The sequence below is a fragment of the Euleptes europaea genome, chromosome 7 (assembly GCF_029931775.1).
Source record: "Euleptes europaea isolate rEulEur1 chromosome 7, rEulEur1.hap1, whole genome shotgun sequence".
NCBI classification, from domain to species: domain Eukaryota; kingdom Metazoa; phylum Chordata; class Lepidosauria; order Squamata; family Sphaerodactylidae; genus Euleptes; species Euleptes europaea.
In genome coordinates, this window is record NC_079318.1 from 83,924,504 (window position 1) to 83,984,780 (window position 60,277).

The 60,277-nt window shown below is 47.7% G+C and overlaps 4 protein-coding genes across 4 annotated transcripts; 2 read left to right on the plus strand and 2 right to left on the minus strand.

The window, feature by feature from the left end:
• Window positions 1-3,904: 3,904 nt before the first annotated feature.
• LOC130481126 (V-type proton ATPase catalytic subunit A-like) lies at window positions 3,905-24,685 on the minus strand. The gene is made up of 14 exons (XM_056853825.1): window positions 24,598-24,685; window positions 21,615-21,743; window positions 20,146-20,360; window positions 19,739-19,876; window positions 17,709-17,860; window positions 17,171-17,333; window positions 15,281-15,389; window positions 14,034-14,156; window positions 11,862-11,976; window positions 9,580-9,643; window positions 8,985-9,188; window positions 8,297-8,391; window positions 5,375-5,546; window positions 3,905-3,997 (listed from the first exon to the last, which is right to left on the minus strand). Exons 1-14 carry the CDS (start codon window positions 24,677-24,679, stop codon window positions 3,905-3,907), a joined length of 1,854 nt encoding a protein of 617 aa, XP_056709803.1. The 5' UTR covers window positions 24,680-24,685.
• Window positions 24,686-37,525: 12,840 nt separating this feature from the next.
• On the plus strand, window positions 37,526-42,044 carry KLHDC9 (kelch domain containing 9). Its single transcript, XM_056853820.1, has 4 exons — window positions 37,526-38,041; window positions 38,854-39,022; window positions 40,308-40,506; window positions 41,873-42,044. Exons 1-4 carry the CDS (start codon window positions 37,533-37,535, stop codon window positions 42,037-42,039), a joined length of 1,044 nt encoding a protein of 347 aa, XP_056709798.1. The 5' UTR covers window positions 37,526-37,532; the 3' UTR covers window positions 42,040-42,044.
• Window positions 42,045-43,450: 1,406 nt separating this feature from the next.
• On the minus strand, window positions 43,451-45,885 carry PFDN2 (prefoldin subunit 2). The gene is made up of 3 exons (XM_056853822.1): window positions 45,775-45,885; window positions 44,407-44,530; window positions 43,451-43,663 (listed from the first exon to the last, which is right to left on the minus strand). The coding sequence occupies exons 1-3, from the start codon at window positions 45,792-45,794 to the stop codon at window positions 43,484-43,486; spliced, it is 324 nt and encodes a 107-aa protein (XP_056709800.1). The 5' UTR covers window positions 45,795-45,885; the 3' UTR covers window positions 43,451-43,483.
• Window positions 45,886-47,821: 1,936 nt separating this feature from the next.
• NIT1 (nitrilase 1) lies at window positions 47,822-55,796 on the plus strand. Its single transcript, XM_056853451.1, has 7 exons — window positions 47,822-48,237; window positions 50,392-50,499; window positions 51,189-51,461; window positions 52,101-52,204; window positions 53,369-53,502; window positions 55,265-55,390; window positions 55,518-55,796. The coding sequence occupies exons 1-7, from the start codon at window positions 47,822-47,824 to the stop codon at window positions 55,794-55,796; spliced, it is 1,440 nt and encodes a 479-aa protein (XP_056709429.1).
• Window positions 55,797-60,277: the final 4,481 nt, after the last annotated feature.

Consider the following 60,277-nt stretch of genomic DNA (forward strand, 5'->3'; position numbering starts at 1 on the left):
TTCCCCATCCATCATTTTACATATGACTGGGCAAATATATGAATAAATACCTGTAGATCTCCACTCTGATCATACCCAGTTTAGACTCACAGGGCCCAGAATCAATGCTGGAATGCATAAGCAGTTAAACAGGCATTATGCATGAGGGCCAGTGTAGTGTAGTGGTCAGACAAGAGTTGTGGAGACCTGGATTCAAATCCCCACTGCACCAAGAAATTCAGGGTATGGCTTTGGGCCAGTCTGCCCAACCTACCTACAGGGTTGTCATGAAGAAAAAATGGGAAGGGCACAATGTACATCATCCTGAACTCCTTGGGGGGTGGGGTACAGGATAAAATTTGATACGCAAAATTAATATCCGGACGTGTGGACATCTGATGGCTCCATCTGTCCCTCAAATCCATTTTCAGCACATAATGAGAATGACAAATATCTGCCTTTCAGCACTGGAAACATCTCCTCACGATCCCTGGTCCGAAGCAAGCCACAGTCCAGCTTACCTTCAGCGCTCAGTCCCCAGATGGTCCATCACCCAAGAAGAAGACGAGAGACAGAAACCCCACCACCAGTCCCAAAATCCTCGCCGCCGCTCACTCTTTTCCTCCTTCCTGTTTGTGCTTTTCTTTCTCCCATTGAAGCAAACAAACACGCAGTGCTAAAAAACCGGGATTTATATAGAGGCCCAGCCTCTAGTGCTTTTGTCTGACAGATGAGGAGGCACACAATGGCATGGAAACATCTCGCACCCGCTGGCTGTCCTGGGCCGCACCTCCCATCTCCTGGTTTTGCTGATGCAGGAAGCGGTGGGGGGCTAAAGCCCTTTCTCTTGCCACAGGAGTAAGCGAAGCGGACCGGTCCTGTGACCCTCTCCCCAGGCCATAACCCCACAGGGATCAGTGGCGGCATTGTTTAGAGCAGCATTTATCCAACCTCAGATAGCTCAAGCACGTTTTTTTTGTTTGTTTGTTTAAAGTGACATTTAGAGGCTAAATCCACTCTTACGCCCTATGAATCAAACCACTGGTCCATCAAGGCCAGTATGGTCCACTCAGACTGGCAGAGGCTCTCTGGGGTCTCAGGCGGAGGTCTTTCACATCACCTACGCAGAACAGCGGCTCTACCATTAAACTACAGCCCCTTTGAAAGGTCAAACAAAATGTGACACAGGAGATTTGCAATCATAGGGGCTGGATCCTGCAGATCTCTTCTGCTAATGGTGTGTTCCTCTTGTGCGAGGAGCCTTCTGCTGATGCAAGAGCCCAGGGGGAGGCATCCAGGAAAGGCAAAAGCATCGCCTTTGGTGGAAGAGATCTCTAGGTTCTCCTCTGTGTGTGTGTTTAATTAAGAAAAGAACATAAGAAAAGCCATGCTGGATCAGACCAAGGTCCATCAGGTCCAGCAGTCTGTTCACACAGTGGCCAACCAGGTGCTTCTAGGAAGCCCACAAACAATACGACTGCAGCAGCAGCATTATCCTGCCTGAGTTCCACTAAAGAATTATCAGGTGGCCAAAATCAGACAGCACCTCAGTGCTTGAAGGAAGGGTTTATCCCTTTCCTCTGCACTGTTTTCTTATTCCAGAACATGGAAAGTGCTGCCAAGTGGCAGCCCACACTTGTGGTAACCCTGTAGGTAGGGTTGCCAGGTCCCCCTTGGCCACCAGCAGGGGATATGGGGGGATAGGGTTGCCAGATCCAGGTTGAGAAACTCTTGGAGATCTGGAGATGGAGCCTAGGGAGGACAGGGACCTCAGTGGAGTATAAGGCTATAGAGTCCACCCTCCAAAGCATCCTTTTTCTCCAGGGGAACTGATTTCTGTAGTCTGGAGATGAGCTATAATTCCAGGGAATCCCCAGGTCCCACATGGAGGCTGGTAAATCTAACTATAAAGTTTTCAAGGCAAGAGATGAACAGAAGTTGTGTGCAATGACCAGCCTCTGCATAGCAACCCTGGACTTCCTTGCTCATCTCCCATTCAGGTACTAATCTGGGCCGAAGCTGCTTAGCTTCCGAGATATGACAAGATTGGGCTAGCCTAGGCCAGGGCATTCCAGATCATATTCACCCTATAAACTGCAGCTGTTGACTTTATGCCCCTGGGTGCCTGGATAGTCTGTAGGGGAAAGAGGATGCAGGACTAGATGGTCCTTAAAGTGCTCTGATCCCATAAGGGCTCCTATGCTCCAATGCAATTTGAACATTTCCTTGCACTTTGACATGTGTCCCTGGGACAATGCACTATGCACATGCTCGTATCCTGGCCACAGGCTTGTAAAATATATAACAGATATTGGGCATGTGCAGCCACAACTGTCTAGTATGTGTGTCAAAGGAGGATTTTTTGTGGATGCTGCTATTTCTCACCCTAGTGAAAACGTGGCGTGGTGGTTAAGAGCGGTGGTTTGGAGTGGTGGACGCTTCACATGAGCGGCGGAGGCTAATCTGGTGAACTGGATTTGTTTTCCCTCTCCTCTACGTGAAGCCAGCTGGGTGACCTTGGGCTAGTCACAGCTCTCTCAGCCCCATCTACTTCACAGGAGAGGGGGGAGGGAAGGTGATTGTGAGCTGGTTTGATTCTTCCTTAAGTGATGGAGAAACTCGGCATATAAAAACCAACTCTTCTTCTTATAGTGCTGAGTCATGATAAGCTGCACCTTCTAGAAGTCCCGTTCAACATATACCTGAAGTCTGTCTGCTTTCCTCCAGACTGTGAGTACTCCTGGGGTGGAGTGTCATTGCTTGGCATAACTTGCCACCCCTTCATCACTATTTGCAGAAGCAAAAGAGCACCCCTGGATATCAGATATTGGGGGATAAACCATGGATAGGCTATTTCCTTCCTGCATTGTTTGTTGGGTTTCCTGGAGGCATCTGGTTGGCCAAGCCACAAATAGAAACGGCATGCTACACTAGGTGGTTCCTCCGGAAGAGGTTCTTCTTACATAACATCCAGGCTGCCAGTTAAGATCTGCCTCTCAAGACCTGCTTTATGTGCCCCTGCCTTCAGAAGTGAATAAGTTTGACAACCTATAGGTGGTAGCTGGAGATCCCCTGGGAATACAACTGATTTCCAGGCGACAGAGATCAGTTCACCTGGAGAAAATGGCCGCTTTGGAAGGTGGGCTCTATGGCATTGAAGTCCCCTCCCCTCCCCAAACTCTGCCCTCCTCAGGCTCCACCCCCAAAATCTCCAGTTATTTCCCAACCCGGGGCTGGCAACCCTAGCGGTCAGGCAGGTAGCAACTAGAGGCAGGGCTTTTTCAATAGTGGCACCTCCCTTGGAGAATGCCCTTCCCTTGAGGCTTACCTGGTATCTACATTGCTCTTTTTTAGACACTAGGCCAAAACAGTCTGTTCAGCCAGACTTTTAATTAAGGGGTTGATAGTTTAACAATATTATAGTCTGAAAACTCTTTCTTTAAGCTGCCAGTAATCTGTTTTTATGATCTATCTTCTTATGCTGAGCTGGGGTTTCTTTAACACTGGGTTTTAATTAGTATTGTTTAATGTTTTGTTTTTAGCATTTTTATTTTGTAAGCCACGTCGGGCTGGTTCCTGGATAACATTTCCCAAAATAAATAAATACCGAATTACCCGAAAAACAAAAAATAACTCCAATAAATAACTGTGCTAATTTATTCAGGCTATGAAATTTGGATTCCTTGGACAAAAGTACAAACAGCCCCACCCCAAATGGGATACCCAGTAGCTTTACTTGTGATGCTACAACCACCACCACCCCCCAGCAGCCATGGAGTGCTTCCGGAAGGGATTTGGGGATGCCAGAACCCAGCTGAATGTCCCCTATGAAGAAGGGCCATTGAGCAAGAGTTCTCGACAGGGACTGTGGCTCCCAACCACATGGGCCACGACCCAAGTCGTTCAACCTCTTCCCATTCTCCTTTCAGTCCTCCAAGTTCCGGAAGGCATTCTGCATCTCCTCATTGAGCTGGCCGTAGGCAGCTTTGATCTTCGCCTCTCCGTCCTTTACTGGATCCTTGGTAAAGAAACGAAGGAAGATTTATGAGTGGCGGGAAAAGGTAAATTAGACAATGGACTGGCTTCTGGGAAAGAATACTAATAATAAATGTTTATTTGTATTCCGCCCTCCTCCAGCTGCGCCGGGCTCAGGGCAGCTAACAACATGATCATATACATTCCAATAAGTTAAAATATCTAATCAGTACAATTAAAACATTATAACGCGCTGACTCGATACATTGATGGCACAGGAAGGAAGGAAGGAAGGAAGGAAGGAAGGAAGGAAGGAAGGAAGGAAGGAAGGAAGGAAGGAAGAAAGAAAGAAAGAAAGAAAGAAAGAAAGAAAGAAAGAAAGAAAGAAAGAAAGAAAGAAAGAAAGAAAGAAAGAAAGAAAGAAAGAGCCAGTGTGGTGTAGTGGTTAGTGTTGGACTAGGATCCTGGAGGCCCGTTCTGCCATGGAAGCTTGCTGGGTGACCTTTGCCCTGCCAGTCTCTCTTTCGGCCTAAACTTACCTCACAGGGTTATTTGGGGATAAACTGGAGGAGCAGAGGGCCATTTATGCAGGGCTGTTTCCCCCTGCGGTCACCCCCGCTGACTGCTCCGGTGCTTCGTTTTGCTTAGGCATGCCTTTCCCGACCATCAGAGGTTGCCTTGCTCTCCTCGCGTGTTTCCGCATGTTTCGCCCACATTTTCCAGATTCTCGCTAAAACAGTATCCTGAAGACATGGGCAAAACGCGCGGAAACACACGGGGAGAGCGAGGCGACCTCTGACGGTTGGGAAAGGCATGCGTAAGCAAAACGAAGCACCGGAGCAGTCAGCGGGGTGACCGCGAGGAAAACAGCCGTGCATAAATGGCCGAGAATGAGGTAAGCTGCTTTGCGTCCGCAATTGGGGAGAAAGGCAAGGTCTAAACAAAGCAAAGAAATGAAAGGAAGGAATAGCTGAGCAGTGAACAAGAAGAGAGCGAGAGTTTGGAAATGGAAAAAGAAAGACCTAAAGGCAGCCATTTTCATGGCCTCTTGTGATATACAAACCAGTAGTCTGGGGATGTCAACCTCCAGGTTGGGCCAGGAGATTTCCTGGAATTATAACTGATCTCCAGAGTACAAAGATCAATTCTCCTGGAGAAAATGGCTTCTTTGAAGGGTAGACTCCATGGTGTTATACCCTGCTGATAGGATTGCCAACCTCCAGGTACTAGCTGGAGCCTCCTCCTGCTATTATAACTGATCTCCAGCCGATAGAGATCAGTTCACCTGGTGGAAATGGCAGCTTTGGCAATTGGACTCTATGACATTGAAGTCCCTCCCCTCCCCAAACCCGACCCTCCTCAGGCTCCACCCCAAAAACCTCCTGCCGGTGGCGAAGAGGGACCTGGCAACCCTACTCACCTTGAACTTCATGGAGCTGAGCTTGTACATGATGTCACTCAGGTTCTCACGGATGATGCCCCACGTGATCTTGTTCTCCGACTGGGCTGTGGACTCCACTGCGTGGCGAGCCAGGTCGTAGAAAGTAATCATGTTCTGGAGCATGCCCACCGTCTTATAGAAAGGGCAAAACCTAGAACAGGACAGGGGGCAGGAAAAGGGAGGGGAGGAGGCAACACAGTGAAGTGGCCGAGTCTCCACAACAAGAGCATCAAACACACAGGGCTGTCAAGGGCAGGAAATTGGTTGGGACAGCAACCTCTTTTTCATCCGCCACCCAGCATATTTAACTATGACTATTAAGTCAAAATCTGACCTCTTCTCTTGTCTAGGAAATGCTTGCTCAAATGCATACATTTTTTACGACTAGTGGGTAGGCTTAACAAGTTGCCGGTTTCGGCGGGCAATTGCCCAGTAATTAACCAGGCTGCTCGCAGCAGCAATCCCACACGCATGTGACTGGATGATGTCAGTTTTGGGTTTACCCCGGAAACATCGGCATCACTACGGGGACGCTCTAGCATGTTCCCCAAAAAAACTCTATAGTTTCCATAGAGTTTTGGGGGGGACGTGCTAGAGTGTCCCACGCAATGCCGCTGCTTCCGGGGTAAACCCGGAAGTGACGTCATTGTGTTGCGCACAGGATTGCTGCCCCCAGCTCCGCCCCAAAAAGCTCCCGCCAGTGGAGAAGGGGGACCTGGCAATCCTACTTAGGGATGCCAGATCCTGCTTTGCCGCCGGCAGGAGGTTTTTTGGGCAGAGCTTGAGGAGGGCGGGGTTTGGGGAGGGGAGGGACTTCAATAAAAGTCCAATGGCCAAAGCAGCCATTTTCTCCAGGCGAACAGATCTCTTTCAGCTGGAGATCAGTTGTAATAGCAGGAGATCTGGAGGTTGGCAACCCTAATCCTACTAGTGGGCCACAGGTGGTGGCTTCCAGATAATGTACTTTCTTGGGAAGAGATGGAAAGAAGCAGCTTTCCAATTGGAATGTAGCCACTAAAGGAGACTAAAGTCTGAGGTTTTGCACCTGACTGTGAAGGAGGAACCTTAGTAGGGTTGCCAACCTCCAGGTGGAACTTGGAGATCTCCCACTGTTACAGTTGACCTCCAGGCCACCCAGATCAGTTCCCCTGGATAAAATGGCTGCTTTGCAGTGTGGGCTCCATGCCATTATGTCCTGCTGAGGTCCCTCCCCAAACCCCACCCTGCCCAGGCTCCACCACCAAAATGTCCAGGTATTTCCCAACCAAGAGCTAGCAACTCTAAACCTCAGTGGTCACCAGGCCATCTCCCTGTTGGATCTGAGCCATCTTGCCAAACCTTTTACTTATTTACTGAGATATTTGACTGAATTTAACTGGAGAGGTTTTCCTTTGAGAGGTCTGTTCCTTTCCCTCTGTTGCTTTCCTAATGGCTTATCTTTGACGAGGTTTCTACGGCCTAGCATCTTCATAGTTCTGGAGCAGAAAGGCCATCGAGTTTCATAAATACACTTCCTAAGTCCAGTTTTAAAGGTTTGCCGATGTGTTAACTTATCTGCAAGGCTATGGTATTACCCGTGCAACTTAGGATGAATACCATGGTTTGCAACACTATAGAGGAATTGAGACTGGGAAGGGCAGCCATGAAGGAGCTAGAAAAGATTCTGAAGTGTAAGAAGTGTCACCAGCAACCAAGATCAGGTTAATTCATGCCATCATATTCCCTGTTACTATGTACAGGTGTGAGAGCTGGACAATGAAGAAAGCTGATAGGAAGAAAGTAGATTCCATTGAAATGTGGTGTTGGAGGAGAGTGTTACGGATACCCTGGACCGCCAAAAAAACAAATCAGTGGGTTTTAGATCAAATCAAGCCCGAACTGACCCTAGAAGCTAAAATTACTAAACTGAGGCTGTCGTATTTTGGACACATTATGAGAAGACAAAAGAGTCACTGGAAAAGACAATCATGCTAGGAAAAGTTGAAGGCAGCAGGAAAAGAGGAAGACCCAACAAGAGATGGATTGACTCTATAAAGGAAGCCACGGCCCTCAGTTTACCTGAGCAAGGCTGTCAAAGATAGGACATTTTGGAGCACTTTGATTCATAGGGTCGCAATGAGTTGGAAGCGACTTGACGGCACTTAACACACACACACAGAGGAATTGTTCCCCACCATGGTGCCCATGGGCATTATAGTACCTGCCAGGTGTTTTTTAGAAAGCGAGTGGGCCAGATTGGGCTTTTGCCCAGCAAGGCTTCTGGTTGACCATTGGAAATTTGATTGGCTGTGCAGACTTTTTAAAATGTTGCTTTGGCAGCAGCTGCCACCACAGCACAAGGAGCTACACTGTGTTACTGAGGTTAAGCCATGGCAATCGTTTTGTGGCTGGCCTCCTGTGGCAGCCGCTTTGTGGCAGACGTTTTGTTAATGCGCCCACCGTGCTGTGTCATTATTCCAGATGAGCCCACAGACTCAAAAAGTAGGGTTGCTAGGTTCCACCTCTCCTCCGGCGGGAGGCTGTTGTTGGAATGTGTGTGTGCGCTGACTCATGCGCATCACTTCCGGTTTAGAACCGGAAGTGCCGCCTCACAAAGGGCCTTTACCTCTTAGTTTGAGTGGTAAAGTGGCCCTTTACCACTCAAACTAAGAGGTATAAAGCCCCTCGTGAGGTGCAACTTCCGGTTCTAAACCGGAAGTGACGTGCGTAGTATGCACGCATGCGTGCATGTTTGCCCGCCAACCCTCAGGTGGTCGGCGGGCAGAGGGGTAAATTGCCGGGGGGTTGCCCGCCACCAGCGGGCACCTGGCAACCCTATCAAAAAGATTGGGGACCCCTGCTATAGAGAACGTAGTGGTCTGCAGGCCGAAGGCTAAAACATTATCTGGAGCAGCCTCTGACCTGTCATAGGCAGAGTAGCCGTTTTGTTGCAGAAAGTCATCCTTGATCAGTTTGGCCACCTCAAGGGTTATCTTGTCAGCTTCTGCAAGGGAGGCCTGGACATTAAAAAAAAAGAGCAGAACCAGGAGAAAAGAAGAAAACTTATCAGGGATCAGTAACATGCACAGGCCTGGCCTCCTTTCTCTGACTACACACTCGATATCCAGTGCCTCCCCTAATAACTCCAGATATCGAAGGGGTCCGGATCAGCCTGTGATATCTCAGTATTGACAGCAAAGCATTGTGTTCATGTTTGCTGCCTAGGGTTGCCAACTTCCAGGTGCTCGCTGGAGATCTCCTGCTATTACAACTGACCTCCAGCCGATAGTGATCAGTTCCCCTGGAGAAAATGGTAGCTTGGGCAGTTGGACTCTATGGCATTGAAGTCCCTCCCTTCCTCACCCCAAACCCCGCCCTCCTCAGACTCTGCCCCCCAAAACCTCCTGCCAGTGGCAAAGAGGGACCTGGCAACTCTATTGCTGCCTCTTTCTGTATTGCAGGTTAAGTAGGATTGCCAACCTCCAGGTGGTGGCTGGAGATCTCCCACTTTTACAACTGATCTCCAGGCGACAGAGATCAGTTTGCCTGGAGAAAATGGCCACTTTGGAAACAGGACTCTATGGCAGTGTACCCCACTGAGGTCCCTCACCTTCCCAACCAGCTGGACGATCTCGGCCAAGTCTTCCTCCTCCTGCAGGATCTCTTTGGCCTTCGTGCGCAAGGCGACAAACTCCGGGTAATGCCGTTCGTAGTGTTCGTCCAAAGCCCGCATGTACTTGCTGTAGCTGATGAGCCAGTTCACAGACGGGAAGTGCTTCCGCTGGGCCAGTTTCTTGTCCAGGCCCCAGAAGACCTGGATTGGGGGGGGGAGGGGGAGGGGGAGGAGGAGAAGGAGAAGAAGAAGACTTGGTTTTTATATACCGATTTTCTCTACCTTTTAAGGAGAATCAAACCAGCTTACAACCGCCTTTCCTTCCTCTCCCTACAACAGACACCTTGTGAGGTAGGTGGGGCTGAGAGAGTTCTGAGAGAACTGTGACTAGCCCAAGGTCACCCAGCTGGCCTCATGTGTAGGAATGGGGAAACCATCCTGGTTCACCAGATTAGAGTCCTCTTCTCATGTGGAGGAGTGGGTAATCAAACCCGGTCCACCGCTCTTAACCACTACACCACACTGGAGAGGTTAGCTGGACCATGAAAGCTAATGCACAACTGAAGAACTGGCAGTGTCAATGGAGTCTTACCTGGACGATCCCCAGTGTTGCTGAGGTTACCGGGTCAGAGAAGTCACCACCAGGAGGGGACACCCTAAGAGCACATGGAAAAGGAAGCTGAGGATCAGCCAAATCTCAGCTGATAATCTGGTCCTGCTCCTTGCTGGCTCATTGCTACCAGTGTGTGTCCAGCTCTAAAAGGTATCTGAAGAAATGAGCTGTGACTCGCGAAACCTCATACCCTATCAGAAATGTTGTAAGTCTTTAAGGTGCTACTGGACTCTTGTTCTTTTGTACTGCTACAGATAGACTAACATGGCTACCCATTGTGATCCAGCTCTAAAAGGATTGATCACACATGAAGCTGCCATATACTTGAGGTCTATCAAGGAATGTACAGTCTACTCAGACTGGCAGCGGCTCTCCAAGTTCTCAGGTAGATGCCTTTCACATTACCATCTCCCTGATTCTTTTAACTGGAGATGCCAGGGATTGAACTTGGGACCTTCTGCAGGAGGAGAGATGCTCCATCACTGAGCCACAAATCAAAAATTCACAGGCCTCTCAGAAGTCAGAAATGCATGCATGGGTAACATTTTGCATCTCTTCACATGAAACTGCTTCATTAGGCCACTGGTCCATCTAGTTCACTACTGTCTACACATAAACACATGAAGCTGCCTTATACTGAATCAGATCCTTGGACCATCAAAGTCAGTATTGTCTACTCAGACTGGCAGAGGCTCTCCAGGGTCTCAGGCAGAGGTCTTTCACATCACCTACTTGCCTAGTTCCTTTAACTGGAGATGCCAGGGATTGAACCTGGGACCTTCTGCATGCCAAGCAGAGTCTCTACCATTGAGCCACAGCCCCCCCCCCCCGGTCTACTGTGACCAGGAGCAGATCTCCAAGATGGTGGTCTTTTCCTTGCCTTTTAAATAGGATATGCAAGGGATTCAATTTGGGATGAAGTTCTGCATGCAAAACATGCACTATCCCACTAAGCTATGGCCCCTACCTTTCTTTGTCTAGAGATGCCAGGTATGGAACATGGGACCTCCTGCATGCAAAGCGTGGCCTTTGCTACCAAGATGCAGTCTCACCTCAAAAACAGGAGCCTGGGGCACCTTAAAGCAACCATGTGAAATTGGCTTGTACACACTGGGGCCGTTTATGCATGGCTGTTTCCTCGCAGTCAGCCCACTGACGACTTTGGGGCTTTGGTTTGATTATACTTGCATTTTCCAACAGTCAGAGGTTGCCTCGCTCTCCCTGAGCGTTTCCCCTGCATTTTCTGGATGCTGGCTGAACACAAATCCAGAAAAGTGGAAGAAAAAAGAGGGGAATAAAACCCACCTGAAAACAGAAGCAGGGTACCACTGCTCTACTAGGTTGATACCTGCACACATAGTATATGAGAGACATATACTAACCGGTATTACCAGAACCAATCTGACCAGATGTTTGAGTAACTGGTAATAGATTTTACAACCTATACACATGCCTGGTTGGGTTTGAACTGTTTGTATATGTATTTATTTATTTCTGTAAATGTGTGCAGGCTTAATGTGTTTTAATTAGCCACTGATGAAGGCCCAATAGGCTGAAACGCTTTTGGTATGAGGTTAAAGGTATGTGCTTATAGAGATCAACCCTAGGAAATGCCATTGTGCTATGTTAATGTTTTTAAATATTTTTACCCAACCTTGGGTACCCTACCACAAATCCAGAAAACACAGACAAAATGTGTGGAAACGTGCAAAAAGAGCGAAGAAAACCTCTGACTGTTGGAAAATGCAAGCATAATCAAAGCAAAGCCCCAAAGTAGTTGTCCAGGTGACCATGCAGAAACAGCCATGCATAAATTGCCTAGGTTGCATTCATTTAGCCCCTCTTTGAACATTACTCCCCTGCAAGGACATTCAATGATGTCAAGTGTAGACCAGGAGGACCTGGAGGTAAGGTATGCTCTTGCCACAATCTCCGCTTTGCTGAAGAAAGCATTTTCTGCAGAGATATCCTCCCGTTGGGCCCAATGAGCCTTTTTTTTTAAAGTCAGGTGCTCTTTACTTCATAGAAACCTGCCTGTCATCTTCGTCCAACTTTTTGATTGAAGTGTTGAAACAGACCCATGTAATCAATTACTTGCATAACAGCCAGACAGTTTTTTTAATCTGTTAAAAGATCTTTGCTGGCTTAGCACCTTTGTTGGAATCGCTTTGATTCTCATGCTCCCTCTTTTTTTCCAGTCAGACTTTACAGCTAGACAGACACAGAGAGAGAGGAAGAGAGGAGAAGGCAAAGAAACTTACGCTCCGACAATGCTGACGCTCCCCTCTCGCTCCGGGCTGCCCAAGCACTTGACACGCCCGGCTCGCTCATAGAAAGATGCCAAACGGGCACCCAGGTAGGCTGGGTAGCCGCTGTCTGAAATCAAAAGGGGACAACGTTTGTGTCAGGAATTTCAAGGAGGTCAGCCAATGGAGCTTTTTCCCTGGACTAAAATTATGAGCCCTCTTGTAAACGGAAGAGCACTAAATCGGTGTGCTTCTGGTTCACTGCTTCATGTATCTTTATTGCGTGACATAAAAGTTTCTGGCAGCTGCAAGACTGTGGTAGGACAAAGAATCCATCCGGATTTCCTTGAAAGGATTCCAAAACCTACTTTGACCAAAGCTCTCAGCTACTCTCTGTTGTGCCACTGGGCTAAGAATGGCGACCTCCAGGTGGGACCTGGGGATCCAATGGAATTACAGCTCATCTTCAGACTACAGCGATCAGTTCCCCTGGAGAAAACAGATGAATTGGAGGGTAGACTCTATGGCATTGTACCCCACTGAGGTCCCTGTCCTCCCCAGGCTCCATCCCCAAATTTCCAGGAGTTTCCCATTCTGAATCTACCAATACTACCCACCCTTGATGACATTTTACACCCACACAGCATACAGAGTGGGCCGGACTGGCCCTTTAACTTACTGGAAATATTCCTGGTGGGGCACTACCAGGAGTAAAGTAAGCTGAGCTAAGGATTCCTGTCATCTATTTGTACGCTGCTATTGGTTGGGTCTGGCCCAGGTGACCTGGGACCTCTCTACATAGACCCAGCTGGTGATGGGACAGGAGGAGGTGATGGGCAAACCTTCCCCTGCTATCATCAACACTTAGGGTTGCCAGGTCCCTCTTCGCCACCAGCAGGAGTTTTTTTCTGGGCGGAGCCTGAGGAGGGTGGGGTTTGGGGAGGGGAGGGACTTCAATGCCATTGAGCCCAAGGGCCAAAGTGGACATTTTCTCCGGGTGAACTGATCTCTATGGCTGGAGATCAGTTGTAATAGCAGGAGATCTCCAGCTAGTACCTGGATGTTAGCACAGGAGCAAATGAGTATAACAGTGCAAATGTTTATATTGCTACAACATATAACATAGAGTCACAACTATACACTTAGAACAAACAACCTAAATAATCTATCCTACTATGTACAATGACGCTACACAGTTGTGTTACCCTACATGGGAACTGGTCAAAATTTATCCTGCTTGAATTCTTAGCAAAGATGCAATATGTAAGCTGGAGATATTACATGATGACTGATTTTTGAGGGACTGATGAAGAAATGTAAAGCCAAAGAATTCGAAACGGCCGTATCCCTTCTTCAATTTTTGGCATATCTCATAGTAACGTCAGAAACATCATTAAAACTTGAAGAAGAACCCAGGACTTTCTTGTGAATATAACCTAAGGACTATACCTATACTTTGAATTTTCAAGTCTGGTTGTTCCCACTTGATTGTTGTAATATATATTGTACATAGTAGGATAGATTATTTAGGCTGTTTGTTCTAAGTGTATGGTTGTGACTCTATGTTAAATGTTGTAGCAATATAAACATTTGCACTTTGTTATACTCATTTGCTCCTGTGCTGATTTCAAAACCTTTAGGTATACGCACAGTGGTGCCTTTTTTCTTTCCAGTACCTGGAGGTTGGCAACCCTGTCGCCGCCATTGGCCAGATGTGAGCTGAATGGCCTCTGTGGTTCCGCCAGGATCGTAGGGGCCACTCAGCTCCTGTGCCATTCTAATGTCCTAATCCACTCCCACATACAGGGAGCTAAGACCCTTCAGCAATGTGTAACTGAAGAGGAGGGGCTCAGTCCTTGGGTTGAGAACTGGGATGGCAGAGCAAATTTTCCACCTGAACCACCTTGGATTTGTTGTGAACTGAAGAAAGGTGGGTACAGAAGTGTTTTAATTAGCAAATAAGTGGTGATAGGTATGCTTCAGTCTACATAAATTCCCTGGTCTTGAGGGGTGAGGAGGACGTAGACTTGAACAATGAAGAGGGTTAAGAATTATTAAATGCCATCAAGTCGCAACCGATTTATGGCGACCCCTCATGGGGTTTTCAAGGCAAGAGATGAACAGAGGCAGTCTGCCATTGACTTCCACTGCATAGCTGCAGATATTCAGACTGCTGAAGAGGGTTACCTGCAGGCATTTCAGCTAAACGCCCGGAGATTTCACGAAGTGCCTCGGCCCAGCGGGAGGTGGAGTCCGCCATCATGCTGACGTGATATCCCATGTCACGGAAGTACTCTGAGAGCGTGATTCCTACAGAGGGTAGAGGTTGAGGAGACAAATGAGAACAAAGAAGAAAGATACAGTGCAAGAGCACATTTTAAGAGGAAACTACTTGAAGAAGCGAACCAAGCTGTACCAGGAAGAAAAGAAACTCACTACCATTATGTCACCCAATCTGACCTAGGAGGAAACCTCCTTACCTCAAATATAGGCCTTTTATGCAGGGAAGTTTCCTCGCGGTCACCCCTGCCAACTGTTTTGGGGATTCATTGTCATTATGCATGCCTTGTCCGACCATCAGAGGTCGCCTCACTCTCCCTGCACATTTTGCCCATGTTTTCCAGATGCTATTTTAGCCAGAATCTGGAAAATGTGGGCAAAACGCGCTGGGAGAGCAAGGCGACCTCTGACAGTCGGAAAAGGCATGCATAATGAAAATGAATCCCCGAAGCAGCCGGCGGGGGTGACTGTGGGGAAAGGTCCCTGCATAAAATGCCATAGAAAGAACATAAGAATGTAAACCCTTTCTGGATCAGACTGTCTAGTTCAGTATCTCATTTTCAGAAGTAGTCAAAACAGATGCTTTCTGATGAAGAAGGAGGAGGAGGAGGAGGAGGTTTTTATATGACGACTTTCTCTACCACTTAAGTAGGATTGCCAGGTTCCTCTTCACCACTGGCGGGAGGTTTTTGGGGCAGAGCCTGAGGAGGACAGGGTTTGGGGAGGGGCTTCAATGCCATAGCGTCCAATGGCGAAAGCGGTTGTTTTCTCCAGGCGAACTGATCTCTATGGGCTGGAGATCAGTTGTAATAGCGGGAGATCTCCACCTAGTACCTGGAAGTTGGCAACCCTACACTTAAGGGAGAATCAAACCAGCTTACAATCACCTTCCCCTCCCCACAACAGTGGGGCTGAGAGAGCTCTAAGAGCTGTGACATTAGGATACATAATGATTTCTCCATTAAAATGCTAATAGTGGGAAAGGAGAGACTATTTTGAATTACAAAACTCTTCCTTCCCTGCAGGGTTCTGAGGCACACTGAGGCTGCACAAATCTGGTTAGCATTTTATGGACAGAGTGGGGTGCATTATCTTCATCTCCTCTGTTTGAGACTATTATTGCCTGGAACTGGACAAGGAAAGAGCAGCCCTACCTGTATATATGGAGGCCTCTCTGGCGGCCACAGGCATGTTGGATGTATTGGCGACAAGCGACGTACGTTTCATGATGCTCTCCGTCTTGCCACCCACTTCCATCGTCAGCTAAGAGAATGAGGAGAAAGCGCTTGGAGATAAGAAGATACGGCAGGGGCAAGAAACAAATCATGGTGGGGAAATAGGGGAAGGCTGATGGGGAAAACCGGGGGAGTAAGAAACTGGGGAAAGAGCCATACTTCCTTCAGAGACTCCAGGGTGACGTACACCGTTGACCCTTCCTCTATTTGATCTCACAACAACCCTTGATCTGACAACAAGAATAGGCCCTGAAAGAAGTTGTTTTCTGACATTACGTCTGTGCGTATGGAGAACCTCCCAACCACACATAAATCCTCCTGATAAGCATCACCATGTTGTCTGAAAGGCAACGTATATACTTTGGATGTGCATACAGCTTTAGTATGTGCAAACTACTGGGTTTTTCATGGTGCTAGTTCACAAGTACCGTAGTACCTTGAAGACCAACAAGTAGGGTCGCCAGGTCCCTTTGCTACTGGCGGGAGGTTTTGGGGGGGGGAGCCTGAGGAGGGCAGGGTTTGGGGAGGGGAGGAACATCAGTGCCATGGAGTTAGGGTTGCCAAGTACCCGGTGGTGGTGGGTAAAATCCCGCCAATCCACAGGGCTGCACGCCAACCACCTGAGGGCCGGCGGGCAATGCATGCGCACGCGCGATGTGCCCACGTCACTTCCAGTTTTACCTAGAAGTGATGCAGACACTCTAGCAACTTCCACTGAAACTCTATGGAAACCATAGAGGGTTGCACACACGCGTTACGCAACAGCTCCCGCCTGTGGAGCAAACCGACCTGGTAAGCCTACATAGAGTCCAATTGCCAAAGCGGCCATTTTCTCCAGGTGGACTGATCTCTATCAGCTGGAGATCAGTTGTAATAGCAGGGGATCTCCAGCTAGTTCCTGGAGGTCAGCAACTCTACCAAAAAGATTTTCACAGTGTAAGCTTTCGAGAGTCAAAACTCTGACAAACAGAGCTTTGACTCTTGAAAGCTTATACCCTGGATATGTTGGTGGTCTAAGGTGCTACTGGCCTCGAATCTTGCACATGTGCCAAAGCTGTATGTGTTGTTCCTGTTCAGGCAGCATGGCAACTGCAAATACTGGGACCACTGCAGGCAGCAAAAGCTCCTGATGTGTACGGTTGCTGAATTCTCAGTATGCGCGGATGTAGCATCTAGGGTTGCCAGGTCCCTCTTTGCCACTGGCAGGAGGTTTTTGGGGTGGAGCCTGATGAGGGCGGGGTTTGGGGAGGGACTTCAATGCCATCTGTGAAAAAACCTAGCGAGGGACTGCCTCAGGGCCACCAAATTGGCTTCTTGGCCAAGAGGAGATTTGAACCTGGGTTTCCCCGGTCGTAAACCACCATTTTACCCATTTACACTACACTATCTTTCTTGATCCCATCTTCAAGCACTGACACTCCAGCCAAAGGACCATGTTGAATTACTGCTGTTCAGAGTAGAAATAGGATTGCCAACTGCCAGGTGGTGGCTGAAGATCTCCTGCTATTTCAACTGATCTCCAGCTGATAGAGATCAGTTCACCTGGAGAAAAGGCAGCTTTGGCCATTGGACTCTATGGCATTGAAGTCCCTCCCCTCCTCAAACCCTCCCCTCCTCAGGCTCTGCCCCCCAAATTTCCAGGTATTCCCCATCCTGGAGTTGGCAACCCTAAATAGAAAGCACTGGGCTAGATGGACCAATGTTCTCAGTCAGTATCAACCATCAAGACAAACGCAGCGCTAGGTAAGTATGTCTGTGTTGGCCTTAGGCGACATGGAGATTCCTCACCCACTTCCCTGCGACTCTCACCTCGGGGAAGTCCCTCAGCACCTCTGACATCTCGTTCCCCCGTTCCCCACAGCCCACATAGATGATGACGTCGCTATTGGAGTACTTGGAGAGCGACTGTGAAATGACTGTCTTGCCGCAACCGAAGGCTCCTGGGATGGCCGTGGTCCCACCTTGAACACACCTGCGAGAAAAGGGAGAGAGAAGCATGTGGAGAAACTCTGCCTCTGGCTCCGTGGTAGAGCCTCTGCTTGGCATGCAGAAGGTCCCAGGTTCAATCCCCGGCATCTCCAGTTAAAGGGACTAGGCAGGTAGGTGATGTGAAAGACCCTTGCCTGAGACCCTGGAGAGCCGCTGCCGGTCTGAGTAGACAATACTGACTTTGATGGACCAAGGGTCTGATTCAGCAGAAGGCTGAATCATGTGTTCATGTGATGGGAATGTGATGGCAGCCCGAGTTGCCGTCCCCCCAGTTCCTGTTCTAGAAGGCCGGTGCCGTAACAAGCGAGACCTCTGCCATTTGTCTACGTCTCAGCGGAGTCAGGGAAAGATGGCTTACGGGAAGAGGGCATCCAGGACTCTCTGGCCAGTCAGCAGGGGGTGATTGGCCGGCAGCTTCTCTGCGACAGGCCGGATTTGCCTCACAGGCCACACTTGCACCATCGTCAGTTTCTCTTTCTCTCCCTCAAAGTCCAGCTCCAGCACCACATCCTTGGGAAGTGGGGGGGGGGGGGAGACAGACACAGCCGGTGTGACATGGTGGTTAAGCAAATAAGCTGCAGCCTAGGAGGTCGGTGGTTTATCTATTTATTTACACATTTATATACCCTGCTTTTCTTGCCAATGGGAAACCAAAACAGTTTACCACATCATTATCCCCTTCTCCTAGGGTTGCCAGGTCCCTCTTCGCAACCGGCAGGAAGTTTTTGGGGCGGAGCCTGAGGAGGGTGGAGTTTGGGGAGGGGAGGGACTTCAATGCCATAGAGTTCAATGGCCAAAGCGGTCATTTTCTCCAGGTGAACTCATCTCTATTGGCTGGAGATCAGTTGTAATAGCAGGAGATCTCTAGCTATTACCTGGAGGTTGACAACCCTATCTTCTCCATTTTCTCCTCACATAAACAATCATGTCAGGCAGATTAGATTGAGAGAGAGTGACTGGCTCAAAGTCACCCATAGCTAGGGTTGCCAAGCTCCAGGTACTAGCTGGAGATCTCCTGCTATGACAACTGATCTCCAGCCGATAGAGATCAGTTCCTCTGGAGAAAATGGCCGCTTTTCTCCAGTTCCCCTGGAGAAAATGGCAATTGGACTCTATGGCATTGAAGTCCCTCCCCTCCCCAAATCCCGCCCTCCTCAGGCTCCACCCCAAAAACCTTCCGCTGGTGGTGAAGAGGAACCTGGCAACCTTACCCAAAGTAGAGCATGGATTCGAGTCAGGTTTTCCCGGATCCTAGTCTGACACTTTCAACTATTATACTCCACTGGTTCAAATTTTACCTCAGCCGTAAACTCACTGGATAGCCATAGGCCACTAACATTTCTCTCAGCACCACCCTCATTCTGCTTTCATGATGGGGGAATAATAATGCAAGCCTTACTTGCAGGACCATTGTGAGGAAATCCTGATTATGTATATGAAGCAATGTGAACCCTGAATAGGCTATAAACCTACTACATGTTATTAGCCAAAAGAGATGGTACGAGATAACTGACCGTGAGAACCATCTGGGAAAAATATATATCCAAAGACCCCACTGTCTGGCTAACAAAGTAGGAATGATTAAAGAAATCTTACTCAATTAATCCTGTGAGTTTAAAGCTGCATAAATCTTGATGCCACTCCTGACTTTTGGCAGTCAGGCAGCAGATCGACACAGCTGAAGGCACTAAGGAAGCTGGGGGATGGGCCAGCATCTCCACCAGATAGCTGGCGGAGGTGCCCAACCCCAGCGGAGAATCATAGAATCATCGAGTTGGAAGGGGCCATACAGGCCATCCCCCTGCTTAATACAGGATCAAGCCTAGAGCATCCCTGACAAGTGCTTGTCCAGCCTCTGCTTAAAGACTGCCATTGAGGGGGAGCTCACCACCTCCCTAGGGAGCTGATTCCACTGTTGAACAACTCTTACTGTAAAAAAAATTTTTCCTAATATCCAGCCGGTACCTTTCCTCCCACAATTTAAACCCATCATTGCGAGTGCTGCCAACAGGAACAGCTCCCCGCCCTCCTCTAAGTGACAGCCCTTCAAATACTGTCCCCCCTCAACCTCCTCTTCTCCAGAAGGGGAGGGGTGTCTGCAGGAGAACACTCCACCCATGTTGCATGGGACAGTTGGCCCCACAAGAGAAGAAGGCACACTCCATCAAAAGGGTGGCCATTTCCTCACCACCTTAATGTTTTTTTTAAAAAAAATTTTAAAACCCCTTTATTTGGCTTTTGGGGAATTCCTGGGGCTGTCCCAGGTTTGCACAAACATCCTCCTTTTCCGTACTTGACTCCGGTGTGCAGAATTAATGATCCTCGGACAAAGGTTCCCGGTTCAGAATTAGATGTATGATTCTACCGTAAGCGGGCAGAACACCCTACCGAAATATCGTAGCTTCCAGCTGGCGCAATGTGAGTCACCGTGCCACGGCATCGGGATGGCACCATAATCTTATGTTTGATGAGGGAGTTTTCTTGCACAATTCCATAAATATCCCCACCAGTTAAATGGCTTCCAACCTAAAGATGAGAAGAGCACAGGAATGTTAAGAATTGAAATAGTCAAGCTTCTAGTCTTTGTGACTGTGCTAATGGGATTACGTGGGCAATGCTAGGTCAAGTCAAACATTTGCATAAAGCATCATTGTACATTTTAAGTTCTGGTTTCAGAATTAGGATTTTTCTCGGAAGTAGAACTGGTGATTTGATTCTGTGTAACAGAAGCGGAAATGGCTCATCAGGTTCTGAAACCTGACTGCCACCGGCTCAGTTAGGTTTCTGTCTCTTACCCGGATGTTCGGGCTTGGGGCGAAGTCCCACTTGAGGTCCCGGGACAAGGCTGAGATATTGATGCCCCGGGGGATGTAGATGCTCTTGGTGAGCTCCGTGATGTCCTTCAGGGGACGCTGGATCCCATCAAAGATGGAGCCCATGATGCCGGGGCCAAGCTCCACAGACAGCGGCTTCCCGGTCCGCAGCACCGGATCCCCTACACAGACTCCAGCTGCAGCAAATGCTCAGGAAAAGCCTTTGATTGGCAAAGGAGGGAGGCAAGGAAGCAAGGGGAGGGTACACAGGAGGCTGCCTTATGCCGAGTCAAACCCTTGGTCTATCATGATCAGTATTGTTAGAGGCTTTTTGGTAGAGGTCTTTCACATGACCTACTACCTGGTCCCAGAGGTGCCAGGGATTGAACCTGGCACCTTCTGCATCCAAAGCAGTTGCTCTGCCATTGAGCCATGGCCCATCCCCATATGAAAGAAGATCATATGCTATGGTGATAGGAAGGAGGCTCTTCTTTTCTAGATAGAAAGTGTGGTTGACTTAACAAATGCAGGACCTATCATACATGCACTTATTTATTTGTTTCATTTATACCCTGCCTTTCTCCCCAACAGGGACCCAAAGTGGCTTACTTCATTCTACTCTCCTCCATTCTATCCACACAACAACCCCATGGGGTGGGCCAGGCTGAGAGTGTGTGACTAGCCCAAGGTCACCCAGCAAGTTTCCAAGGCAGCAAGGGGATTCCAATCTGGGTCTCCCAGATCCTAGACTGACACACTAACCACTACACCATACTGGCAAGAGAAGAATAAGAGAACACTTTAGGGTTGCCCGCCTCCAGGTGGGGCCTCGAGATCACCAAGAATTATAGATGATTTCCAGCTCATCTACAGACTACAGAGATCAGTTCCTCTGGAGAAAATGGCTGCTTTGGAAGATGGACTCTATGGCATTATACCTCACTGAGGTCCCTCACCTCCCCCAAACTCTTCTGTCCCTGAGTTCCACTCCCAGATCTCCAGGAATTTCCCAGCCTGGACCTGGCAACCCTAGACCTGCATTTCATCTCTACAAGCGCCATGGTGGACCCACAATCAAAGCGTAACTTTTGAGAATGACAATCATAGCCCCCAGCTTTGTGAAATGGCTGCCTTTTTTTGTGTGCTACAATTGTGGTGATAAGCCCACAGCTAAGAATTGGGGTGATGTGAGGGGGTTGCAAGGAACACCTTCAGAATCTAGGGTCAAATGACAGATGGTCTAGCCAGCCAGGAACACTTGGGAGGTATGATGTAGGACAGTAAAGACCAAAGAGGATTCATTGAGATGGGGACAGAAGTAGAGGAATGAACTGGGGGAGGGGGCAGGACTAGACACAAATTTAGGGGAAGAGGTGGTGACAGGGCAGATGGAGAAGAAAATGACGAGCCGGCAAAGCAGAAGAAAATCTAACATCTTTCAGGAAGGATACAGGTCTCCTCGTACACCTGGACAGTGGCCAGGTCTCCCTCCAGACGGATTATCTCGCCTACCAGCTCAGCATGGCCAACACGCACCAGCTCATACATGGCGGCCCCAGACATCTTGCAGGCAATCACCACTGGCAACAAGAGAGAAGAAAAGGAGAGAGAGAGAGATCTTATGCAGCCAGTGCCAGAGTCAGGCCAGTGAGAGGACTGCTTCCCTGGTTCATGCTAACTTGTTCTTATTTGCTACATGTCAACTTCCATTTAAAGCTTTTTTTTTCCAAATAGGAAAAAAAATCCTGTTAAAAATATAAACAGTGATGGTTAGTGACTCCCAAAACTGGTACGACTCCAAACTTCGTTGACCTGATCTGCCCACCTAAGGTTGCTCCTGACTCTGGGTGACTTTTTCCAAGATCATTATCGGCCTTATACTCCAGTGACCCTGGAAAGATATCTCTCAGTAACAGTGACCCTGGTAGAATTCTTAAAGATCAAGGACATATTAAGAAAGTGAGAGTTAATTAATGATGTTCATTATAAATAGGTAAAAACTTCTGAACTTAAACAGGACTGTTTTTATTAGGCTTAGACATTTCTGGTGCTAATAATTCGCAGGGATTGAAATATACAGAGCACTTGGGCTTGGCAAGGGGTGTTTCTGTTGGTTAGGAGAAGGTTTTTTTTTAAGATGGAGCAACGGGGCCTTGTGTCAATACTTCGACAGGCCCTTGGCAGGCTGTGCCAAGATGCTGAGTCTTGCACCCATTCCCAGGAGACTCATGTAAGCAACAGGATTAGCTAGCAATGCAGTTTTGGATTATCATGACCCTATAGAGATCTATGGTGCATCCTCATTTGGAATACTGTGTGCAGTTCTGATCACTGTATCTCAAAAAGGACCCTGCAGAGCTGGGAAAAGTACAGAAGAGGGCAACCAAGATGTTTAAGGGGTTGGAGCACCTTTCCTGTATGGAAAAGCTGAAAAGCTTGAGACTTTTCACTTTAGAAAAGAATCCACTAAGGCAGGGATGGGGAACCTCAGGCCCGGGGGCCATTTGCGGCCCCCGAGGACATTTTTTGTGGCCCTCGGGAGCTCTGGGGCCCTGCTGCGGAGGCGGGGCACAGGGCAGCCCTCCCTGAGGGTGTTCCTGGGGCCACGGCTTACAGGGGCACTGCGGCACCATTTGGACCTCCTCTCGCCAACTGTCGGCTGTTGGTCGGCGAGAGGAGAGGGGAGGGATGCTTCCCCCAAGGCTGCCCCCTACAGCCGTGGCGTGCAGGAATGCAGCGGCACATTGTAAGCCCCTCTCGCTGCCTGTCGGCTGTTGAGCAGTAAGAGGGAGGGGGGAAAGAGGCCGGCAGCTCCCCGTGGCAGAGCATGCATGTGGGAGCCGATCGGGCTTCTGGAGGGGTTTTTTTGTGGACTCTGTGGGGGGGAGAACATGGAGACTGGGGTCTGGTCGCGCGGGGCTCCGTGCGCCGCCAGGTGTGTGTGTGTGTGTGGGCGGGGGAAGTGGGGAGACTGGGGCCCAGTGGCGCGGGGCCAGCGTGCGCGGGTGTGTGTGTGTGTGGGGGGGAAGGCTTTTGTCTCTTTTCTTCCTCTTTTTCTGTCACTCTTTCTCCTTTCTCTCCCTTTCTTTCTTCCTCGTTTTCTGTCTCTTTCTTTGTCTCCCTCCATCCTTTTCTTTCTTTCCCTCCATCCTTTTCTTTTTTTCTCCCCCTCCATTTCTGTCTCCCTTTCTCCCTTTCTCTCTCTTTCTCCCTCCCTCCCTTTTCCTCTTTTTCTGTTTTCCTTCCTTGGGCCCACTGCTGGCTGCCCTCCCGCCTGGAGGGGGGGAGTGGGGGCGCCCTGCAGGCCTTCTCTGTGTGGCCTCCCCTGGGGTTGCCAACCTCCAGGTGGTGGCTGGAAACCTGGCAACCCTAGCCTCCCCCCCACACCAGGAGATTTACACCTAGTATGGCCCCTGAATGATGTTATAAATGTGCAAATGGCCCTTGGCAGGAAAAAGGTTGCCCACCCCTGCACTAAGGGGCTGGGGACATGATAGAAGTTTATAAAATTATGCACGGAGTACAGAAAGTGAGCTTTTTCTCCCTCTCCCAAAGTACTAGAACTCGAGGGCATCCAATGAAGTTGATGGGCAGTAGATTTAGGTTGGACACAAGGCGTGATTAAAATGTGGACTCGGCTGCTAGAGATGCATTTATGGCCATAGGCATAGACAGCTAGGGGACTAAACAGAGTAATGGAGGACAGGCCTATCAGTGGTTACTAGCCATGGTGACTGACTAAAGGGAACCTACACATTTAGAGGCAGTAAACCTCCAAATCCCAATGCTACGAGGCAACGTCCGGGGAAAGCTTTGTCCTCTATGCCCTGTTGCTGGCCACCCAGAGTGACTGGTTGGCCACTGTGTCAGATGGGATGCTGGACTAGAAGGACCACTGGTCTGATCCAGCAGGGCTCTTTTTAGTTTCTTAGGATTGTTCTCGGGTTTTCTGGCTATAACTCTACTGATAGTTCCCAGTTATGCGTGTCTTCTAGGATTTATGTGTAGTTATTAAAGATAAATGTATTCATGGTTTAAATTGACTGTTTTAGAAAATCATACCTGTGACTCTGGATCACATTGACCAAACATGGTTCTGAACAGAATAGCTGATGGGGCGGGGACAGAAGCTCACCCTCATGAACACACACAATCCCCTGAATTTCTAGTGTACAAGAGAGCCAGGATCAACGATGGTGGGGTGGTTTCTCTTGTTGGGGGTAGGTAGTTTATCTACTGGAGTAAAAATCCCATACTCAGGAGGACTGGAAAGTAAAGGTTTTTAAATAGCCAGCCCCTCTTGATTCTCGACAGGGTGGCCAGGTCCCTTTTCCCCATCGGTGAAAAGCCCCTAATCTTGAGAAGTAGGGCTGTCAGGCCTCCCATGTTAACAGGAAACCTCATGCTGGCAGACTCTGCCAACAGAGTACCTACCAGGTCCAGAGACACCATGTACAAACCCCAGCAAACTTTCGTTCTCTGCATCCCCAATCTTGGGAAGTTTGGAGAATTCCATATCTTCGGGAGGCAAATCAGGGCTGTGGGCAATCACAACGGAAACAACGTCTGCATCAAAAGGAAATATAAAGTAAAAATAAGAAAGGAGCAAATTAGAGGAGGAACTGCTTGTGGTGTAGTGATTGGACTAGGATTTGGGAGACTCGGGTCCAAATCCCCACTCTACTAAAGAAGCTTGGGCCAGTCACACATTCTCAACCTTAGCCTACCTCACAGGGTTGTTATGAGGATAAAATGGAAGAGAATGATATAAGCCTAGCATTGCCAACCTCTCCTGCTATTACAACTGATCTCCAGCCGATAGAGATCAGTTCACCTGGAGAAAATGGCCGCTTTGGCCATTGGACTCTATGGCATTGAAGTCCTTCCCCTCCCCAAACCCCGCCCTCCTCAGGCTCCACCCCCAAAATCTCCCACCAGTGGCAAAGAGGAACCTGGCAACCCTATGTAAGCTGCTTTGGGTCTCCACTGGGGAGAGAGGGGGGCATAAATGAAGCAAATAAATAAAATGATACATGCTGCCCTGAGTTCCTTAGTGGTTAAGGTGTTGGACTAGGACCTGAGGAACCCAGGTTTAAATCCCCACTTGCGTCATGAAAGCTTGCTGGTTGACCTTGGGCCAGTCACACTCTCTCAGCCCTGATCCTAGCTAGTATTTGGATGGGAGACCTCCAAGGAGTACCAGGGTCATGACGCAGAGGCAGGCAGTGGCAAACCACCTCCGGACATCTCTTGCCTTGAAAACCCTCCTGGGTTGCCATAAGTCAGCTGTGACTTGACAGCAAAAAACAAAAACAAAATACACCGTTAAAACTGCAAGCAAAGCTGTTCCTGTCAGGGCATCAACAGGGGGAAAGCTTTATGGGCTGAATTTGTGCAGCTATTAAAGACATAAGAGCCAAGCCAGAAAAAAACCCTACTGGCAACCCTGGCCCACATATGTGCATGGAACCTCTCCCCTCCTTTCTGCATGCCAAGCCCCTGGCCTTACCCTTTGGAAGTGCAACTCCTGAGAGTAGTAGAAAGCCCTCCTTGCTAGTGGGTCTTCAGCTCCGTTTGTCCCTCTGCTTCTGCCCTGGAGAGTTCAGCAGACAGGCTTGGAAGGGTGGTGTCTCTGGAAGGGGGAGGGGGTTATCATACAGTAAAAATGGCAGAGAAAACAGGTACGGCATGGCTACTTTCTGCCCTGGAACTAGTTCCAGCCTGATGGTGTCACGGGGAGCTCAGCAGAAGCTGGAGGTCATTGGAAGAGCAAAACCCTCAGAAGGAACAGCAAACAGCCATTCTGTTTACAGTCAACATTTTGGCCGCCTTCCCTTGTGCTTTGGAGCAGAATCCTGGTACCATGAAAGGCAGAAATTCTGCTTGCACAGCTGCGTGTGCTGTCCCTCTTGGGGACGGTTTCTATTTTATATACATGTCCTTCAACAGTCAATGTCCCTATTTTGTTCCAATTTTTGCCTTTTGGATAGGGTTGCCAACCTCCAGGTACTAGCTGGAGATCTCCTGCTATTACAACTGATCCCCAGCCGATAGAGATCAGTTCCCCTGGAGAAAATGGCCACTTTGGCCATTGGACTCTATGGCATTGAAGTCCCTCCCCTCCCCAAACCCCGCCCTCCTCAGGCTCCGCCCCAAAAACCTCCCACCAGTGGCGAAGAGGGACCTGGCAACCCTACTTTTGGAGATGCCTTGGGAAATGTTATGAGGGCAAATTCTGGCATGAGTTGCTAATGTTGTCATTCTTCAAGGTTTAGTACCCTTCCCCATGGTCTCTAGAGGGGTAATCTCTAAGTAGAGGATCTTTATAAATCTTATAAATAAAAACCTTATTAAAAAAAAAGAAGAGGATCTTTATTCTGGTGCACAATGCACACACATATATCTTTTCAGCCTGCCTTTTGAACCACATATGGCTAGGGTTGCCGGCCTCCACGTACTGTAATGCCTGAAATCATTATATGCTATGGGAAATGTATTGGAAATGTATTCTTTGATTTGAAATATATTCTTTGTACTCAATAAAGTATATCTGCACTCATAAACATGCCACACTCAGCATATTAGAGGTGGCTTGTATAGTTACACCAAGCGCTTGCATATGTTACAGGCCTCAAGTATAAGAGGCCCACTGTTGCTCCTTAGTTAGAAGCTAATTAAAGAATCCATAGATGGCCTTAGTATGCTTGCATAAGCTGGTTTTCCAGAGATAAGAACCAGCTAGGAACCCTTTTAGTTAGCCTTGGCAGCTGCCAGGGTCCAAGATAAGAAGAACTGCAGCAATTTAGGATCGAATAGAGAAGCACCTGGGAATGTGGGTCTTCACTGCTCATTAGTGAGAATGAGATCACCATTTCTATGAAACGCCTCCGAATCTCTAACAGGATATTCAAATCCTTAATTATCTATTATTGGTTCTATGTATTGACGCCATGTATTCGTCTTTTGTACCTCCCATTACCAAAGATTATATCCGTGCTTGCACTCCTTTGATGTTTGTGTGAATTGTCCTGCGCATTTGGGCCATTTTCACCCGGTGTGTGTATTGGGCCTAATAAACAAACTGCTTTGAACTCTCAACCTCCTACTGTGTTATCGTCATTGGGAATTGATACAATAATACCGGCATATCAGTACTAGCTGGAGATCTCCTGCTATTAAAACTGATCTCCAGCCGATAGAGATCAATTCACCTGGAGAAAATGGCCGCTTTGGCAATTGGACTCTATGCCACTGAAGTCTCCCCCCCCTCCGCAAACATCACCCTCCGCCCAAAAAAACCTCCCACCGGTGGAGAAGAGGGACCTGGCAGCCCTAGCTTAGGGGCGCTTTTTGTCCTAACTTCAATGTTTGTTTGTTTTAATCCTTCCTTGTCAGAGGAGGAAGGAACTCTGCACAAGCTCAGGGACACAGTTTGTGGTGCAAAGTGTTTTAAAAGGGAGAGCCAGCCCCACCCGCTGCTTGCCATTATAACTTCCATCTGCCTTTCCTGCCACCCCTCCGTAACCTCCGCTGTTGCCGCTTATTATTCCTCAGCCTGCTTCAAATGCTTTCTGGACTCCTCATGATGCTACTATGCTGGCCGTAACCCAGGCCTCCACCCGTGGGTTATTTATGTTCCTGCAAACTTTACCACACTAAGCAAACGCTTTCTGGCAGGGCCTGCTTTCCTCTGTAGCAGCAGAATCCGTCGTCAAGGCATGCCGGCGCGGTTGCTACGGGCTCCCGGTTGCCGAGCAACCAGGTTCTGTAGTGGTTTCCTCGCTGAAGGTAGGCCTGATTTAGTGTTTTGCATCTTTACATCACGCACAAAAATCCGCACGCCGTTCCGGTTTGGGGCAGCATTTCCACCGTACATATTGGGGGTGGAGAAATTACAGGGCTGCCCCAGTGCACGTTTGTAGATCATGCAATCAGGGCAGGCAGGCAGGCTGAGGGCCCAGCCTTGAAATCATAGCTCGGGCAGGGGAACAGAGCCTTTAAAAACCAGAAGTAGATAAATGAAATGCTGAGGTTCAGTGGCGGTGTCGTTCCGAATGCAAGATATTGGGGAGGGGTCAAGAGCAGAGGAAGGCTTTGCTATCGATCTAGGTCCCCCACCGCTGCTTGATAGGGTGGTGGGATGAAATGGGAGGGATGAAATGGCGTCCCACAGTGTCACAATGGGCAAAAACAGTCGCTTTAGCCTCCTTTATTCCCTGTTTCAGCCAGGATCGAACGCGTGCGTTTCGCCGAACGTGCGTTCGATCCTGGCTGAATCCTGGCTGAGACGGAATAAAGGAGGCTAAAGCGACTGTGTGTTTTCGCCCCCAGTCTCTTGTGGCTGAATGACTGAAAGCGATGTCACTGTGTTGTGGGATGTTCTAGGGTTCTCCAGAAACTCTACAGTTTCAGGTGAATCCTAGAGCGTCCCGTGCAATGGTGACGTCCCTTCCAGTTAAGCAGCCGGAAGTGGCATTGCAGCACTGTGGGATGCCATTTGGGTAACATTCACCTCCTCCAGGCCCCCGAGAGTGCGGCCACTGTTGAGAGCAGATGGTCTCAACGCGGTAGATATACCGGTACTTAGATCTACTATGTAAGAATTTCTTTTTATATATATATATATATATATATATATATATATATATATATATATATATATATATATATATATATATATATATATATATATATATATATATATATAAATTTTTATAACAAAACATAAAAACAAATACAATGAAATTAACATTAAAAAATTACTACAAAAAGAAAAAGCAAAACACAGAAGGGTATCTATATACCTTAATTATTACATTCATGATTGCTTAATTATAAAATTCAAAAAGATACCCCTCCACCCTCCACCCACCTAAAAAAGTGACCCTTCACCCGACTTCTGAAGAAGTGTCTAAACAGTATTTATTATACTTAGTAACTCAAAAATATAAAATTATTAAAACTAATTTCTTTAACTCGTTAATTAATACTGTAAAATCCATTTTTGCCAAATTATCCCAATATGAGGCGGCCTTAGACCATGTTTTTTTAAATTCTTCCATATTTTTTCCATGTAGGAATTCCGTTAATTTGGCCTACTATGTAAGAATTTCTGAACAGCAACTAATACAGATTGCTTAATGGAACATGAAGCTGCTTTATACTGAGTCTAGGGTTGCCAGGTCCCTCTTCGCCACCGGCAGGAGGTTTTTGGGGCAGAGCCTGAGGAGGGCGGGGTTTGGGGAGGGGAGGGACTTCAATGCCATAGAGTCCAATTGCCATTTTCTCCAGGTGAACTGATCTCTATCGGCTGGAGATCAATTGTAATAGCAGGAGATCTCCAGCTAGTACTTGGAGGTTGGCAACCATAATGTTAAGTGTTTGACTGAATAGATGGTAGAGGGGAACTCGCCTTCTGTTCCTTTAACAACTGTATAGAGGTTATTGAAAGATGCAGACTGTCATGGCCAACTGCAGAAAATGGGGAGCAATGGCAGAAACCAAAATTCCCTCTTCTGCACAGTTATGAAGCTCTGTCTTCTGTTTCATTTGGCTACTGTATTCCCTCTTAACAGTTTGGGGTTTAGGCTTGCCAGCTCTGGATTGGGAAATACCTGGAGATTTTGGGGGAGGAGCTTGAGGAGGGCGGGATTTGGGGAAGGGAGGGACTTCGTTGAGGTATAGTGCCATAGAGTCCACCTTCCAAAGCAGCCATTTTTTCCAGATGAACTGATCTCTGTAGCCTGGAGATTAGTTGTAGTAGCGTGAAATCTCTGGCCACCACCTGGAGGTTGGCAACCCTATTGGGGTTGGAAGGGAAGAAGAGCAGAGGTGGTTGCTGTAGGTTTGCCAGTTCTGGGTTGGAAAATTCCTGGAGAGTTGGGCAAGGTTAGGGGAGGGGAGGGATCTCAACGGGGTATGATACTATACAGTTCACCTCCAAAGCAGCCATTTTGTCCAGGGGGACTGATCTTTGTAGTCTGGAGATCAGATGTAATTCCAGGAGATCTCCAGGCCCCACCTGGAGGTTGGCAACCCTATGGCGGTTGTAGAAGAGAACAGTTTTGGGGACGTTTAATTGTCAGTTTATGCCCACAGGGGTAACAGTGGGGGTTACCGCACTTTGTATTCCCAGCGATGTATTAAGAGTTTGAAAATGTTGTAAAAAACATCGCTTTAAAAGGGTTTTTGGATACCACGGCTTATAAATGGTTGGAAGACGTTTTCACAGCTAAAGGGGCCAAACAAAGTGCGAACAGTATTTTTTATAACGTTTTCAAACTCTTAATACATTCAAAATATTGTCGAAGGCTTTCACGGTCAGAGTTCATTGGTTCTTGTAGGTTATCCGGGCTGTGTAACCGTGGTCTTGGAATTTTCTTTCCTGACGTTTCGCCAGCAACTGTGGCAGGCATCTTCAGAGTAGTAACACTGAAGGACAGTGTCTCTCAGTGTCAAGGGTGTAGGAAGAGTAATATATAGTCAGAAAGGGGTTGGGTTTGAGCTGAGTATTGTCCTGCAAAAGTATTGTCCTGTAAGTATCAAGATAATGTGCTAATGAGGGTATGGTATGTTGATATGGAACCATTGTATCCTGAAGTGATCTGTTAATGTGTGTAATCCAAAACTAATCTGTATGGCTATTGTTGAATGTTGTCTTTGTCTGGAGGTTTTTCAGGGCAGGAAGCCAAGCCTTATTCATTCTTAAACTCTCCTCTTTTCTGTTAAAGTTGTGCTGATGTTTATGAATTTCAATGGCTTCTCTGTGCAATCTGACAAAATAGTTGGTAGAATTGTCCAGTCTTTCAGTGTCTTGGAATAAGACCCTGTGTCCTGTTTGTGTCAGTCCATGTTCAGCCACTGCTGATTTCTCAGGTTGGCCAAGTCTGCAGTATCTTTCATGTTCTTTTATCCTTGTTTGTATGCTGCGTTTTGTGGTCCCGATGTAAACTTCTCCACAGCTGCAAGGTATACGATATACTCCTGCAGAGGTGAGGGGGTCTCTTTTGTCTTTTGCTGATCGTAGCATTTGTTGTATTTTCTTGGTGGGTTTAAACACTGTTTGTAGGTTATGTTTTTTCAAAAGTTTCTCCATCCTATCAGTGACTCCTTTAATAAATGGCAAGAATACCTTTCCTATGGGAGACTGTTTTTCTTGAGTTTTCTGATTTTTGTTTGGTTCAATGGCCCTTCTGATTTCATTCTTGGAGTAGCCGTTTGCTAGCAGTGCGTGATTTAGATGGTTAGTTTCTTCCTTGAGAAACTGTGGTTCACAGATCCGTCTTGCACGGTCCATTAATGTTTTGATTATTCCTCTTTTCTGTCGGGGGTGGTGGTTGGAGTTTTTGTGTAAGTAGCGATCTGTGTGAGTTGGTTTCCGGTAGACCTTGTGACCTAACTGAAGGTTTGATTTACGGATGACAAGGGTATCAAGAAATGGGAGTTTACCCTCAATTTCCTTTTCCATGGTAAACTGAATGTTTGGATGGATATTATTAAGATGGTTTAGAAAGTCCATTAATTTTTCTTCACCATGGCTCCAAATGGTAAATGTATCATCTACGAACCTGAACCAGACTGTAGGTTTGTAAGGTGCTGATTCTAATGCTGTCTTTTCAAAATATTCCATGTAAAAGTTTGCTATTACTGGACTGAGTGGACTTCCCATAGCTACTCCATCAATCTGTTCATAAAATTCTTGATCCCATAGGAAATAACTTGTTGTCAAACAATGGTGAAATAAGGCTGTTATATCTTCTGGAAAAATCTGGTTAATCAATGAGATTGTGTCTTTAACTGGAACCTTGGTAAAGAGGGATACAACATCAAAACTGATTAATATATCCTTTGGATTGAGTCTTAACGGACTGATTTTGTTGATGAAGTGAGTTGAATCTTTGATGTAAGAAGTGGTTTTTCCAATGTGGTCCTGTAGGAGGGTGGTCAAATATTTAGCTAATTCATATGTTGGGGAACCAATGGCACTCACGATGGGTCGGAGTGGAACGGAATCCTTATGAATTTTAGGTAGTCCATATAATCGTGGTGGTTGTGCTTCAGTCTTGCATAGTTTTCTGTGTGTGTCGGGATGAAGAGTGGAATTCTTGATCAGAATGCTAGTTTTCCTGGTAATTTTGCAAGTTGGATCTCGTTTTAGTTTTTTGTATGTGGCAGGGTCCAGAAGTTCCTCAATCTTCTTTTTGTATTCTTCTGTTTTCATGATCACTGTGGCATTGCCTTTGTCAGCTGGTAGAATAATGATTTCTGGATCTGCATTGAGGGTCTTGATGGCGTTTCTCTCCTTGCGTGTTATATTGCTAGCAGGGGGCTTTGCTTTTCGTAGAATTCTTGCTGTCTCTCCTCTTATTTCCTCAGCATCTTCTTCAGGTAGATTACGAATGGCAGATTCTACATTTGCAATGATGTCTTCCACTGGAATTTGGGTGGGAGTGACTGCAAAGTGACCAACTCACACAGATCGCTACTTACACAAAAACTCCAACCACCACCCCCGACAGAAAAGAGGAATAATCAAAACATTAATGGACCGTGCAAGACGGATCTGTGAACCACAGTTTCTCAAGGAAGAAACTAACCATCTAAATCACGCACTGCTAGCAAACGGCTACTCCAAGAATGAAATCAGAAGGGCCATTGAACCAAACAAAAATCAGAAAACTCAAGAAAAACAGTCTCCCATAGGAAAGGTATTCTTGCCATTTATTAAAGGAGTCACTGATAGGATGGAGAAACTTTTGAAAAAACATAACCTACAAACAGTGTTTAAACCCACCAAGAAAATACAACAAATGCTACGATCAGCAAAAGACAAAAGAGACCCCCTCACCTCTGCAGGAGTATATCGTATACCTTGCAGCTGTGGAGAAGTTTACATCGGGACCACAAAACGCAGCATACAAACAAGGATAAAAGAACATGAAAGATACTGCAGACTTGGCCAACCTGAGAAATCAGCAGTGGCTGAACATGGACTGACACAAACAGGACACAGGGTCTTATTCCAAGACACTGAAAGACTGGACAATTCTACCAACTATTTTGTCAGATTGCACAGAGAAGCCATTGAAATTCATAAACATCAGCACAACTTTAACAGAAAAGAGGAGAGTTTAAGAATGAATAAGGCTTGGCTTCCTGCCCTGAAAAACCTCCAGACAAAGACAACATTCAACAATAGCCATACAGATTAGTTTTGGATTACACACATTAACAGATCACTTCAGGATACAATGGTTCCATATCAACATACCATACCCTCATTAGCACATTATCTTGATACTTACAGGACAATACTTTTGCAGGACAATACTCAGCTCAAACCCAACCCCTTTCTGACTATATATTACTCTTCCTACACCCTTGACACTGAGAGACACTGTCCTTCAGTGTTACTACTCTGAAGATGCCTGCCACAGTTGCTGGCGAAACGTCAGGAAAGAAAATTCCAAGACCACGGTTACACAGCCCGGATAACCTACAAGAACCAATCTTAATACATTGCTGGGAATACAAGTGCAGTAACAGCCAGGGTTTAGTAAAGGTAAAGGTCCCCTGTGCAAGCACCGGGTCATTTTTGACCCATGGGGTGATTCACTTCCCGACATTTTCTAGGAAGACTTTGTTTACAGGGTGGTTTGCCAGTGCTTTCCCCAGTCTTGAGCCGGCTACCTGAAACCAACTTCCGTTGGGATCGAACTCAGGTTGTGAGCAAAGCTTCGGACTGCAGTACTGCAGCTTACCACTCTGCACCACGGGGCTCCTAACAATGTTTATTAGGATCTATCCAAAAACTGCAGAGGTGAGCAGACTTTAATCGGAACTCTTCTCCAGGGTGGATGCTAAGTAAAACTACAAATGGAGGGGGGGAAGGGGAGAAAGGGTTTTTTCTGGATATGATTAAATGGATTTGCTATAGTCTCATCCGCTGCTAGGACTGCATGGGAGATCTCAGTTTGCAAAGCCCTCCAGCATTTCCTAGAGATGAAAGAAGGGGATGTGTTGGCGACCCCGATCTTCATAGCAAGGCTCACTTTTCAAACGTTCCCCACCCCGTTCCCCAGATAATACACCTTACTGAATGTTCTAGTGGAGGATGGGGGATAAATGAAAGCAATTTGTAAAGAGAAGGGCACTCAGGCAGTAAGTCTTTTGATAAGGTTCCACATAGTATTCTAGTTGACAAATTGGGAAAATGTGGGTTAGATCCTATTATTGTTAGATGGATTTGCAACTGGTTGACAGATCGTACCCAAAGCGTGCTAGTAGTAGAAAAGGGCAAGAGTCCAGTAGCACCTTAAAGACTAACAAAATATTTTCTGGTGGGGTATGAGCTTTCGTGAGCCACAGCTCACTTCTTCAGAAAGCTCATACCCTACCAGAAAATATTTTTGTTAGTCTTTAAGGTGCTACTGGACTCTTGCCCTTTTCTACTACTGCAGACAGACTAACACGGCTACCCACTGTGAATTATCTCCAAAGAGTGCTAGTTAATGGTTCCTCGTCCACTTGGAGAGAAGTGACTAGTGGAGTTCCTCAGGGATCTGTGCTGGGCCCTGTGTTGTTCAACATCTTTATAAATGATTTGGATGAAGGAATAGAGGGGATGCTTATTAAATTTGCAGATGATACTAAATTGGGAGGGGTAGCAAATATGGTAGAAGACAGAGCCAAGATGCAGGATGACCTTGACAGGCTGGAGAAATGGGCTAGAACTAATAAAATGCACTTCAACAAAGACAAATGTAAAGTTCTGCATTTAGGTAGGAAAAATCAAATGCATATTTATAGGATGGGGGAGACTTGTTTGAGCAGTAGTGTGTGTGAAAAGGATCTTGGGGTCTTAGTAGACCAAACGCTGAACATGAGTCAGCAGTGTGATGCTGTAACTAAAAAGGCAAACACAGTCTTGGGCTGCATCAACAGAAGTATAGTGTCCAGATCACACGAAGTGATGGTATCGCTTTACTCTACTCTGGTTAGACCTCAACTAGAGTACTGTGTTCAGTTTTGGGCACCACAATTTAAGAAAGATGTAGACAAGCTGGAAAGTGTCCAGAGAAGGGCAACGAAGATGGTGAGGGGTCTGGAGACCAGGTCCTATGAGGAAAGGTTGAAGGAGCTGGGTATGTTTAGCCTGAAGAGAAGACTGAGAGGGGATATGATAACCATGTTCAAGTCCTTGAAGGGCTGTCATATAGAGGAGGGTGCCGAGTTGTTTTCTGTTACTCAAGAAAGTCGGACCAGAACCAACGGTTTGAAATTAAATCAAAAGAGTTTCCGTCTAGACATTAGGAAGAATTTTCTAACAGTCAGAGCGGTTCCTCAGTGGAACAAGCTTCCTTGGAAGGTGGTGGGCTCTCCTTCCCTGGAGGTTTTTAAGAAGAGGTTAGATGGCCATCTGTCAGCAATGTTGATTTTGTGACCTTAGTCAGATGATGAGAGGGAGGGCATCTTGGCCATCTTCTGGTCACTAGGGGTGTGGAGGGGGGAGGTAGTTGTGAATTTCCTGCATTGTGCAGGGGGTTGGACTTGATGGCCCTGGTGGTCCCTTCCAACTCTATGATTCTATGATAAATCTGTAAAAACTGTTACAAATTACAAAAATTGATTAAAAAATCTGGTAGTAATAAAATATACAAAATTAGTGCATGACACAAAAGTGGCTTGCCAACTTAAGATTACTAAAAATATTAAAGTATAAAAGAGTTTAACCGTTTTTTTCCACCCTATTTTTGTGTATTTTAATTGCAGTGGCGCAGAATTTAGCAGTGGGGAGCGAAAGATGAGGAATCTCCCCCATCAGACGCTTCAGGAGCCTTAACGCACCTTTTACCTACTACACATTATCGCCGTGCTCGAACGGCACGTTTGGCTGCGCTTTCAAATTTCTCCTCCGCATCTTCACTTTTCCCTCACTGTATTTTAACTCTGCCAGGTCTGCGTTTCTCCCTGGGGAGAGTTGCATAATCCATGACATCATGGAAGTGCGATAAGCTTCCCACCCTCCCCACTCTTAATCCCCCCCTTTTTTAAGCCAATCTTCTGGTGACTGCCCCCCTGCGCAAAGAAAAGGGGTGCTGCTGCTGGTGCAAAGAGCCAGCATTCCAGCATTGGGTTGTTGCTGTAAAACATTCCGCACTTCCCCCTTCCCTTGAGAGAGGCAGGAGCATGAACGGCTTTAGAGTGTCAGTACTTTCCTTTGTGTGTGTGTGTTAAGTGCCGTCAAGTCTCTTCCGACTCATGGCGACCCTATGAATGAAAGTCCTCCAAAATGTCCTATCTTTGACAGCCTTGCTCAGATCTTGCAGATTGAGGGCTGTGGCTTCCTTTATTGAGTCACTCCATCTCTTGTTGGGTCTTCCTCTTTCCCTGCTGCCCTCAACTTTTCCTAGCATGACTGTCTTTTCCAGTGATTCTTGTCGTCTCATGACGTGACCAAAATACGACAGCCTCAGTTTAGTCATTTTAGCTTCTAGGGTCAGTTCAGGCTTGATTTGATCTATAACCCACTGATTTGTTTTTTTTGGCAGTCCACGGAATCCGTAACACTCTCCTCCAACATCACATTTCAAAGGAATGTAAACTTTCCTTTACCCATGAATTTCTCTCTCTGGCTGTGCTAGCAGAGCCGGGGGAGGGAAGAGTCCTTCTCAATTTCAAAGGGCTCCAAGGCAGCCGGTTCTTGGGCTCAGGCTTGTGTGCGAAAGGTGAAATTCCCCAGACCAAACAACAGGGTTTGCGGTGGCTGTTTGGAGCACGAAGTGTTAATTCCAGGGAAAGCTTCAGAGGAGTGGGGTAGAGAAGCATGTGTGTGTGCAACTTTAGGAAATGCAGCCCTGCTAAATGCAACGGCATTTTATTCCCTTTATTCCTGTGGGAGGGGAGGAGGGCTACACATCTGACTACAGAGGGGGAGAGATATGCAACGTTTTAAAGGTATACGCTCCTCGGGGGGGAAACGACCCTGAAACGGAGGAAGTGGAACCATCGTGCTATAAGCGTATGTTGAAAGCACGGACATTTGGCGCTTTCAAATCATTTCCAGGACCATAGAGTGCGATCAGACAAAGATAAGACGTCTGTTTAAACGTTGTTTATGCTTAGTGTGTTAGGCCTCAGGAACTCAGCCAACTTGTCTGGGAATCCACTGATCAGTATTTAGCCTGATGAATCTTTCTAGCGAATTTGAAATCTCGATCGTTCCTTTGTGAATGCATTGCCCTAAGAAAAGTATTTCTGCTAGTATACTTTCTCATGGGCTCACAAGGCTGCCCATAATTGTTAGTTAATTTCAGTCCAGAGTTTGCAATCTACCTTTGTACCTCTGCCTCCCGCAGGTCAGGCCTGGTATGACGGCTGCCGGCAGCAACTGGAAGTGGACTCCAGTTGCGCGCAGTGACCAGTTGGCCCGTGGCTTCCATTCGTGCAATGTGGTGCAAGGGAAACTCCTGATCTTTGGGGGACTGAAGTCGGCAGACACCCAGGAGTCACCCCTGGGAGACGTGGTGGCCTTCGACCCGTCTGTCCAGACCGTCCGAACAGTCGCTCCTGAACGTGGGTACCGGCGCAGCCACCATGAGGCCGTGGTCCTGGCTGATCGCTGGCTGTGTGTGGTGGGAGGCTGGGACGGCTCCCGAAGGGTCTCGGATGTGTGCAGCTTTGACGCTGACCAGGCGCAGTGGGAACGCTGGGCCGAGGGATCCTCCAATGAGCCTCCTGTGGGGTTGAGCAGCCACACCTGTACCAAGCTGTCAGACCATGAGGTGCGGGTGGTGGGCCGTGAAGGCGGGCTGCGCACACAGAGGCGCTACGCCAGCATCTACACATTGCACATGAACCCTGCCACCAAGACCTACTGGTATGTAATGGATTTATTTACAAGCTGTTTATCCTGCTCCTTTATAAAATGTATCCAAGTCTGCTTATGACATGAATGATAATAGTGTAAACAAAACCAATAAAATCGTCCCCCCATTATAAACCTGCAGTTGGCTGGGTGGGGCATGGAAGTTTGTGAACACATGAAGCTGCCTTATACTTAATCAGACCCTTGGTCCATCAAAGTCAGTATTGTCCAAAGTAGAGGATAGATGAGGTTAGAATATCAAGGGAAAAAAGGGGGTAGCAGGTAGTAAAAACTGCTGAAATAAATTATATCTAAGCCAATGCAGGGAGGATAAGCATAACTAAGTGTTGTAATATTAGATATTGTTTATAATGCCATATTATAAAGACTTGGTTCAGAAGACTGGAATAGTTAAAAAGCAGGATGTTTACGTAATACTCGTGTAATAGAGCAGTCCTCCTTTTAGTTAAACCAATAGTATGGTCTATATAAGTATGTTAGCAAAGGTAGTCAATTATCGATTTCCCTGATAGAATGACAAGACTGTATGCATGTGTACGTGTATGTGTTTGTAATTCTTAAAAATCTTTAATAACAAATGTTTTTTTAAAAAAGTCAGTACTGTCTACTCAGACCAGCAGTGGCTCTCAGGGTCTCAAGCAGGGGTCTTTTGCATTATCTACCTGCGTAGTCCCTTTAACTGGAGATGCCGGGGATTGAACTTGGGACCTTTTGCATGCCAACCAGATGCTGTACCACTGAGCCACAGCCCCTTCCTGAGCAGGCTTACACTGAGGAATCTTTGTGGATCCTCTGCTCACTAGGTACAGAGAAGAAGAATCTCACACAGCCTCACGGGCCGGCCACTCTGCAATGCTGCTGCGCGAGACCAGCTCCAGTGGGAGGAGCAGCGGCTACAAGCTCATGGTATTCGGCGGACGTGACTCTGCTGACTTTGACGTGGCTGGACACTGGGGGAAAGGGAAAATCCACGTGAGTGAATGCGTACGGGGGCGGGTCCTGGATACAACTAGTGCTTAGATTTGGCTTGAGTAGACTATATATGCAAGAAGGTGCAAGAAGGTAATCCAGATGGGGAACCTCCTTTTCCACCCCAAATATGTCTTCCTAGCTGGCTGCTGGCTGCAACACTCTGGGGAGAAAAGAGCTACAGGGTGGCAGCTACTACCCCACAGTCCTGGCTAGAGGTGAGGATGGAAATTGTCTTGGGGATAACAGCTGAATTTGGGCCTTGAGAGCTAAAAGCTATATTTCTGGCCGGTAGTGTATCCTAGAGAGCCAGCGTTGTGTAGTGGTTAATAGTGGCAGACTCTAATCTGGAGAGCAGGATTCGATTCCCCACACCTCCACATGTAGCCTGCTGGGTAACTCTGGGCCAGTGACATTTCTCTTAGAACTCTCTCAGCCCATGCGGAGCCAGGCAATGGCTCTGATGCCTTGAAACTCCTATGGGGTTGCCATAAGTCAGCAGTGACTTGACGGCATTTCCGACCACCACTGTGTACCCTCTCAAACATTTCATAGGAATATGCTTGCTCGTAAGACCCCCGTTCTCATGCCAGCCATCACTGCCTCTACTTTGCTTTCTGAGTACCATACTAATTTATTCTCCAGTTAATATTTTCCACTGAATCAAGAGCTGGGAGGATTTGTTTAAAGAAATGCTACATCATTGTTGCAGTACAAGACAGGAACTGTTTGCAAAACAGACCTTGCCAGGAGTGGGAATTGGCAGCCTGTGCACTGCAGGGCGCCTTCGTGTTCATGTCTCGATGTCAGAGATGAAGAATCCACTCCACGCTCCAAAAGCCAAAGACCATAGGGAACTGAGCCCAGAGGAATGACCATGCTAGTAACATATACTAAAAAGGCCCAGAAAAGAGAAATAAGGTCAAAAGAGACAGTCCCTTACCAAGGACACATGTCAGAAATCAGGGACCATTCCTCATCAAGAGTGGAAGCATATATAGTTCAAATGAATATGTGATGTTTAGGTCCATGTGGTTGAGGACCTTCTTTGGTCTCAGACCTCTTTAGGTTGCTGGGCCTTCAGCCACACAGCAGCCACCTGAAGACTTTCTCTAGCTACTCCTCCCATCCTATTCCTTTCAATCCTCTTGGCTTTTGGTTGAGCTACACCTGCTAGGGGCCTTTAGGGCTATAAGAGTTCAGAATTAAGAGTATACAATCTTAAAGGTGTCCCTCCAGTTTTGTAGCTGCTTCCTCATAAGGTTCCCAACCCCTTTTCCCTCCTTAGGTTGATTCTGTCCATGCTACTGAGCTTACGGAGCAGATCAGTCGTTTGGTCAGTGCCGAAAAGGGATCCCAGCAGGCACCCAAAGGCTTGCGCCACCAGTCCTGCACTGTGGTGGGGCCTTTTGCCATCATCTTTGGAGGGGAGACCTTATCCAGAGGCAGGGATGCCATTTGCAACGACCTCTATGTCCACGATACACGTAAGAGAGAGTTTGTTCTTTAAAAGCATCTTGCATGAAGCTGCCTTATAGTGAATCAGGCTGTAGGTCCATCAGGGTCAGTATTGTCTACTCAGTCTTGCAGTGGCTGTCCAGAGTCTCACGTAGAGGTCTTTCCCATCACTTAGTACATGATTTACTCTGTTCTGGTTAGACCTCACCTGGAGTATTGTGTTCAGTTTTGGGCACCGCAATTTAAGAAGGATGTAGACAAGCTGGAACGCGTCCAGAGGGCAACAAAGATGGTGAAAGGTCTGGAGACCAAGTCTTATGAGGAAAGGTTGAAGGAGCTGGGTATGTTTAGCCTGAAGAGGAGAAGACTGAGAGGGGATATGATAACCATCTTCAAGTACTTGAAGGGCTGTCATATAGAGGATGGTACCGAGTTGTTTTCTGTTGCCCCAGGTCGGATCAGAACCAATGGGTTGAAATTAAATCAAGAGTTTCTGTCTAGACATTAGGAAGAATTTTCTAACAGTTAGAGCGGTTCCTCAGTGGACAGACTTCCTTGGGAGGTGGTAAGTGCTCCTTCCCTGGAGGTTTTTAAGCAGAGGCTAGATGGCCATCTGTCAGCAATGCTGATTCAATGACCTTAGGCAGATCACGAGAGGGAGGGCATCTTCTGGGCATGGAGTAGGGGTCACTGGGTGTGTGGGGGGGAGGTAGTTGTGAATTTCCTGCATTGTGCAGGGGGTTGGACTAGATGAACCTGGTGGTCCCTCCCAACTCTGATTCTATTATTCCTTTTTAACTGGAGATCCTGGCGTTTGAACCAGGCATCTTCTGCTACAAGAGGGGGCACATTCAGTGCATGTGGCTACAGGGTGTCCCAAGAGCTTTTCATAATTCCCGAAAAGGTGACTGCACAATCCATGACAAGGAATGAATGCTAATTTATTTTTTCCATTGGGTACTTTCCTCACCATGTATCACCATGGCTGCTGTAGAAACACTGCAGTTCCTGTAGCAGGCAGGCTTAGAAAGGCAGAGTCTAGTGAGACTGCAGCCCTCCCTCCTCCCAACAACAGTCTACTTGGTTCCATATTGCAAACTGCTTCTCAACCTCGTTTCAAAAGTGATTTTCCATGCTTCCCTAACTTAACAGCTGCCCATTCTTTATAAGGGCCAAATGTGAATGACTAGCTTTCAACTAGAAGCTGGCTGCTGATTTGCTTCCTGCATAGAGGCACAAACAACTGCATGCCAACGTAGCTTACATCACCCCCTCCCCACAATTCAGGAGTCTTCACCTAGAAGCTTCTTTTACACCCAGCTAGGGAGGGAAATCGAGTAGGAAAGGCGATGCTCTTCCGTGTATCTCAAAGATGCCCGCTTTCTGCACATCCAGGGTCTTCACCAGCAACCTGGTACCGCTTCCCCGGTTCCGATCAAGCCCAGAAGAGAGTTGGTCATCGCACCTGCCTTTGGGACGACAAGCTCTACCTCGTTGGGGGATTTGGGGCTGACGGCAGGACACCCTGCCCAGAGATCTGCACTTTAGAGATCTCCGTGTGAAGACAAGGAGCCTGTGCTGTTCAAGCGAGCCACCAATCTCAAGTCTGCCAAAGAGCCCTCCCATCACAGTGGGGGAAGGTTGCCCACTGCATGCGTGAAATAAAAGCACACACACCAGCTTGCCAGACTTCTGTTCTTTTCACAGGGAATTGGGGAGCATGGCGGATCCAGCTGGCTGACACAAGAATGAAAATGCCTCAGCTTAGGGGGAGAAGCAATTTCAAATTTAGGAATAAAGTTTTATCAAGTTGGAAGGCTCACTTTCTGCGGCTTTGTAAAATCTAAAACATCCACGTGGGAGGCATGTATGAACAGCCTCAATGCTGGGGGCATGGCGATGACGGAAAATGTGTGCCCAGCTAAAGCAAACTCCACAATGAAAAAAGCTAAAAAAATGTAACCTGTATTATATACACTTGTGTGATTTCTCTTGCTCTTAGGGTTATCACCCATTTAAAAGGAATCTGAAGTCAAGTGAAAGGGTTTTAATCAATTAACCATATGTGAGCTATCTGAAGGAATAAGAGCCCTGTTTCCTAGTTCTAGGAAACACATTTATATCTTATGCAAATGTCACAGAAGAGGTATTCCCTGTGAGAGAAAAGGGAGAATGCCTCTAAGATGGGCTTCATTTGTAAAGAACACTTTTTTTAAAATGTACACTAAATGTGCTGTCCAATTAACTGGGGACACTTTTGTTAGTCTATCAAAACTTGGTCAATTAGTTACTGTGGCCAGCGGCCAATCATCACAGCCCCCATTCTGCTCAATTTCATGGAGCCATTTGAATCTTAAAGGTTAAAGTTCAAACTATTTGACATAATTCCAGTTTAATTTTAAAAGCTATGCTGCATAACTAGCCATGGCAAGTGAAAGGAAACTAAGTGGCACACAAAAAACCTAGCTATTCATATGCAGCAACTCTCTTTGCCATAATATGGGCTAGAAGCCTTTTTGTGTGTGTGTGTGTGTGTGTGTAATGGAGCTGAGATTGAAATGTGGAAAAGCAATGATCAAGTCGCTCTAATTCTGTGCTCGTGAAAAACCGCAACCTACACACAGCTTTACTTATAGAGAATGAGCTCACAGTCCCTCTAGGCCAGTATTCACACCTTTTCCTGCCCATTACGGAAGTTTCCCAGACCAGCTAGCAGAGACCCGTCTAAACCAGAGTTCCCATAGGTTCAGCTTGGGACACTGTGAATACAAACCTTCTGCTCTACCACTAAGCAAGGGGAGAGGAGGTGATCCAGTACCACTGACCGCCATCACAGGGGCCCAAAGCAAGTGACGCACAAAAACTGTTTATTTTAACAAAAATATTGTAAAGAGAGGACATCAAAATAATAATAATAATAATATTAAAGTTAAGCCTTTAAGGTCAAGAACTGCAACTATGGAGCGAGAGGTGGAAAGTCCTTAAGAGAGCAAGCTCCTTCTCTCCCTAGGAAACCAAGACCCCCGCAGAGCTGGCTTTGGCGCCTGCCCCCTCGGGACTTTCCTTGGAAGGAGCTTTCTGTTCATCCTCGCCCATTAGGCGGATATTGTGTTTTTCCCGGAATTCGTTCAGCTCCCGGCCTTTTGTCTGCAGCTGCTGGCTCAGTGTCTCTATGATCTTGCTGATCTGTGGGGCCAAAGAAGAGCGGTGAAAGAGAGTCAGAATGTCATGTGGACAGGTTAAGAGCTCTCTAAAGGAATAGCAGAGGGGGGGCTTCCCACTTTCTGTATCTTCCATCTAGAGAAAACACCAGGGGCATTTTGTATGTTTCACTGACAGGTAGCATGGCACCCTTTGATTTTGCCAGATTCGAGCATTTAGCCTTGTGTGACTATTGATGATCCCTCATTGGGGGCTGTGTGCGCGCTGTGGGATATCATTTGTCAAGGAGACATAAAGAATCAAGCGTTGGTTGACATGTAACACAACCTTTTATTTTTGCTTCTATGCTGCCGCTCCAAAAAAGGGTCCTTATTTTCTGTGTGTCTGCCAGGGACTGTGAGCAAAGGAAGAACTGGGGGTGGAGATTGCAAATCTACAAGCTTTGCAAAATACAAGAATCTCTGAAAGGACACCCCTCCACATTTTAAACCTTGCAGGCCTTAAAATTGTGCATTGGGAGTGTTATGCAACATATTTGTGTTAGAGTAACCAATGGTGGCAAGGAAAGATGGGTAGGTAAGTTGCAAGGGTGCCATTCTTTATGGCCAGTATGAAAACGGGCACTCTGGCAGCTATCAATCACTAGTAGGGGACCAGGCAGAAGGTTCTTGTAAGTTGGAAGGAGAAGGGGGGAAAGAATAACAACTTCTTAGTTCAGGGGCGGTGCAAGAAGTCTGGAATCTGCCCACCCCGAACAGACACGTTACCTGATCTTTGTTGTTTTCTAAGGCGGGAAGAACCTCCTTGACGGTGCGTTCCACTAACACTCCCCCCACCATCCGGTAGCACTTCCTAGTTGGGTCGACTTCCCGGAGAGTTTCGATAACCAACCTGCGAGGAAGAGGACACGTGGAAGATCAGTGCATCCTGCGACAGCCTGCGATAAAGACATCCCTCACTCTAGAAATCGACCCAGCTAAGAGCCATGCCCGCCAGAAGCCCTCCAGCCGCAGAGGAAAGCATTTGTGCTCAATGCCCCACAGCTCAAAGAAAGCTGCATCACTCACTGCATTTCTATCACAGTAAAGGCTGCAAGATGGCACCTAAGATACAGGCTGGGGTCACTATAACTATTTTAGGGAGTTACTGTCTCCAAGGCCTAATGCACACTTTTATTTCTGGGGATTACAGCCTGCATTTCCAAAATACAATTTCAACAAGATTTTAAGAAACATTAAAAACATCAAATGAACACATGAAGCTGCCTTATACTGAATCAGACCCTTGGTCCATCAAAGTCAGTATTGTCTACTCAGACCGGCAGTGGCTCTCCAGGGTCTCAAACAGGTGCCTTTCACACCACCTACTTACCTAGTCCCTTTAACTAGAGATGCCGGGGATTGAACCTGGGACCTTCTGCATGCCAAGCAGATGCTCTACCACTGAGCCACAGCCCCTCCCCAAATATACAGAGGAACAATTAAATTTAAAAAACATGAATAACCAACAAAAGTCTTAACCCTCCCTTCCCCAACCTAGAGACTAGCTTCCAAAAACCAACAGAAAGAGAAGTTTTCCTCCTTCTGCCGCACAGCTAGGCAGGGCATCTGAACACAGCAAAAGAGTAGGTGCTGTTTCTTGCAGAGGTCAGCCTGCCCTATAAGCTGGTACTTGAAACAGGACCTTTTCTGCCAATCTCTGACCATATGCCTATGTTAGTTTCATAAAAGAGCCAGCATCCCATGAGATACACAGAACCCAGACTATGCATGCAGCAGAATGAGATGGAGGCAAAGCCCTGAGGGGGTAGAACAGAGAATAGTGTTTTAGACTATGGGTGTGGGATTGTATTTTTGAAAGTCTGCAGGTGTTAAAATAGCAAGTCTCCCTGCAAGCAGAAAACTAGCAAGGCAGGAATCTGGCTGGGACACAATCTCTCTCCTGGATGTGCTATGGAAGCAGGGCGTGCTCCCCCATATCATCTCCCCTCCCACTGCAGCATTACTGCCCACTCACCCACCTCACTACCACCTCATTCTGGTACACATGCAGTCCAGTATCCGCAGGATTGCAATGACACAATGAACAAACTGTAAAGCACAACTAAACTATTAAAATCCCTGCCCAATACATACTTGTGTTCATTCAGCTCCATCTCTATCTCAGCTGCCTTGGAGGCCAGGCCTCGCTGTTCCTGACGCAGGCGGTTAAACCCAGCCACCACCTGAAGGGAGAAAAGTCAGATGTAGGCCACTGGATTGAAATACCCTCTTCCATCCCCAGCAACAACCCAATTTAACCATGCAAGAGTAGTTTTTTTGACATTGGTCCTGTTTATCCCTATCCTGATATTCTCTTTCTACCATCAAACTTCATATGAGCTAGGAACTTGGCTTAATTTTACTGATATTGCGTGACACTGGTGTGAGTCCTCCTCATCAGCCAAAGAGAAAGATTAGGCTAGCGGGTCCTTGGAACAACTATCCACCACCCTGTCTCATGGTCCCTCGCCTTTCCCTTCACAGTCCACATAGGACTGACACACTGGGCATTTGACTGTTTCAGACACTTGATGCATTCGTACAGACATTTTCCCCCACCTGTTTCTAAACTGCTGCAGCTTTTGGACCATTCACATGATGTCATCTCTTTTCAAGCATTCCCCATCCTCAGTACATTCTCCCTAAAACTTGATTGGTATGAAGAAGAGTTGGTTTTTATATGCCAACTTTCTCTGCCTCTTAAGGGACACTCAAACCGGCTTACAATCACCTTCCCTTCCCCTCTCCACAACAGACACCCTGTGAGGTAAGGTGGGGCTGAGAGAGCTCTAACAGAGCTGTAACTTGCCCAAGGTCACCCAGCTGGCTTTGTGTGTAGGAGTGGGGAAACAAATCCAGTTCACCAGATTAGCCTCTGCCACTCATGTAGAGGAGTGGGGAATCAAACCCGGTACTCCAGATCAGAGTCCACTGCTCCAAACCACCCCTCTTAACCACTATACCATGCTGGCTGATCCAGAAAGAACACAAATCCCAGCACATTAGCAAGTCATATGAATGGGAAGGTGTACATTTTCAAAGGTCCTGTCCACATGGGTGCCATGTTCCATTAGCCCCTCGAGACCACCATTTTCCCTGCTGTGCCACCAAAGGCAACAACATGTAATTACTGTTTCCCTATAGTGCCATAATATTGTGACAACCTTGTGTCACAGTCTTCTAGTTCCTTCGAATTACTTTAATCTTTTAATTGCCTAATGAAAAGTGGGAATTCAGAGAAACTAGTTGGTCATGGCAACAGACAGTTGTAATGCAATTGATGATTTTTTAGAAAGTCCTCCAGTAGCGTGGCGGGGGGGGGGGGGGGGCAATGCAGGGAAAATAGCAGCTGGCCAAGAAAAGTGTGCACAAAACTACTATGCTCCAGTGTCAGTGTGCATTCTCACTGGGTGGATGCAGCTCTTGTCAGCCAACTAGTTAACAGATCACCCTTCAACTGCAGCGAAATATTCCAAAAAGATGAGAAAGTCACTCTATAGGTGGTAAGTTTCCCTTATTGTTTCATAATGCCCAAACCTTTTGTCACATGACCCAAAAGCCAACCCAAGCCTTCCAGCTCCATCCAAGGAGCTTCCCCTTCATTTGATCTGCACCCCAGTCCTCACCTTCTTAAGGCCTTACATAGCCTCAGCTTTGCCACTGAACCTAATTTCACTGGACAGAGGTAGATCTCATTTAGTTGTTACTTTAAGATGCTTGTAGCGGCCAGAGATGCTCACGACTTTCACGACCTCAAAACATTTGAGTTGAGGACTGCTATTCACAAGAAACTCTGGCTTAAACAAAAAAAAAATCCAAAGCTTTGCTCCTGCTCAGAGGCCCTCTTTTTCCTGCATTTAAATTTTCCCAGAGACAGAGAAACAAATAATGGGCTAAACGGGCCGGCTAAATGTTAACTTGGCAGATATCCAGAGATACTTTCCGATTCACCACAACCTCATGCCTTCAAGAATAATTCGAAATAGATGCAGGCTTACATGGCACCACACCGTAGCGCGACCTTTCTCAAAGACCTAACCCATCCCACGGCTATCCAAAACAGGCCTTTCCAACCCTGCGCAGACCCCATCGCTGTCCCTTCTCCCCGATTTCAAAGGCCAGGCTTTGCAGAACGCCCTCGATGACATCAGACCCCCACATTCTGTACATGCCCAAAGGCGCTCCTGTCTTTCCCCCGATGTCCCAGCTATGTAAGACTACGGAAGAGCTTGGCTTGTACTGGACCCTGCGTACCACACTTACGCGAGGCCCCGCACTCTGCCTATGCCTAGGGGCACCCCCGTCCCCCATGGCTTCACCACGCCTGCCCCTCCGCTTGACTTTCCCCCCTGCTTCGCCCACCCCGTCCCGCACCTGCTCGGCTGTCATGGGCTTGGCGGCGCCTCCTCCGCCGGAAGGAGCCGCCGGGCCGCTTTTGCTCTTGCCGCTCTCCGCCATCTTCCTTCCCAGGCTGAGAGAGGAAGAAACGCGCAGCGCGAGCCTAACGGCACTCCAACTTCCGGGGGCCGGAGACCACGAGCGCGCTCGTGACCGGAAGTTTTTGTTTCCACGGATTCACTTCCGGGCCGCCGTCTCCAGCAGAATGATTTTTATATTTTAAAGATGTTTATACTCTGTTTTTACATATATATATATATACACATATATTTTGATATTTTATGTTATATATATATATATATATATATATATATAGATAGATAGATAGATAGATAGATAGATAGATAGATAGATAGATATAGATATTTTATGTTCTAATTTTATATATATGTGTGTGTATGTGTATGTGTGTATATGTGGGATGTGTAAGAAAAACAGTATAGTCTAACTTAAACTAAACAAAGCAAGTGATTTTTCGTATCTGGAACAGGGTAGCATAAAAAAACAACATGTGACCACGGAGATGAGATCAGAGTTAAGGTAGATTTGAAAGGAAAAATATTCAAATACTCTTGGAACAAAGGGTTTTAAAAGAGTATATATAAAATATAAAGGGCGGGGTTTTGTTAGGAGAAACTTTCACTTTTAAACCCAAAAAGGGCTGAAATTCTCTCCTCTTTGCCTTAGCAAAATAAAAAAGCTTTTTTCCCCTTTGCTTCTAAAACCTGGCGTCATCTCTACTTTGTGGTAATAAAATCTGTCCACAAAGGAAAGTGTAAATACATCCAACATATATATTTTATATAGATGTTTTATGTATATATATTTTATGTTCTAATTTTATATGTGTGTGTGTGTGTGTGTGTGTGTGTGTGTGTGTGTGTGTGTGTATAGAGAGAGAGAGAGAAATCTATATATAGATATTGTATATATTTTAAATATTTTTCCTCTTTTATATTCCTAGAAAGTTACTGGTTACAATATTAATTAAAATATACTTGAGAAGTTCTGATTCCTCCCCCCCAATAAACTTTCTGGAGTCCAGGTTCCCCATCAACCCATCTTTGTTAAGGGCGCCTGGTAAAGAATTATACTCTCTACGTTAACTAGAGCGGCGAAAATACGTAAAATGAAATCGTCAGAAAGAACCCAACGAAGTGGCTGCAGAGACTGATGATGGGAACCGCTCCCCCCCCCTTCGTGCAGTTCCAAAGTCGCCATTTTTGTTGAGGGCACAGCGGTTTGCCTCCGACTGCCATCTTTGTCCCGGGCCTTGGTTGCCTTGCGACGCCGACTTAGCGCGTGATTCCCCTGTGTTCTATAGCAAAGCGCACTGTGTCGGCCATCTTTATTACGGGCGCCTGTGACTAGGAAGAGCCATCTTTGATAGAGGCACTGGTCGACTTCCTGCTCGGACTTTCGATCCCGGCCTTGGGGGTGTTCTCCGGCGCTTCTCTTTTTCTGCTCATGTACGCGGGGGGTGGGGGGTAGGAAGGGGGGGCAGGAGAGGGGTCACTGTGTGGGCGAAGGAAGGGCTTTGCTCGGTTTGAAGGATATGGGGGGGGGGCGGGTGATGTGTCTGAAGACAAACTTCTGGTTGACTTGAGGATGAAGAGATTCAGCAAGTCGAGGGGAGAGAGCGAGCCTAATCCGGGGGCGCGGGTAGGGAGGACCAGGAGAACGCAAGGCTGAGCGAACCGGGTCGCTGTTCTGTGGAACTCCTTGCAACTGGATGCTGGACGGGCAGTTGCTTTGGTTGCCCCCTTTAAATTATTCATGTTGACCTTTGACAGCAGCCCGAGGCACAGAAACGCAATTGGCAATGCCTCTCCCCTCCCCGGTATTTAATCTGCCCAGGTTCCTAACATTTCCCTTTCTAGGAATGCTTAGAGAAACGGGTGGTTTAAACACAGCCACAATTGCTTGTGCCACCTCACTGGATGGGTGGGGGACTGGCTGGCATACAGCGCCTTTTCTTAACTGGGACTGCTAACAAAATGCCTGAGCATGATCTGATGGGGGAAGTACCATCAAGTCGCAGCCATTTTACGGCAACCCCATCGGATTTTCAAGGCATGATTTGTTCAGAGGTGGTTTGCCATTGCCTGCCTGTACACAGAGACCTTGGTATTCCATTGTGGTCTCCCATCCAAATACTGTCCGAGGTCAACCCTGCTTGACTTCCAAGCTCTAATGAGATTGGGCTGGCCTGGGCCATTTAGGTCAGGGGTATGATCTGATTTAGCAAATGAAAGGCTGTTTGTCTCAGAGCTTTGGAAAAACTACCCGATTTCTCATTCTTGTCACTTTTAGGCTGAGAAGAGTGGTCCAGGAACATCCGCAGACCTTGCTCAAGGGCTTCTTCCTTCCCAGGCCCTGGAAGCAGTTTTGGCAGATCAAAAGCCAAACACCTGGCCATAGGTAATTAGCCATGTATAAGCTCAGGGCCAGGATGCAATAGCCACAAAGGCTGATCAATAGCTCAGTTTACAGCCCTTCTCTCTTCAAAATACTTTTGTAATGCTGAAAGTGATTTGTGAGTGTCAGACTAGGATTTGGGAGGCTGCAGGTTCAAATCCCCATTCTGTCATGGAAGCTTGCTGGATGACCCTGGGCTAGTCACATGCTCTGAGTCTAACCTACCTTAGGGTTGTTGTGAGGATAGAACGAAGGAGAGGATGATGCTGTTAAGCTACCTTGGGTTCCAAGGATGTATAAAAGAAGTAAATGAATAAAAACATTTGAACCCAGGTCACTCTGTACCTACACCATGTAACTAGTTTGTATCTCAGTACGTATTTGGGCGATATATTCTGGAAAAAGAGTATTTTTTAAAGAACACAACTAACAAGTATTCCAAATAAATATAATATTGCATTAACAGTTTTTATGGTCGAAACAGCTATTTTGAGTTTACACAGGTCTTAAACACTAACTGAGGGTGGGGGTCTTAGGCATGTATTTCATACAATTTTTAAAAATGCTCCACTTGTAATAGATGATCAGTGTTTAGAAATCTGAGTTAACTTTGTTGTTCTGAAGCAATACCGCTTGAACCACATGATTTATTAGTTAGAAAACCACTGACCGTCTCCTGCTCATTTTCTCAGACTCTCTGCTGCCCCCTGTGGATACAGAGCCATGTCTGCAGGTGCCAGACCCCTGAAGCCACTCATCGCAGTCTGCCAGGCGACCTCGACCCCCGACAAAGACCATAACATGGAATGCTGTTCACGCCTCATCCAGGAGGCCGCCCAGCGGGGCGCCTGCGTCGTCTTCCTCCCTGAAGCTTTTGACTTCATTGGCAGCAGCACGGAAGAGACCCTCACCCTGGCTGAGCCCCTGGAAGGAGAGCACATCCAGCATTATGCCGGCCTAGCCAGGTAGGGCTCCTGGGGTTTCCCGGTGAGGAAAGAGCTTGCAGAAGATCATCTCTATGCCAGAGACAGCCATGTTCTATGGGTGCAGTAGAAGAATGGCTGGGTGGGAGTATGCAGGGTGGTCCACCCAAGGGAGCTTCTCGGGGAAAACAGTGAAGCGTCTGCTCCTTTCCAGGCTGCCCTCCCCCCAATTGGTCAGGGGTTGGTGCTGGGGCCTTCTGCCCCAACAGTCAGGAGTGGGCAAAGTACCCTGGCAGCTGCCCTGTGACCGCCTGAGAGCCTTTTAAAAGGAGACATGTGGTTGGATCCAGACTAGTTTTCTTCAAGCACAAGGCTCTAGAAATCTTGTTCCTGGGGAACGGGATTCCCCTAGGGCAGAAGTTCAGGGGGCATTTTAGGCTGCAGGAGAAGGAGGCAGGCAAAAAAATTTGCAACCTTGTAAATATTTAGTCTGGATCCAAGCCATACCTTTGATTCATCCAGCCTGGTATTTTCTACTCTGCCCACTGACATTAGCGTCTTCTCAGGTACTTTTCCTGCCAGCCATTGAGTCTCTTTTACACTCTAAGGCCTGCAGCGAGACAGCAGGAGCTCAGATCATTTCCCCCATGGTTTCTTCTTTTCCCCCATCTCCTCTGCCAGAGAATGTGGGGTCTGGCTGTCCCTGGGAGGTTTCCACGAGAGAGGCAGCGATTGGGAGAGCACGCGCCGAATCTACAACTGCCACCTCCTCCTGGATCCCAAAGGTGAGAAAGCTTCCTTGGTACTGGACCCTTTCTCCCTAAGTTGGGCCATGTTTCTTGAATGCTGTGGATCAGTGTTCCTTATCTAATCTTCCTCTATCTTCCATGCCCTTCTCCAGAATCTTCTCCCACTGCTGAACACATGCAGCTCTTTGCTGTGTACCTAAGGAACTATGTCTTGGAGCACTTATTCAATACTGGCATTAGAGGGAAAGCAGAGTGCGGCATTAGATGCCCTTCTTAGAGCCAGCCAGGCAAGAAGGAAGCCACGGCGGTCAGAAGCGCCCGTATGTCCCATGTCTCCCTGCGGCTTCCACGGTGTGCATCCTAGGGTTGCATTCCAGAGTTAGGTCTGTTTCGTTGTGGCAGTAAAAACAAGTGTCTTGTGGCTCTTTAAGAGATTCACAAAATTGTATTCTAACCTGCTTTTCAGCCAGAATATCTCCAAGGATTAAATAACCATACTAGTGGCATTAAAATTCAGCTCAACCGTTCCTGGGGAGGGAGGAATGCTCGTCTTGAGCTGGCTCCAGGCATGGTGGAAGGCAGTCTGGCTACTTCCTGCCCTTCCTCTGATGGCCTCAATATGCACTTGACTCTTGGAACCTTCTACCATGACTAGATTAGGCTTGAAGGTGCCGCAGGGTTCTCATTACAGTAGGTTTGGTGATCTATTTAGTTCATTTATAGCCCACCTCTCTCCCCAAGGAGGACCCAAAGCAGTTTACATTGTTCTTCCTCTCCTCGGTTTTATCCTCACAACTACCCTGTGAGGTAGGTTAGGCTGAGAGCACGTGGCTGGCCCAAGATCATCCAACAAGCTTCCGTAGCAAGAGAGATTTGAACCTGGGTCTCCCAGATCCTAGTCCAACACTTTTAACCCCTACACCACACTGGCTGATTGAAATGCAAAACATCTGCTGAAGGAAAGTGCTTCTGGTTGTATTTGCATCTTTGAACTTTCCCTCCTCCCATTTTCCCAAGAGATCTTGCCCCACAAAACCCTTGAGCAGCTGGGTTTGGAGGCCCGCAGCTGCCAGGACATTCCTTTCTCCACCTTTTTTGATGGTGCTATACCTTTAGCACGACAACGCTTTTGTTGTGATCCTTGGTCCATGTTAAAAGGCTATTTTGTACACCCCACAAATTTCCCACGGCTGGCTTTAGGAACCCTGGTGGCAGCTTACAGAAAGACTCACCTCTGTGACGTGGAGCTGGAGGGACGGGTGTCCATGAAGGAAAGCACCTTTACCAATGCAGGTTGGGAGATTGTGTCCCCTGTCAGCACCCCGGCTGGAAAGGTATGTGCAAGATCCTTGGGATGGCTATTAGCTAAAGTATTTTCCTCCCTTTGCAAAGTCCTTGAGTTTGAGACAAAGAAACCACCTCTGTTGGAAGTCAATACACTTCAAAATGTATCCAGATGTTAAAGATCACATTCTTTATCCCAGAAATCTGTGCAGGTTAAGTGGACAGGGAGACCTTGGGAGCCCAAGCTTGTAGCCCTCCTAACCTTGGCCCTTCCCTCAGCTCAGGGGAGAATTCCCTGCCCCACTAACCACCTGCTAGCTCAGGAAGAGAGCGGGGCATCATCCCTGCAGGAAGGTACCTTCGACTTGGTCTATCAAAGTCAGTCTTCTCTACTCTGACTGGCTAGCAGCTCTCCTAAGTTTTCAGACGGAGGTCTTCCACATCACCTACTACCTGAGATTCTTTTCAACTGGGGATGCAAGAGGCTGGACCTGGGAGTTTCTGCAAACAAAGCAGATGCTCTGCCTCTGAGCCACGGCACCTGTGATCTGGTGGTATTCTGTTCTGAGCCAGGAGAATGGAGCTGAGGGTCATCATGCTCACCAGAATAAGGAGCAATGGTCAAAGCGGCAGGCAAATCTGTGGATTCCTCCCCCGAAGGTATGATAGTATTGTCCCCTTGAGTGACAAGAGGAAGAGATGAGAATGATGAGTGGCTTGGTATCAGATTTAAACCAGTAACTTGTTAATGTGCAGCTTGAATGTGTAGCCGTTGCGCTGTTAAAACCTCTCCCCCAATATGCACTCCAAAATGAAATCCATTCACAGATCTCTATCACTGACAGCAGACTTACATCCTTCTAAGTCCACTGAAGTCAACAGTCTTAGAGTAGAATCATAAGAGTTGGAAGGGGCCATACAGACCATCTAGTCCAACCGCCTGCTTAATGCAGGATCAGCCTAACATAAGAACGGCCCTGCTGGATCAGACCAAGGCCCATCAAGTCCAGCAGTCTGTTCACACAGTGGCCAACCAGGTGCCTCTAGGAAGCCACTAACAAGACGAGTGCAGCAACACCATCCTGCCTGTGTTCCACTGCACCCAAAATAATAGGCATGCTCCTGAGCATCCCTGACAAATGTTTGTCCAGTCTCTGCTTGAAGACTGCCAGTGAGGGGGAGCTCACCACCTCCCTAGGTAGCTGATTCCACTGTAGAACAAATCTTACAGTAAAAAATTTCCCCCTAATATCCAGCTGGCACCTTTCTGCCCGCAGTTTAAACCCATTATTGCGAGTCCTATCCTCTGCTGCAACAGGAACAGCTCCCTGCCCTCCTCTAAGTGACAGCCCTTCAAATACTTAGAGAGCAGTCACGTCCCCCCTCAATCTCTTCTTCTCCAGACTGAACATTCCCAAGTCCCTCAGCCTTTCCTCGTAGAGCTTGGTCTCCAGGCCCCGATCATCCTCGTTGCTCTCCTCTGCACCTGCTCCATTCTCCCCACATCCTTTTGGAAGTGAGGCCTCCAGAACTTCGCACAATACTCCAGGTGTAACTCTGCTTAGGATACCAATGTTGGAGATGTAAACCACCTGCAGGCTTTCCCACCTTGACCCAGGAATTGCCCAAGGTGGTTTGCAAAACACAATGTTGGAGGAGACCCGTTGTTACAAGGAAGCAACATTGGTGTGGCCACCTCTGGTCCTCAGTTTTGGTCCGAGCCCATTTCCCCAGCCCTCCCCTGCTGCATTAATCCAGGAGCTCTGTTCTGAGATCCTGGCCAGCTTCCCACTTGTTCTGGTTTCCTTTTAGGTTGGCCTGGCCATCTGTTATGACCTACGTTTCCCAGAAATGTCACTCGCTCTGGCCCAGGAAGGGGCAGAGATTCTGACCTATCCGTCTGCCTTCACGGTGACAACAGGCTCCGCCCACTGGGAGGTAAGAAGCTCTGGTGCCGAGGCAGGGGATCCTCTGATCCCCCGTAATCTTTTTGAGAAAAACGTTTATCTGCATCGGTGGGCAGTGTGTGGGGGGGGTTCCCCAGATCCTGACTGTCCTTCCCCAGGTGCTGCTACGAGCTCGCGCCATCGAGACCCAGTGCTACGTGGTAGCAGCCGCTCAGACAGGCAAGAACCATGAGCGCCGCACCTCCTACGGCCACGCCATGATAGTGGACCCCTGGGGCAGCGTCATCGCCCAGTGCCAAGAGGGACCGGGCCTCTGCTATGCCGAGATTGATCTGGCTTACTTGCGCCGCATCCGGCAGGAGATACCGGTCTTTCGCCACCGCCGGACCGACCTCTACGGCCGGGTGGCCCCCCTGAAGAGCCCTGCAACGTCATGACCAGGCAGCCTGCCTGTCGCACCAAGGACTCTCCGCTGCTGCCGGACTGGCCTCCAGAATCTGGGGGTAGTAACCCCGTGATTATGAGGAAAGGAGCAGCCTCTGTCTTCCCTGGATGTAATCAATAAGCACTGTTGATCTGTGCACCACCAAAGAGCTGCGGTACTTGTGGGAGTTGGTATAGGGACGGATGGACAAACTGATCATCCATATGTGCCAGATTAAGAAATCTTTGCCCCTGTCCCTGGTAGAAAACCAAGTGCTTACTCCTGCTCAATTCTGCCATTACGGGAAATATAATCTTGGTCACAGATCCCTTCTGTGCCTCTGCACTACGGCGGGTTCCAGTAGATCACTGTTCACCTAAATAAACCTTCACTGCCACTTTACATTCCTTCAGGACCATGATCCCCCCTTTGTCTCCTTTTCTAGTCACTATTTATAACAGAGTTGGAGAGGGGCCGTGGCTCAGTGGTACAGCCTCTGCTTGGCATGCAGAAAGTCCCTGGTTCAACCCCTGGCATCTCCAGTTAAAAAGATCAGGTAGTAGGTGACAGGAAAGAACTCTGCTTGAGGTCCTGTATAGCCGCTGCCAGTCTGAGTAGACAAGATTTACCTTGGTGGTCCGATTTGGTGTAAGGCAGCTTCATGCATTCATGTATGTTTTGAACTCAAGTCATGTTAGGAGGCGGAAGGTTGGCAGAAACTACATTTCTCCTCTGCAGGCATTGGGTAATTGGCACAAAATAACAATTCTGCCTCCAGATAGTCCAGATTCTGCAACCTGCACAACCCATATATCTTTCTTTACATGATTTCTACTTCTTTGCTAGTTGCAGGGAAGGGGGTGAGCATTGAATCCCCCTCCCCCACCCTCTGGAACTCATTCAGCAACATGCGTTGGCATCCAATAATTTGCCAGGTATTTCCATGTGCCCGTTTAAGAATATCAGTCTGTAAGAAACCTGTCCCCTAACTAAAACAACATGAGCAAGAAATTCTTAAGCATCTTGAGCTCTTTCACAGAGTTCCCGTGCAATCAAGATACATTATTTACACAGTAAATACACAAGGTGCTTTACAAGATGACAAGCCTTTGTCTGAAGTTTGCAGTCTGAGTTTCCAAGCTACTCCCCTCTTTCCGCTAAGTTACTAAGGTTTGTTCCATCCTTGATAGCCCAGGCTAGCCCAATCTCATCGGATCTCAGAAGCTAAGCAGGGTCAGCCCTGGTTAGTGGTTGGCTAGGGGACCACCAAGGAAGTCTAGGGTTGCTATGCAGAGGCAGGCAACGGGCAAACCATCGCTGAATGTCTCTTGCCTTGCAAACCACACAAGGTCGCCATAAGTTGGATGTGATTTGATGGCAAAAAAAAATCATCAAAAGAAAGAGAGCATTGATTAGGAAGAGCATCAGAAATGAAGGTATCAGCTAAGCAGCACAGAGGAAAAACGTATGCAGCAAAAATGCCCAACAAGATGAGAGGTTAGTGGAAAGGCAGACCAGGGACAGGAGATCTTTGCTGTCTTGGATGGGGTTACACTTCCGTTGAAAAGCCAAGTTCACAGCTTGGGAGTGCTGTACAGCTTGGGAGTGCTGTTTGACACAGTGGTCACCTTACCAAGCCAAGTGGCCGCGGTGGTTCAGGGTGCTTTTGCCCAGCTTCGGCTGGCTTGTCAGCTGTGCCTGTTCCTGGATCAGTCAGATCTAGACACAGTGATCCATACCAGTTACATCTAGACTGGACTACTACAATGTGCTTAGGGCTACCCTTGAAGAGCGTCCAGAAGCTGCAGCTAGTGCGGAATGCTGGGGCGAGACTGCTGGTCGGGGCCAGCTATCGGGGAGCCTATGACCCTAACACTACAGTGATTACCGATGTCAGAGGCCCCCTGCTCTGCAGACACCAAGGTGACAGCTCCCAGAAGTACTGGCAAAGCAAGATGCAGACCACCAGCAATAAAAGGCAGATTTTTTGTTTTTTTATTTTGAGAAAACAAAGCTACACTGGGATTATGACCAGTTATACTGGAAGTTCCTTTAAAAAAAAAATACAGAAGCCACGGAATTTTTTACACAAATTTGTGCCAGAATTGACCAGAGTTAATTGTGTGTACGCATGTGTGCCCGTGTGCACACAGGAGGAAGGGAAGGCGCTTTCGCACACTTGGCTGAAACACCCTCAAGGACCACTAAGAGTCGGCAGGTGCTCACACAAAGGCCGGGCTTTGACCCAAAGCGGGAGGTGGCCGGCTCTTGGGTTTTTCGAGCTAGCTGGGAGCAAGTTGGTTCGGGGCCAGGTTTATGTGGTCAGCAAGGCAGTGAAGCTTTCCCCGGACTGTACCAATTTGATCTGCAAGTGCAGAGGGGGTCGGCACTGTTTCAATGCTGGCCTGGCATGGCAAGGACATGGGTGACCTGGAACGTTTAGTGCATTTTTTTAGACTTTAAAAAAAAATTAAAAAGCTACGTTTGACAGGTTTACAGTAAACATGACCCAGAGGGGGAGAAGAGTAGAATCACAATGCACAGGAAGCTACCCAAAACGCCCCCTTTCTTTTCTGCGTGCAAGGAGCTTTTCATGGGGAAGCAGGTAAGTTCTTGATTGTCCCCCCCGGGGGGGGGGGTTGAAATGGTACAGTCCAGAAAAACATGCCATTTGTTCCCCACTGATGATGTAAACTGGCCCTCAGTTGGAATCCCCATTTGGTGCCACCTTTAGATGCAATTCGTCTACTCATTAACCAAGAAGGAGAAAACTACCCATTTGTACCAAAAGGAAGAATGTTTTGGTTGGGGGGGGGGGGGAAGAGACCCACAGAAGATTTTTGCCCAGAGACGGAGCAAGTCTAGCACGGATGCTGGACACCCAAGCGGCTCTCTCGAGTAGCCCCCCAAACCGAAGGTCACTTCACCGGCTTCCAGATTAATGTGATCCAGAAGAGGCGAATGAAAAACAAACGGGCAGCAAACAGAAAAACAAATTCGGAAACAATGCTTGTTTTTTTAAAAAAAAAATCCCACATGAAGATTAACTTGCATTCTCATTCTTGCTCCCTCCCCACCGCCACAACTTCATGTTATTTTTGTCAAGTATTGGCGTCTCCCTTCTCTGTGACCGGAGCCTGAAGCGATTATCACCTGGAATCGACAGGAAAAGGAACCTCACTGTACCAGCGTGAAGTGCTAAAGAGATATATATTTGTATATTTTTGGACAGGGAAGAGGTAACCCCCCCCAACACATCTGTGTTACCGAAACATAAAAGTGCCCTTCAGCTCCCCCAAATCCCACAACCGTTCGCGCGGATGACGTGATAGCTCCCTCGAGCTTTTACCGCCCCGACGTGTCTGCCCTTGCCCAGGACGGCGCCTGCCTTTATCTTCCTCCCACTCTCGCCTCAGCCCTCCGCTGAGGGGGTTCATCCCGAGGCTCTTTCCCACCCACCCCCACTCCTGGGAAGCTCCAACATCCTTTTAAAAAAATGCACCGTGAAATGTAAGGAACGCAGGAGGCGGCTGCCATGATGCTCAGCAGCACCAATGGAATGGAAGTCAGGGAACCCAAGAGCCTCCGCTGCCGCCTCTTCCCCTTGTCCCCCACAACCCCAAGTGTGCTTCTGACAAGAACTTTTTGATTTGCTCCCAAAGCCCTTCATGGAGAGCCGGGACAGAGCCAAATCCAGCTCTGGAAATTGGACGAGGGGTCCCCGCTTAAGGATAAGGGGAGCAAAAGAACAAGGAGATGATCCAGCTGTGGGGATTTCCAGACCGGGGTCTCTTGCCCTCCTGCCTCCGGTCCGACGCGACCGTTCGTGAACAGTGTGTGGCCCTTCCTTCCCCTGCTCCCATAATCCCAACTACCTCTTGGAAGAGGGTGGCGGCTGAGACGGTCCGTGGGGTTGCAGAGGGGAGAGGAAGGAGGTCCCGGGGAGCATTCCTTTCTCTGTCATCTTTGGAGGCAGACACTCCCTCTGACCAAAAACAAAAAACCGGCCGAGGGAAAGGCACACGCAGTGGATCAGAGAGGGGCCAACAGCTCGCACAGGACGCCTGGCCAAGGGTAAGTGCTAGGTGCAGGGGGTTGGGAGGGAGAATGCCTGGGGGCCATTCCAATTTAGTTTAGCTAGTTGGGTTTGGAGGAGGCTTCAGGAGCAGGACCCCAAATAAGCATCCTCGTCTCAAATAAGGACATCCCTTCCCCAGGAGAGCTGATTTTGAAGACGGCAGGAGCTGAGGTCAAAAGGTCTCTTCACCATCTTGCACAACAGACCCTCACACGTTCCACGAACAAGCTACTTCCTTCCAAGAGAGGGAACTCCCCACCCACCCCAATTCAATTGCATAACAGTTCATAAATCCAACCGGCAGAACCCACTGCCATCTTAAAGACAATGCTACATCGTGGAGGGGGGGTGGACAGACTTGATTTAAATCAAGAGCATCTTTCTGGTTCTCCTAGTCCAAGACACCAAATTCCTTA

What these genes read in the sequence shown, in the direction of transcription:
- LOC130481126 (XM_056853825.1), bottom strand. Translation starts at nt 24,679, where the DNA reads ATGGAATTCTCCAAACTTCCCAAGATTGGGGATGCAGAGAACGAAAGT. An exon ending in CTGGAAGCTACGATATTTCG is followed by an intron (nt 17,861 to 19,738) that starts GTAGGGTGTTCT and finishes CCACTTCCCAAG; the next exon opens with GATGTGGTGCTGGAGCTGGA. An exon ending in TCAGCTCCATGAAGTTCAAG is followed by an intron (nt 3,998 to 5,374) that starts GTGAGTAGGGTT and finishes TTCTTTACCAAG; the next exon opens with GATCCAGTAAAGGACGGAGA.
- KLHDC9 (XM_056853820.1), top strand. Translation starts at nt 37,533, where the DNA reads ATGACGGCTGCCGGCAGCAACTGGAAGTGGACTCCAGTTGCGCGCAGT. An exon ending in GGGGGAAAGGGAAAATCCAC is followed by an intron (nt 39,023 to 40,307) that starts GTGAGTGAATGC and finishes TTCCCTCCTTAG; the next exon opens with GTTGATTCTGTCCATGCTAC. An exon ending in CCTCTATGTCCACGATACAC is followed by an intron (nt 40,507 to 41,872) that starts GTAAGAGAGAGT and finishes CTGCACATCCAG; the next exon opens with GGTCTTCACCAGCAACCTGG.
- PFDN2 (XM_056853822.1), bottom strand. Translation starts at nt 45,794, where the DNA reads ATGGAGCTGAATGAACACAA. An exon ending in ATGGAGCTGAATGAACACAA is followed by an intron (nt 44,531 to 45,774) that starts GTATGTATTGGG and finishes TCTTCCTCGCAG; the next exon opens with GTTGGTTATCGAAACTCTCC. An exon ending in TAGAAAACAACAAAGATCAG is followed by an intron (nt 43,664 to 44,406) that starts GTAACGTGTCTG and finishes TTGGCCCCACAG; the next exon opens with ATCAGCAAGATCATAGAGAC.
- NIT1 (XM_056853451.1), top strand. Translation starts at nt 47,822, where the DNA reads ATGACATCAGACCCCCACATTCTGTACATGCCCAAAGGCGCTCCTGTC. An exon ending in GAGCGCGCTCGTGACCGGAA is followed by an intron (nt 48,238 to 50,391) that starts GTTTTTGTTTCC and finishes TGTCACTTTTAG; the next exon opens with GCTGAGAAGAGTGGTCCAGG. An exon ending in AGCCAAACACCTGGCCATAG is followed by an intron (nt 50,500 to 51,188) that starts GTAATTAGCCAT and finishes TCATTTTCTCAG; the next exon opens with ACTCTCTGCTGCCCCCTGTG.